The 72,089-nt window shown below is 42.1% G+C and overlaps 1 protein-coding gene across 1 annotated transcript; it reads right to left on the bottom strand.

Annotated features, from left to right (window-relative positions):
* Nucleotides 1–34,278: 34,278 nt before the first annotated feature.
* ERCC3 (ERCC excision repair 3, TFIIH core complex helicase subunit) lies at nucleotides 34,279–71,808 on the bottom strand. Its single transcript, XM_061199135.1, has 15 exons — nucleotides 71,727–71,808; nucleotides 71,155–71,360; nucleotides 70,244–70,480; nucleotides 68,475–68,524; nucleotides 67,910–68,045; nucleotides 67,570–67,734; nucleotides 66,903–67,107; nucleotides 65,314–65,628; nucleotides 60,351–60,535; nucleotides 57,122–57,324; nucleotides 44,554–44,650; nucleotides 43,313–43,430; nucleotides 38,656–38,774; nucleotides 36,336–36,488; nucleotides 34,279–34,755 (listed from the first exon to the last, which is right to left on the bottom strand). The coding sequence occupies exons 1-15, from the start codon at nucleotides 71,752–71,754 to the stop codon at nucleotides 34,624–34,626; spliced, it is 2,349 nt and encodes a 782-aa protein (XP_061055118.1). The 5' UTR covers nucleotides 71,755–71,808; the 3' UTR covers nucleotides 34,279–34,623.
* Nucleotides 71,809–72,089: the final 281 nt, after the last annotated feature.

Here is a 72,089-nt window from a genome sequence, read left to right as displayed (position 1 = left end):
AGGCTACAATGAATTTTTGTGATCTGTGATTGTTGAGCTCCTCCTGTGTGAAGATCACTAGGCTAGGAGCTGTGGGAAATACCAGGAAAAGTTGACTAAAATGTGTGCTCATCCACCTGGACACCAATTCCCACGTGCTTTACCAATGAGCTATAATTTCAAATTGACTGTTTTTGATGTGCAGTTTTATGAGTCTAGACAAACACATGCAGTTGTGTAACTGTCGCCACAGTGGGGACATCAAATGACTTCATCACCCCAAAAAATTCCCTTATGCTCCTTTATAGTCAACTCCAGCTACTCCCTTTTCCAAAATATCCTATCCGTGGAATCATACAGGAGGCAGCCTTCTGAGTCAGGCTTCTTCCCCTTAGCATAATGTGTTTAGGATTTACATGTTGTTTCATTACCAGTGGTTTGTTCCTTTTTATTTCTGAGTAGTATTCCATTATAGGGATGTACTATAGCTCATTCATCATTCTGATCAATGAAGGACGCTTAAGTTGTTTCCAGTTTTGGGCGATTATGAATAAAGTCCCTCTAAACATTCATGAACATGGTTTTGTGTGACTGAGCACATAGGAATGAGAATGCTGGCTTTGCAGTCCATTTTTATGCCCTCAACACTTTTGTGCCCTTTTTAGGACTGATTTTATCATGCACTTGTCTCATCTTAGTCAATGGTTTGTCAGCATAGAGCCCACCGTGGGCTACATGGGTCCCCAGCGAAGCGAGGTACACCTGGAAGATCCCAGAATAGGGGGGTCTCCTTCTGCTAGTACTATTCCTCCTTCTGGACCTCCCTGCACCGTCCCTCACCCCACAGGTAATGTCTGGCTTCTTCTCTGCCTGTTAAATTGTTACCGACCAGGGTTCTTGGCCTCCTTAATAAATAGAAATTGATAAGAGGCCAGGCAAGAAATTCAGGCAAGTCTTTACTGGGGCCCCTGCTGCAGCGGGGGGAGCGCGAACAACCAACAGGTTCCCTTGCTTGCTCCCTCCCCGACGGGGGGTGTGGGGCGTGGGGAGTGAACTGGTTCCTTATATGGGGTGAGGGTAGGGATGGGTCCAGGGGTCAGGCCGGAGGGGTAGCTTAGGTGGTCTGCCCACCCCTTTGGTGGTGTTGTGTGCAGCGGGCATGCGCAGTACCCTGCTTTTGCTCCTGACCCCCTGCTTTTGCGCCCGGATCCTCAGAAGTGGCAGTTGGGATTTTTGGTCTTTTTGTACCTTGTTGTCCATAATTTGTCCCAACTGCACATGCATGCAGTTATTTTTAGTTCCTTATGGTTTCTTTGTATTTTGTTGCTCGAGACGTTTGTCCAGGTGCTAGCACTGCAGCAAAGGGTCCCAGGTCCCAGATCCCAGCTTGTCTCAGAATCACTCCCCATCGCAAGTTTCATTCCTCAGCAAAGTTCCATCTGGCCACCTCACCCCACAGAACACTCCCTCTCTTTCCATCCCACTCTCCATTTGTCTTCTACCATCATATCCTGCCTGTGACATAATTAGATTGGGCTCTGTCTTTTTCTGTGGGGTCTGTAGTTGCACAATTATGATCCCCACTTTACAGACGTGGAAACTGAGGCCCAGTGAGGCTAAACAATTAAGAACGAGGTAACATTTTCCAATCACCCACCACCATATGCCATAAGGTCTCCAACAACATTTTATTGTCCCCTCCTCTTCAGATGAGAAAACTGAGGCTCAAGGAGGAGAAATGACTTGTCCAGGTCACACAACTGGGACTAGAACCGAGTTTTATCTGGCTTCAGACTCCGATCTGTGTGGTGTGAATCTGGGCTCAGCACCACACAGCACGATGTAACACTGCACTAGGTCTTAGAATGGAGGGGGCCTGGCCGAGGGACTCCAGGCAGCACAGCTCACGTCTGAGCTTCCTCCTGACCTGCAGGGCAGAGAGCGTACAAAGGCTGACTGACATCCGGGCGAGGGCGCAGGTGTGCCTGGTGTCTGGTGTAGGAGGCAGCATCCCGCCATCCCTGACCTTCCCTCCCCACGTGCCCATGTACAGGGCTTCCAGAGGAGCCAAGCAGTGACCAGGAGACCTCAGGGTCTTCCATGTTTTGGAGCTCCCGGGACAGGGGTGCCTGATGGAAATAGGAGGAGAAGCAGACATTCTGGCTGACTCTCAACTCAGTTATCCTCTGGGGCTCAGGTCTGCGGTTCCCACCATTGCTTTGTTGGCATTTTACTTACCATCCTTTTTAAAGATCCACAGTCCTCCACCTAGAATAAGAATTGGTATTTCTCCATAAAGTCACCCTAACTCCATGGAGGCCTTGTTAGGCCAATGGGAAGAACTCTTTAGGTTCCCACTGTCCATGAATATCTTCTCAGCATTCAGAGTAGGGCCCGAAGTAAGAGGAATGTAGACACTGAAATGCACACTGACCAGTATTCAGCATGCAACAGATTACTGAAAATTAAACTGTTCTCCTTTGAACTGTGGAAGGAAAAGTGTTAAAATAATAATAATTACCATTTATTGAGCCTTTACTACATGTCAGGCATTATACAGAGCTCTTTACACAGTGTCTCAATTAATTCTCATAAAAATCCCTATTTTATAAATGAAGAAACTGCCCCAGAGGTTCCATAACCTGAGGGCAAAGCCTGGGGAGTAAATGGTCTCTGAAAACTGCCCTAGCATTTTGTGAAGCAATATTGTGTGGCTGGAGAAGAAACAGTACTGCATTTCTTTGCAGCCAACATATTAATTTCCTAGCAAACGCTTTACCTTGGAATCCCCAGCCCTATGGAGAAGAGGCAGAGACAGTGGCAGGACCTACCTCAGATGGCAGAGAATGTTGCCAATGTTCAGCAATGGCTGCTGATGAAAAAGCAGAGAGACAGGCCACACAGTGAATGTGCCACTGTCTCAGGGTGGGAGGTGGGCATGGTATTGGAATGGTCAGTGGTAGTGTGGAGAAAGTTCAATCTTCTACCCATCGAGCCCTCACTGCTCCCCTTCTTTTCCAGGGCTCTCTCCCCTTGCTGGCTACTCCCAGGCAGAGGGGGCACTACCAAGAAAAAGCCTTTGGAGACAACCAAACAGGTTCAAATCCTGAGTCTTCTAGTTACCAGCCATGTGATCTGACAATTTAGTCAACCTCTCTAAGCCCCAGTTTCCTCATCTGAAAAATGGAGATGATAATAATCAGGTGCCTGGTAAAAGGCATCCATTAAAAACTGATTTCATATTTAATGAAGAAAGACTAAAGCTTTCTCCCTAATCAAAAACAAGACAAGGATGTCTGCTCTTGCCACCTCTATTCAACATTGCACTGGAGGTTCTAGCCAGGGCAATTAGACAAGAAAAAGAAATAAAAGGCATCCACACTGGAAAGAAAGAAGTAACACTATCTCTGCTTGCAAATGACATGATCTTATATATAATAGAAAAGTGTAAGAAATTCACACATACACAAACAACTATTTGAGCTAATAAATGAGTTCAGCAAAATTGTAGGGCACAAGGTCAGTATACAAAATGGTTGTATTTCTATATATAAGCAATGAAATATCCAAAAATGAAATTAAGAAAACAATTCTACTTATCATAGCATCAAAAAGAATAAAATACTTAAGAATAAATTTAACAAAAAAGTACAAGACTTGGACACTGAAAACTGTAAAACATTGTTGAAAGATATTTTAGAAGACTTAAATAAATGGAAAAACATCCATATATATGAACTGGAAAGACAATATTATTAAGGTAACAATAATCCCCAAATTAATCTACTGATTCAATGTAGTCCCTATCAAAATCTCAGCTGCCATTTTTTGCAGAAATTGATAAACTAAAGCTAAACTTTGTGTGGAAATGCAAGAATAGCCAAAACAATCTTGAAAAAGAAGAACAAAGTTGGAGGACTCATACTTCCTCATTTCAAAACTTACATAATCAGGATTACTGTGTAATCAAGATGATGTGATACTGGAATAATAATAGACATCTACATTAATGGAACAGAATTTAGAGTCCAGAAATAAACCCATACATCTAGAGTCAATTTGGTTTTTTTATAAGAGTGCCAATACAGTTAAATGGGGAACAAACAGTCTTTTCAACAAATGGTGCTCGGACAACTGGATATCCACGTGCAAAAGAATGTTACACTCCTACTTGAAAAATCAACTCAAATTAGACCAAACATCTAAATGTAAAGCCAAACTATAAAACGCTTAGAAGGAAACATAGGGGTAAATGTTCATGGCCTTGAATTTGGCAATAGTTTCTTAGACAGGACACCAAAGCACAAACAACAAAAGAAAAAGTAAGTTGTAGTTCATCAGAATTAAAAACTTTCATGTTTCAAAGGACACTATCAAGAATGTGAAATGAAAAGCAACCATACTCCAATAAAAATTAATTTTAAAAAGTAAATAAATAAAATTAATTAACTAATTAAATTTTTTTAAAAAAAGAATGTGAAATGACAACCCAGATTTCCAGTTTCCAATCTGGCAGGTAAGGAGCTCAGAAGTCATTGCTCCCATACTAACAACGATAAAAAACTTAACAAACTGAAAAAAATTTTTTCTTAGATCCAGTAGAGGACTGAGGTCACAGGCAAACTGCTGTCCCATAAATTGGTGAAACCAACGGATGGATACAGAGAACCACAGCTTACCAAAGATGAAGCCCAAGAGCAGTGGGAACCAGTACCAGGGAAACTTAAACCGTAATTGATGAATTGTTGGAGGCTTGATCTGGAAAAGCTTGTAAAAATACCAGGGGTTTCAGCCTTAGGGAGGACCCACACTTTCCTGAGTTTCACCTCCAGGAGCTCTACCAGGTTCTTTCAATGAAGATCAGAGAAAAATCCCCCCATCCTGCCAGAAGGGGGAGAGAAAATACACCAAATGACTCTGTTCTTCTTAACAAGGCTTTCAAGAGAAACTATTTTACCAGAGCCTGACTGAGGTTTTACTAGAGCCTAGCCAAGCTCGAGGAAGGGAAATACCCAACTGCAGCCCCACTCTGGGCTTCCTGTCCTATATAAGTGGGGGGAAATCTGAGAAGAACTTCAGAAGGTCACAGAACAGGGGCATGGTCTCACTAAAAGACTAGATCTAATCATAAGATTAGAGAATCCCCTACCCCAAATCTTACCAGCACATGGATAGGTTTCCTGTGTGATAAAGGAGACAAACCCAAGAAAACCAGAGGAAATTTAGCCTCTGACACTTACAGCTACAAAAATAGTAAACACAGCCTAAATCTTGGTCAGATAAAAATAAAGCCTCACACTGATGGCCTATTTACCTCAGTTCCTTTTACCCAGTATATCATGTTAGGCTTTCAACAAAAAATTACAAGGCATCCTAAAAAAAACACTTTGAAGAGACAGAGCAAGCATCAGAACCAGACTCAGACATGGCAGAGATGTGGGTATTATCAGACTATGAATTTAAAATAACTATGATTAATATGATAAGTGAAAAAAGTACACAACATGAAAGAATAGGTGGACAATGTAAGCAGAGAGATGGAAACACTAAGAAAGAACTGAAAGGAAATGCTAGAAATACAAAACAGACTATAAAGAAATGAAGAATGCCTTTGACGGGCTTATCAATAGACTGGACACAACCCAGGAAAGAATCAGTGAACTTGAAGAAACGACAACAGAAATTTCCAAGATTGAAATACAAAGAGAAATATGAATGAAAAAAACAACAGAATACCCAAGAACTATGGTTATTACATATGTATAATAGGGATACAAAAAAAAGAAGAAAGGAACAAAATAAATATTTGAAGTAATAATGACAGAACTTTCCATAAGTAATGACAGACACCAAACTACTCATCCAAAAGCTCAGAAAATACCAAGCAGTATAAACACCAAAAAAAAAAAATCCAATACCTAGACATATCATATTCGAACTGCAGGAAATCAAAGACAAACAGAAAAGCTTGAAAGAAGCCAAAGGAAAAACACACCTTACCTATTGAGGATCAAGTATAATAATTACATCAGACGTCTCTTCAGAAAACATACAAGCAAAAAGAGGGTGGTGTAAAATATTTTAAGGTGTTGGGGAAAAACCCACCAACCTAAAATTCTGTACCCAGAAAAATTATCCTTAAAAAGTGAAAGAGAGGGATTTCCATGGTGGCCCAGTGGTTAAGACTCTGTGCTTCCACTGCAGGGGCACAGGGTCGATCCCTAGTCAGGGAATTAAGATCCTGCATGCTGCACAATGCGGCCAAAAAAAAAAAAAACAGTGAAGGAGAAATAAAAACTTTCTAAACAAATAAAAATGAGGAAATTTGTCACCATTTGACCTATTTTGCAAGAAATGTTACACAAAATTCTTCAGAAAGAAAGAAAATAATGTAGGTCAAAAATTTGGATCTACATAAAGAAAGGAAAAGCTTAGAGAAAGAATAAATGAAGATAAAGTAAAATCTTTTATTTTTATTATTATTAATTGACCTAATAGATAAGAGTTTTGTTTTTTTTTAATAGCAACAAAGTATCCAGTGATGATAGATTATGGATCAGTGAAACGAATGACAGCAATGTTATAAGGGACAGAAGGGAAGATTTAGGAATACTTGGTTATAAGGTACTTGCATGACCTGTGAATTGGTATACTGTTATTTGAAAAAAGACTTGAATTAGTTGTAAATGAATATTGCAAAGGCAATCACTTAAAAAAGCAAACAAAGAAGTATTATTGATATGCTGAGAGGGGAGAGAAAATAAAATTCTATAAAATGTTCAATTAAAACCAGAGAAGGCAGAAAAAGAGTGAAAAACAAGAGAAACAAAGAATAAGGGCAAGGAATACAAAACAGTAAACAAATATGGTAAGATATCAATCCAACCATATCAATAATCACTTTAAATATCAATGGTCTACACCTAGAACAGTGGGATAAGGAGGGTGGGAGGGAGGCAGACGCAAGAAGGAAGAGTTATGGGGATATATGTATATGTATAGCTGATTCACTTTGTTATACACACCATTGTAAAGCAATTATACTCCAATAAAGATGTTTAAAAAAAAGAAAGAAAAAAAGCAAATAATTACAACATAAAAATATATATATCAATGGTCTAAATACAACACTTAGAAGACAGAAACTGTCAAAGTGGATAAAAAAACAAGACCCAACTATATGTTTTCTGCAAGAAACTCACTTTAAATATAGATATATTGGAAAAAAGGGATGGAGAAAGATACACCATGCTTACACTTTTTTAAAAAGCTGGAGTAGTTATATTAATTTCAGACAAAACAGACTTCAGAATAAGGAAAAATTATTAGGAATAGAGAGGGGCATTAGGTAATAATAAAGACATCATTCTCTAAGAAGACAAAATGATACTTACTGTGTCTGTGCTTAACAACAGTGTCAAAACACATGAGGAAAAAACTGATAGAACTACAAGGAGAAATAGATGAATTGATTATCATAGTTGGAGCTTTCAACACCCTTTTATCAGGAATTGACAGATCCAGCAGCCAGAAAATCAGTATTATGTAGTTAAAATGAACAGCACCATCAATCAAACTGGATCTAATTGACATCTATCTATGACTTCATTGAACAACAGCAGAATACACATTTTTCTCAAGCTCACACAGAACGTTCACCAAGATAGACCATATTCTTTTTTTTTCCCCCTGACTACACAAAGTAAAATTTCCAGTATTATTTTCAACCATAACAACAAGCAAAGTGGAATTTAAAAAAAAATTTTATACAGCAGGTTCTTATTAGTTATCTATTTTATACATATTAGTGTATATATGGATAGACCATATTCTTGGCAGTAAAATACACCATAACAAATTTAAAAGAATAGAAATATGCTATCAGACCACAACAGAATTAAATTAGAAATCATTAACAGAAAAATATCTAGAAAACCCTAAGATAATTGGAGATTAAACAACACACTTCTAAATAATTCATGAATCAAAGAAGTCTCAAGATAAATTTTAAAACATTTCAAACTAAATGAAAATAAAAATACAACTTATCAAAATTTGTGGGATGTAATGAAAGTGGTGCTTAATGGGAAATGTATAGCATTGAATTCATATATTAGAAAAGAAAGAAGATTTAAAATAGATAATCTAGTTTCCACCTTAGGAAATTAGAAAACAAGAGCATATTAAATCCGAAGGAAGCAGAAGAAAAGAAATAATAAAAACCAGAGCAGAAATCAATGCAATTGAAAACAGGAAATCAAAAGATAAAATGAATAAAACCAAGAGCTGATTTTTTGAAAAGATCAATAAAAGTGATAAACCTCTAGCCGTGTTAACTAATAAGCAGAAAGAAGACAGATCTTACTAACATCAGAAATAAAAGAGGAGCCAGGGACATCAAAAGGATAAAAAAAGGAGTATTATGAATAAATCTATGCCCATAAGTTTGATAACCTAGATGAAATGGACCAATTCCTTGAAAGACACAATCTACCAAAACTCACACAAGGAAAAACAGACAATTTAAAGAGGCCTATATCAAAGAACTAGAATCAGGGACTTCCCTGGTGGTGCAGTGGTTAAGAACCCGCCTGCCAATTCAGGGGACAGGGGTTTGAGCCCTGGTCCAGGAAGATCCCACATGCCACGGAGCAACTAAGCCCGTGCACCACAACTACTGAGTCTGTGCTCTAGAGCCCATGAGCCACAACTACTGAGTCCACATGCCACAACTACCGAAGCCCTCGCACCTAGACCCTGTGCTCCACAATAAGAGAAGCCACTGCAACGAGAAGCCCGCACACCTCAACGAAGAGCAGTCCCCGCTCACCACAACTAGAAAAAGCCCAAGTGCAGCAACAAAGACCCAATGCAGCCAAAAATTAATTAACTAATTAATTTTTAAAAAAGAATTAGAATCAATAATTAATAACCTTCCAAAACAGAAAGCACCAGGCCACATGATAGGTTCACTGGTGAGTTCTACCAAACATTAAGGAAGAAATTATAATACCAATTCTTTACAATCTCTTCCAAAAAATAAAAGCAGAGGGAATACTTCCTAATTCTTTCTATGAGGCCAGCATTATCTTATTATCAAAACTGGAAAAAGTCATTACAAGAAAGGAAAACTACAGACAAATATCTCTCATGAACATGAATGCAAGAACTCTTAACAAAATATTAGCAAATTGAATCCAACAAGGTATAAAAAGAATTAGCACAATCAAGTGGGAATGATTCCAGGTATGCAAGCCTAGTTCAATATTTGAAAATCAATTAAGGTAATCCATCACATGAACAGACTAAAGAAGAAAAATCATATGATCACATCAATAGACGCATAAAAAGCATTTGACAAACTCCAGGACCCAGTCACAATAAAGTCTCAACAAACTGGAATAGAGGGGAACTTCCTCAACTGGATAAAGAACATCTACCAAAAAACCTACAGCTAACATCATACATAATGAGGAGAAAATAGGTGCTTTCCTGCTAAGATCAAGAATAAGGGAAGGATGTCCACTCTCACCACTCCTGTCCAACATCATACTGGGAGTCCTAGCTAATGCAATAAGGTAAAAAAAACAGGAGGGGGCTGGATAAAAGATACACAGATTGGGAAAAAAGAAATAAAACTTTCTTTGTTTGCAGATGACATGATTGCCCATGTGGAAAATTCCAAAGGATCAACAAAAAAAGTCCTGGAATGAATAAGTGATTATAGTAAGGTTGAAGGATACAAGGTTAATTTATAAAAGTCAATTGTTTTCTTATACACTAGCAATGAACAATTGGAATTTGAAATTAAAAATACAACAGCATTTACATTAGCATTCCCCAAAATGAAATATGAGGTATACATCTAATAAAATATGTACAAGATCTACATGAGGAAAACTACAAAATTCTGATAAAAGAAATCAAAGAAGATCTAAATAAATGGAGAAATAATCCATTACATAGATAGGAAGACCTAATATTGCCAATATTCCAGATCTTCCCAAGTTGATCTATAGATTCAACACAATTTCAATCAAAAACCCAACAAGTTATTTTGCGGCAATTGACAAACTGATTCTAAAGTTTTATGGAAAGGCAACAGACCCAGAATAGCCAATGAAATATTGAAGGACAAAGTCGGAGGAGTGACACTATCCAACTTCAGGACTTATATAAAGCTACTATAATCAAGATAGTGTGGTACTGGCGAGAGAAGAGACAAATATTTTAATGGAACAGAATAGAGAGCCTATAAATAGATCCACACAAATAAAGTCATTGATCTTTGACAGAGGAACAAATGCAATGCAATGGAGAAAGTCTTTCAACAAATGGTACTGGAACAAAGAACAAGAAATTATTAACAATAATTTTTCAAAAGGCCCTTCCACATGGAAATTAAATAACCTCCTATAAAACTCCTTGAGCAAAAGGAAAAATACACACCAAAATAACAATGTTTATTTTAAAAATTGATAATGAAAACTACATATCATAATCTGTAGAATTTAGCTAAAGCGTGATCAGAGGAAAATTTGTAGCTTAAACATTTTTGTCAATAAAAATGAAAGAATTTAAGTTCTCAGTTCAAAAAGCTAAGGAGAAAGGAAATAATAAAAATGAAAGCAGAAATTAATGAGTTGAGGAATCAAAAAACAATAGCTCCAAGTAGTAAATCAAAATCCTATTTCTTTGGGAAATCCCTAGCGGTCCAGTGTTTAAGACTCCATGTTGTCACTGCCAAGGGCGGGGGTTCAATCCCTGGTTGGGGAACCAAGATCCCACAGGCCACACAGTGCATCCAAAAAAAAAAAAAGAAACCCTATTTCTTTGGAAAAGAATTAACAAAATAGACTGCTACCTATATTTACTCAAGAAAAAAGAAATAAAACACAAATATAAAAAATAAGAAATATTAAATGAGGAAATACCCACTGAAACAGAAGATATTTTTAAAATCCTAAGGGACCATTTCTCAGGCTTCTATGAAAATATTGAAAACCTGTACAAAGTGGATTACTTCCTATGAAAATACATTACATCACATACAGATGGCCAACAGGCACATGAAAAGATGCTCAACATTGCTAATTATTAGAGAAATACAAATCAAAACTACAATGAGGTACCACCTCACACCAGTCAGAATGGCCATCATTAAACTGATACTATGTATAAAATAGATAACTAATGAGAACCTGCTGTACTGTATAGCTCAGGGAACTCTACTCAGTGTTCTGTGGTAACCTAAATGGGAAGGAAATCCAAAAAAGAGGGGACATATGTATATGTATAGGTGATTCACTTTGCCATACAGTAGAAACTAACACAACATTGTAAAACAACTATACTCCAATAAAAATTAATTTTAAAAATCTAGAAATAACAAATGCGGGGGAGGGTGTGGAGAAAAGGGAACCCTCCTACATTGTTGGTGGGAATGTAAATTGGTACAGCCACTATGGAAAACAGTATGGAGTTCCTCAAAAAACTAAAAGTTGAGTTGCCATATGATCCAGCAATCCCACTCCCAGGCATAGAGATTATCATACTAAGTGAAGTAAGTCAGAAAGAGAAAGACAAATATCATATGATATCTCTTATATGTGAAATCTAAAATATGACACAAAGCAACTTATCTACGAAACAGAAACAGACTCTCAGACATAGAGAACAGACTTGTGGTTCCCAAGGGCGGGGGGGTGAGGGAGGGATGGACTGGGAGTTTGGGATTAGCAGATGCAAACTATTATGTACAGAATGGATAAATAGCAAGGTCCTACTGTATAGCACGGGGAACTATATTCAATATCCTGTGATAAACCATGATGGAAAAGAATATGAAAAAGAATGTGTATATGTGTGTGTGTGTATAACTGAATCACTTAGCTGTACAGCAGAAATTAACACAACATTGTAAATCAAATATACTTCAATAAAATAAATTTAAAAAAAAATAAAATACAGTTCATCAAAATTGACCCCATTAGAGACAGCCAGTTTAAACAGACTAATTTCTCTAGAAGAAATAGAGAAACTTATCAAGGAATTTCCATATAAAAAAGAACAAAGGCCTAAGGTTTCACCAAAATTTCTTTGAAGATTTCAAAGACCAGGTAGTCATAGTGCTTCACAACTTTTTCCAGAGCTTTGAAAATGAAGGAAAACTTCTTAACTCTTCTTATAAAAGAGAAATAATACAAAAACTTGATAAAGAAAAAGAAAATTACTCATGAATATTCAAGAAAACAGTCTACATAAAATACTAATGAACAGAATCCAACACCACACTATAAAAATGATACAACATATCCAAGTGGGATTTATTCAGGAATACAAGGTTGATTAAATATTAATAAATTAACTAACACACTCTATGTATAGATTTAAGGAGAAAAATCTCTTTATTTCCACAGATGCTGAAAAGCCTTTGGCAAAAATCATTACTGATTCCTGTTAAAAACACTCAGGAAAATAGAAATTGATGGATATTTTCTAACATGTGAATACACACATGTGCACATGTACACACACACACACACACACACACACACCCCTTTGTGCTTAAAGCCAGCATTTCATTTAATGGGGAAATAGAACTTCCCAGTAAGATCAGGAACAAGGTAAGTTTGCCCACTGTCTCCACTACTATTCAACATTATACTAGAGGTATTAGCCAATTACACAAGAGAATCAATTACAGGCATGATATTTGGCAAAGAAAAGTAAAACTATCTCTATTTTGCAAATGGTATTAATGTACACAGAAAACTCTAGGGAATCAATGATAAAACTAACATTTCAATAAAGTAGCAGGCTGTAAAATTATCATATAGAAATCAACAGCCTTCAACTATACAAACAGTGACTGGTAAGAGTATATAATAGAGAAAATCCCATCTATGTGACAACAGAGAAGATAAATTACTTAGGAATAAATATAATAAGAAATCTAAAAACATATACATGAGGAAAACTTTAGCAAAAGAAAAGTAGCCTTGAACAAATGGAAAGCCATTTCTTGTTCTTGTGTAAAATAACTCAATATTATAAAAATGTCAGGTCTCCCTAAGTTAATTTATAAATTGAATGTAATCCAATAAAAATAACAATGATTTTTTATTTACTTTTTAAAAAATTGAAGTATAGTTGATTTACAATGTTGTGTTAATTTCTGCTGTACAGCAAAGTGACTCAGTTATACATATATATATATATATATATATATACATTCTTTTTTATATTCTTTTCCATTATGGTTTATCCCAGGACATTGAACATATTTCCCTATGCTATACAGTAGGACCTTTTTTTCCATCCATCCTACATGTAATAATTTGCATCTACTAACCTCAAACTCCCAATCAATCCCTCCCCCATCCCCCTCCCCCTGGGTAACCACAAGTCTATTCTCTATGTCTGTGAGTCTGTTTCTGCTTCACAGATAGGTTCATTTGTGTCATACTTTAGATTCCACATATAAGTGATATCATATGGTATTTGTCTTTCTCTTTCCGACTTACTTAGTATGATAATCTCTAGTTGTATCCATGTTGCTGCAAATGGCATTATTTCATTCTTTTTTGGCTGAGTAGTATTCCATTGTATATATGTACCACATCTTCTTTATCCTTCATCTGTCGATGGACATTTATGTTGTTTCCATGTCTTGGCTTACAATAAGATTTTTTAATGGAACAAGTTGGTGCTAGATTTCATATGGAAAAATAAACATGCAATCCAAGAATAGCAAGGAAAACTCTAAAAGGAAAAGATATAAGGTGACTAGCCATACAAGATGTTAAAACATACTATAAAACATCTATAATTAGAGCAATGTGGTGCTAGCACTTGAACAAACAAGCCCGTTATCACAGTTTGTCAAGTCTATCATAGAAAAATCAGAAATTAAGTCAAGTACATATGGAACTTTAGTATATGATAAAGGTAGCAACTCAAATCACTAGGGCAAAAAATGGACTTTTTCATAAATGATGCTGGAACAATTGGTTAGCCATTTGGGGAAAGGATAAGATTGAGCTATACCTCACACCATATTCAAGAATAAATTCCAAATGATCTAAATGTAAACTGAATCCATATAAGTGTTAGGAGAAAACTAGGTGAATTTCTCTTTAATCTGCATATAGAGGAAGGCTTGCTAACTATGACTCAAATCCAGATTCATTAAGTGCACTAAAAAAAAAAAGATTGTTAATTTTTAAAAATATTTATTTATTTGGTTGTGCTGGGTCTTAGTTGCAGCAGGCAGGCTCCTTAGTTGTGGCTTGCTGGCTCTTTAGTTGTGACATGGGTACTCTTAGTTGTGGCATGCATGTGGGATCTAGTTCCCTGACCAGGGATTGAACGTGGGCGCCCTGCATTGGGAGCATGGAGTCTTAACAACTGCACCACCAGGGAAGTCCCCCGATAAATTTGATTAAAATAAAAAATAATGATTTTTCATGGCAAATATCACCATAAACAAAGTCATAAGACAATCGACAGACTGGAAGAAAATATTTGCAACATACATTACAGATAAAAGACCAATATGCCAGTATATAAGTAACTTAAAAATTGAGGGGGAAAGAGGGAAAAAACAAAAATAAAAACAAAGAAAAACTGGCAACATATAAAAGGCAATTCAAAAAATTATATATGAAAATGAAAAAATTTTCAACCTCACTCATAAGAGAAAAGCAAATTAAAACTACACTAAAATACCATTTCTTACCTATCGCATTATCAAGTTTTTAAAATGACAACCAACTCTGATGGTGAGGAAGTGGATAAACAAGCATCTCATAAATTGTTGGAGGAAATGTGAATTAGTACAACTTTTGTAAAGGGTAATTTGGCAGTATCTAACAAAACTACCCATGCACTTACCTTTTGAATTAGCAATCCCGTTTCTAGGAATTTACCCTGAAGATATACCCGACAATAAGAAAATACATTGCGTGATGTTTATTATCAAAGCACTGTTTGCAGTTGCAGAATATTTTCAACAATCCAAATGCCACACTTTGTTTTAGTCTGCTTTGGCTACCATAACAAAATACCATAAACTGGGTGGCTTAAACAACAGAAATTTATTTCTCACAGTTCTGAAGGTTGGGAGGTCCGTGATCATGGTGCCAGCAGATTTGATGTCTAGTGAAGGCCCACTTCCTGGCTTGCAGATAGCTGCCTTCTCTCTGGCTCACCTGTCTTTTCCCCTGTACAAACTCATGGAGAGAGAGCTCTTGTGTCTCTTCCTCTTCTTATAAGAGCACTAATCCCATGAAAGGGGTTCTACCCTCATCCAAATCTAATCATCTCCCAAGGCGCACCCCCCCCAACTCTTAATACAATCATAATGGGGGTTAGGACTTCAACACAGGAATTTTGAGAGGACACAAACATTCAGTCCATAATAACAGTGGCTAAATAAACAATGGTACATTCCCACAATGGAAGTTGTTTAAAAAAAAAAAAAAGGACAGAGGATTTGGTTCATTCTTTTGTTTCTGTTTGTTTGTTTTTTATATTCCACATATGAGTGAAATCATTTGGTATTTTTCTTTCTGGTGGTGGTTACCTGAGGAAAAGGGGTGTGGGGGAAGGTGAAATGGGTAAAGGGGATCAACTGTGTGGTGACAGATGGAAACTAAATTTTTGATGGTGAGCAGAGAAGTAGAAATATGTTGCATACCTGAAACTTAGTGTTATAAACCAATGTTACCTCAATAAAAAATAAAATTTTAAAATTTTTTTGAAAGAGGAAAGTCTCTATGAATTGATATGATTTCCAGAATTTACTGTTAAGTTTAACAAAAACAAAAAAAGCAAAGTGCAAAACGTTATCTAGAGGGACTTCCCTGGTGGTCCAGTGGTTAAGAATCTGTCTTGCAATGCAGGGGACACCGGTTCGATCCCTGGTCAGGGAACTAAGATTCCACATGCCATGGGGCAACTAAGCCTGCACACTACAACTAGATAGCCCACATGCTGCAACTACAGAGCCCATGAGCTCTGGAGTCCACACACCACAACTACAGAGCCCACGCACCACAACGAAGAGCCTGCATGCCACAACGAAAGATCCCGTGTGCCACAACTAAGCCAATAAATAAATAAATAAATAAACTTTTTTTTAAAAAAAGGTTATCTACAGTATACTACCTATTGTGTAAGAAAGAAGAAATAAAAATAAAGAAGGAAAAAATAAGAAAATATACATGTGTCTACTCACTTGAGCATAAAGAAACAGACGAGATAAAGTATAAGCTGAGACTAGATACCTATGGGGCATGTCAGGAAATGGATGGAAAAGACAGAGGAAATATGGGTGGGAGAAAGACACTTATCTGAATATAATTTTTGGTACAATCCAGACTTTTGGAACCATGTTAGTGTTTCACATACTCAAAAAAGGAAAATAAGTAAAATCATCAAGTAAGGGGAAAATTTAATAAAACTAAAATTTAACCCAATCCCTCCCCCCAAATGAACCAAACTGCATATCACATGAATAACATAACCACACTGAAGGGAGATTGTGAAAAGAACCCAGGTAACATTTGAACACAGTATTAGGACTACATGTCCTCAGGCTAAAACCCCAAAACGTCCCTAAACAAGCACTGAACTCTAATTAGTAGGCTTATTTTTCACAGAGACAAAAATTAACACCTCTGAAACTACTTTATGTACATTCTAGGACTGAGTAAATAAAAAATATATTGTGTAAATGGGAGCCAGTTTTCTCACTGTCAGAGAAGGGAGTTGTAAATACGAAAGGAAGGATAAAATAAACCCTGTGCCTTGAATTGGAATTACAGCTATCAATGTGAACTCATGGGGAGATAGATGACAGATAGATAGATAGATTAGATAGGTAGATAGATAGATAGATAGGAGAGAAGGGAGGGAGGGAGGAATGGAGGAAGGAATGAAGGAAGGGAGATATTAGATGAATATTAAAATGGATATAGCTGTATGAAGGTGTATATATATACTCATATAATACTACTTCTAGCACAGATCAAGTTCTCAATAATGTCCTTTTCCAGGCTCTCTATTTCATTCTAATTGGTGTATTTTTCTGTTCCTGTGCCTACAGCACTCTTCTTGTAAATTATCACATTAATATTTTTGTTTATTTTTTAATTGAAGTATATGTGATTTACAATGTTGTTAGTTTCTGGTGTACAGCAAAGTGACTCAGTTTTATATATATATATATATATATATACACACACATACACACACACAAACATATACACATATATTTTTTTCAGCTTCTTTTCCATTATAGGTTATTACAAGATATTGAATAATTGAATATAGTTCCCTGTGCTATACAGTAGGGAACCTTGTTGTTTATCTATTTTTTCTTTTTTATAGATTTTTTTGATGTGGACCATTTTTAAAGTCTTTATTTAATTTGTTACAATATTACTTCTGTTTTATGTTTTGGTTTTTTGGCCACGAGACATGTGGGATCTTAGCTCCCCAACCAGGGATCGAACCCACACCCCCTGCATTGGAAGGCATAGTCTTAACCACTGGACAACCAGGGAAGTCCCTGTTTATCTATTTTATACATAGTAGTGTGTATATGTTAATTCCAAGCTCCTAATTTATTCCTCCCCCACCTTTCCCCTTTGGTAACCATAAATTTGTTTTCAATGTCTGTGAATCCGTTTCTGTTTTGTAAATAAGTTCATTTGTATCATTTTTTAAAGATCCCACATATAAGTGATGTATATATTTATCCTTCTTACTTACTTCACTTAGTATGATAATCTCTAGTTGCATCCATGTTGCTGCAAATGGCATTATTTCATTCTTTTTTATGGCTGATTCCAGTATTCCAGTGTGTATATATACCACATCTTCTTCATCCATTAATCTGTTGATGGACATTTAGGTTGTTTCCATGTCTTGGCTACTGTAAAGAGTGCTGCTATGAACATAGGGGTGCATGTATCTTTTCGAATTATAGTTTGTCCAGGTATACGCCTAGGAGTGGAATTGCTGGGTCATATGGCAACTCTATTTTTAGTTTTTTGAGGAACCTCCATACTGTTTTCCATAGTGGCTGTATCAGTCTACATTCCCACCAATAGTGTAGGAGGGTTCCCTTTTCTCCACACCCTCTCCAGCATTTATTATTTGTAGACCTTTTGATGACGGCCATTCTGACGGGTGTATGGTGATACCTCATTGTAGTTTTGATTTGCATTTCTCTAATAATCAGCAATATTGAGCATCCTTTCATATGTTTGTTGGCAATCTGTATATCTTCTTTGGAGAAATGTCTATTTAGGTCTTCTGCCCATTTTTTGATTCGGTCTTTTTTTTCATATTGAGCTGTATGGGCTGTTTTGTGTTGTTTTTTTTTTTATAGTTATTTTACAATTAGTTTGTAAATTCCCTTGAAAACCCTGGTAAAGAATTTGATTTAAAATAGACTTAATTTACAAATTAATATAGGCAGAATTGATATCTTTCAGCAGACTAACCCTAAGCATTTCTAATTTCCTATGCTATTATAAACAGTACTTTTGCTTCAATTTCCAATTGATTGTTGCTAGTTCATAAAAATGTAATTGAGTTTTATATGTTGATATATACTGCAACCATGCTAAACTCACTCATTTCTACTACAGAAAATTTTTCTGTAGATTCCATGAGATTTTTACACAGATAATCAAGTCACCTGCAAATAAAGATAGGTTTATCCCTTCCTTTCTAGACTGTATGAATTCTTTTCTTTTTTTCTTACCTTATTATATTGGCTAGTCTCCAGTACAGTGTCAAATAGAAGTAGTGAGAATGGACATACTTGCCTTTTCCCTGACCTTAGCAGGAAAGCATTGTCTTTCAACATTAAGTATGCTGTTAGCTGTAGGTTTTTTGTAGATGCCCTGTATCAGTTTGAGAAAGTTTTCATCTATTCTTGGTTTCCTGGGTTTTATCATGAAAGGAGGTTGGATTTTGTCAAATGTTTTCTTTTTATCTATTGAGATGATCAGATGGTTTTTCAACATGAGGAATGATATTGATTGATTTTCAAATGCTGAAACAACCTGCAATCTTCGGGTAAAATCCACTTAGCCATCATGTATTATTCTTATTACAGATTTTCAGATTCGATTTGTTAAAATTTTAAGAAAATTTTACATCTATATTTATGAGGGATATTCGTCTGTAGTTTTCTTTTCCTGAACTGTCTTTGTCTGCTTTCATTATCAGAGTAATGCTCTCTTCATAGAAGTATTTTTTGGGGGAAGGAATATGTACAGTTGTTCATAATATTCACTTGCTAGCCTTTTAATATCTGTAGGATTTGTAGTAATGTCATCTCTTTCATTCCCGATATTGGTATTTTGTGTCTTTTTTTTTTCTGATCAGTCTGGCTAAAAGTTTATCAATTTTACTTTTTTTTTCAAAGAACCAGTTTTCAGTTTTTGTCGGTTTTCTGTATTGTTTTGTTTCTATCCATTGACTTTCTGTTTTGATTTTTATCTCCTTTTGCTTGCTTTGTGTTTTATTTGCTCTTCTTTTTGTCGTTTCTTAAATTGGAAGCTGAGGTCAATGATTTCAGATCTTCTTTTTTAAAATATTTATTTATTATTACTTTTTTTTTTTTTTTTGGCTGAATCAGGTCTTACTTGAGGCACACAGGATCTTCGTTGTGGCATGTGGCATCTTGTGTTGCGATGCCCAGGCTCTTCACTGTGGCATGTGTGCTTCTTTCTAGTTGTGGCACACAGGCTTCTCTCTAGTTGTGGCACATGGACTTCTCTCTAGTTGTGGTGTGCAGGATTTCTCACTCTAGTTGTGGCATGCAGGCTCCAGGATGCGTGGGCTCTGTAGTTGTGGTGCATGGGCTCCATAGTGTGTGGGCTCTGTAGTTTGTGGCACACCAGCTCTCTAGTTGTGTCACGTGGGCTTAGTTGCCCCACGGCATGTGGGATCTTAGCTCCCTGACCAGGGATCAAACCGATGTGCCCTACATTGGAAGGTGGACTCTTTACCACTGGACCACCAGGGAAGTTCCAGACCTTTCTTCTTTACTAATATAGTTTAATGCTATATATTTGTCTCTAAGTACCGCTGCTTGCATTCCCCAAATTTGGTATGTTGGTTTTTCTTTTTTTAACATCTTTATTGGAGTATAGTTGCTTTACAATGTTGCATTAGTTTCTGCTGTATAACAAAGTGAATCAGCTATATGTATACATATATTTCCATACCCCCTCCCTCTTACATCTCCCTCCCACCCTCCTTATCCCACCCCTCTAGGTGGTCACAAAGCACCAAGCTGATCTCCCTGTGCTATGCAGCTGCTTCCCACTAGCTATCTATTTTACATTTGGTAGTGTATACATGTCAATGACACTCCTTCACTTCGTCCCAGCTTACCCTTCCCCCTCCCCATGGCCTCAAGTCCATTCTCTACATCTGCATCTTTATTCCTGTCCTGCCCCTAGGTTCATCAGAACCTTTTTTTTTTTTTTAGATTCCATATATATGTGTTAGCATACGGTACTTGTTTTTCTCTTTCTGACTTACTTCACTCTGTATGACAGACTCTAGGTCCATCCACCTCACAACAAATAACAATTTCGTTTCTTTTTATGGCTGAGTAACATTCCATTGTACATATGTGTCACATCTTCTTTGTCCATTCATCTGTCAATGGACACTTAGGTTGCTTCCATGTCTCGTATATTGTAAATAGTGCTGCAATGAACATTGTGGTACATGACTCTTTTTGAATTATGGTTTTCTCAGGGTATATGCCCAGTAGTGGGATTGTTGGGTCATATGGTAGTTCTATTTTTAGTTTTTTAATGAACCTCCATACTGTTCTCCACAGTGGCTGTATCAATTTACATTCCCACCAATAGTGCAAGAGAGTTCCCTTTTCTCCACACTCTCTCCAGCATCTATTGTTTGTAGATTTTTTGATGATGGCCATTCTGACCAGTGTGAGGTGATACCTCAAAGTAGTTTTGATTTACATTTCTCTAATGATTAGTGATGTTGAGCATCCTTTCATGTGTTTGTTGCCAATGTGTATATCTTCTTTGAAGAAATGTCTGTTTAGGTCTTCTGCCCATTTTTGGATTGGGTTGTTTGTTTTTTTGATATTAAGCTGCATGAGCTGCTTATATATTTTGGAGATTAATCCTTTGTCAGTTGCTTCATTTGAGAATATTTTCTCCCATTCTGAGGGTTGTCTTTTCATCTTGTTTATGGCTTCCTTTGTTGTGCAAAATCTTTTCAGTTTCATTAGGTCCTACTTGTTTATTTTTGTTTTTATTTCCATTTCTCTAGGAGGTGGGTCAATAAGGATCTTGCTGTGATTTATGTCATAGAGTGTTCTGCCTATGTTTTCCTCTAAGAGTTTGATAGTGTCTGGCCTTACATTTAGGTCTTTAATCCTAAATGTGAGTTTATTTTTGTATATGGTGTTAGGAAGTGTTCTAATTTCATTCTTTTACATGTAGCTGTCCAGTTTTCCCAGCACCATTTATTGAAGAGGCTGTCTTTTCTCCATTGTATACTCTTGCCTCCTTTATCAAAGATAAGGTGAATATATGTGCCTGGGTTTATCTCTGGGCTTTCTATCCTGTTCCATTTATCTATATTTCAGTTTTTGTGCCAGTACCATACTGTCTTGATTACTGTAGCTTTGTAGTATAGTCTGAAGTCAGGGAGCCTGATTCCTCCAGCTCCGTTTTTCTTTCTCAAAATTGCTTTTGCTATTCGGGGTCTTTTGTGTTTCCATACAAATTGTGCAATTTTTTGTTCTAGTTCTGTGAAAAATGCCAGTGGTAGTTTGATAGGGATTGTACTGAATCTGTAGATTGCTTTGGGTAGTACAGTCATTTTCACAATGTTGATTCTTCCAATCCAAGAACATGGTATATCTCTCCATCTGTTTGTATCATCTTTAATTTCTTTCATCAGTGTCTTATAGTTTTCTGCATACAGGTCTTTTGTCTCCATAGGTAGGTTTATTCCTAGGTACTTTATTCTTTTTGTTGCAATGGTAAATGGGAGTGTTTCCTTAATTTCTCTTTCATATTTTTTATCATTAGTGTATAGGAATGCAAGAGATTTCTGTGCATTAACTTTGTATCCTGCTACTCTACCAAATTGATTAATTAGCTCTAGTAGTGTTCTGGTAGCATCTTTAGGATTCTCTATATATAGTATCATGTCATCTGCAAACAGTGACAGTTTTACTTCTTCTTTTCCAGTTTGTTCTTTTCATTTCTTTTTCTTCTCTGATGGCTGTGGCTAAAACTTCCAAAACTATGTTGAATAACAGTGATGAGAGTGGGCAACCTTGTCTTCTTCCCTATCTTAGCAGAAGTGGTTTCAGTTTTTCACCATTGAGAATGATATTGGCTGTGGGTCATATATGGCCTTTATTATGTTGAGGTAGGTTCCCTCTATGCTTACTTTCTGGAGAGTTTTTATCATAAATGGGTGTTGAATTTTGTCAAAATATTTTTCTGCATCTATTGAGATTATCATAAAGTTTTAATCCTTCAGTTTGTTAATACGGTGTATCACATTGATTGATTTGAGTATATTAAAGAATCCTTGCATTCCTGGGATAAATCCCACTTGATCATGGTGTATGATCCTTTTATTGTGCTGTTGGATTCTGTTTGCTAGTATTTTGTTGAGGATTTTTGCATCTATGTTCATCAGTTACATTGCCCTGTAGTTTTCTTTCTTTGTGACATCTTTGTCTGGTTTTGGTATCAGGGTGATGGTGACCTTGTCGAATGAGTCAGGGAGTGTTCCTCCCTCTGTTATATTTTGGAAGAGTTTGAGAAGGATAGGTGTTAGCTTTTCTCTATATGTTTGATAGAATTCACCTGTGAAGCCATCTGGTCCTGGGCTTTTGTTTGTTGGAAGATTTTTAATGACAGTTTCAATTTCAGTGCTTGTGATTGGTCTGTTTATATTTTCTATTTCTTCCTGGTTCAGTCTCGGAAGGTTGTGCTTTTCTAAGAATTTGTCCATTTCTTCCAGGTCGTCCATCTTACTGACATATAGTTGCTTGTAGTAATCTCTCATGATCCTTTGTATTTCTGCAGTGTCAGTTGTTACTTCTCCTTTTTCATGTCTAATTCTGTTGATTTGAGTCTTCTCCCTCTTTTTCTTGATGAGTCTGGCTAATGGTTTATCAATTTTGTTTATCTTCTCAAAGAACCAGCTTTTAGTTTTACTGATCTTTGCTATTGTTTCCTTCATTTCTTTTTCATTTATTTCTTATCTGATCTTTATGATTTCTTTCCTTCTGCTAACTTTGGTGGGGTTTTTTGTTCTTCTTTCTCTAATTGCTTTAGGTGTAAGGTTAGGTTGTTTATTTGAGATTTTTCTTGTTTCTTGAGGTAGGATGGTATTGATATAAACATCCCTCTTAGAACTGCTTTTGCTGCATCCCATAGCTTTTGGGTCGTGGTGTTTTCATTGTCATTTGTTTCTAGGTATTTTTTGCTTTCCTCTTTGATTTCTTCAGTGATCTCTTGGTTATTTAGTAGCGTATTGTTTAGTCTCCATGTGTTTGTATTTTTTTACAGTTTTTTTCCTGTAATTGATATCTAGTCTCATAGCGTTGTGGTTGGAAAAGATAATTAATACGACTTCAATTTTCTTAAATTTACCAAGGCATGATTTGTGCCCCAAGATATGATCTATTCTGAAGAATGTTCCATGAGCACTTGAGAAGAAAGTGTATTCTGTTGTTTTGGATGGAATGTCCTATAAATATCAATTAAGTCCATCTTGTTTAATGTGTCATTTAAAGCTTGTGTTTCCTTATTTATTTTCATTTTGGATGATCTGTCCATTGGTGAAAGTGGGGTGTTAAAGTCCCCTACTATGATTGTGTTACTGTTGATTTCCCTTTTTATGGCTGTTAGCATTTGCCTTATGTATTGAGGTGCTTTATGTTGGGTGCATAAATATTTATAATTGTTATATCTTCTTCTTGGATTGATCCTTTGATCATTATGTAGTGTCCTTCTTTGTCCCTTGTAATAGTCTTTATTTTAAAGTCTGTTTTGTCTGATATGAGAATTGCTACTCCAGCTTTCTTTTGACTTCCATTTAAATGGAATACCTTTTTCCATCCCCTCACTTTCAATCTGTATGTGTCCCTAGTATGAAGTGGGTCTCTTGTAGACAGCATATATATGGGTCTTGTTTTTGTATCCCTTCAGCCAGTCTATGTCTTTTGCTTGGAGCATTTAATCCATTTACATTTAAGGTAATTATTGATATGTATGTTCCTATTACCATTTTCTTAAATGTTTTGGGTTTGTTTATGTAGGTCTTTTCCTTCTCTTGTGTTTCCTGCCTAGAAAAGTTCCTTTAGCATTTGTTGTAAAGCTGGTTTGGTGGTGCTGAATTCTCTTAACTTTTGCTTGTCTGTAAGGATTTTAATTTCTCCATCAAATCTGAATGAGATCCTTGCTGGGTAGAGTAATCTGGGTTGTAGGTTTTTCCCTTTCATCACTTTAAATATGTCCTGCCACTCCCTTCTGGCTTGCAGAGTTTCTGCTGAAAGATCAGCTGTTAACCTTATGGGGATTCCCTTGTATGTTATTTTTTGTTTTTCCCTTGCTGCTTTTAATATTTTTTCTTTGTATTTAATTTTTGATAGTTTGATTAATATGTGTCTTGGTGTGTTTCTCCGTGGATTTATCCTGTGTGGGACTCTCTGCACTTCCTGGACTTGACTATTTCCTTTCCCATGTTAGGGAAGTTTTCAACTATAATCTCTTCAAATATTTTCTCAGTCCTTTTCTTTATCTCTTCTTCTTCTGGGACCCCTATAATTCGAATGTTGGTGCATTTAATGTTGTCCCAGAGGTCTGTGAGGCTGTCCTAAATTCTTTTCATTCTTTTTCTTTATTCTGCTCTGTGATAGTTATTTCCACTATTTTATCTTCCAGGTCACTTCTCCATTCTTCTGCCTCAGTTATTCTACTATGGATTCCTTCTAGAGAATTTTTAATTTAATTTATTGTGTTGTTCATCATTGTTTGTTTGCTCTTTAGTTCTTCTAGGTCCTTGTTAAATATTTCTTGTATTTTCTCCATTCTATTTCAAAGATTTTGGATCATCTTTACTATCATTACTCTGAATTCTTTTTCAGGCAGACTGCCTATTTCCTCTTCATTTGTCTGGTCTGGTAGGTTTTTACCTTGCTCCTTCATGTGCAGCATATTTTTCTGTCTTCTCCTTTTGTTTAACTTACTGTTTTGGGGGTCTCCTTTTTGCCAGCTGCAGGTTCATAGTTCCCATTGTTTTGGGTGTCTGCCCCCAGTGGGTGAGGTTGGTTCAGTGGCTTGTGTAGGCTTCCTAGTGGAGGGGACTGGTGCCTCTGTTCTAGTGGGTGGGGCAGGATCTTGTCTTTCTGGTGGGCAGGGCCGCATCCAGTGGTGTGTTTTGGGGTGTTTGTGAACTTAGTATGATTTTAGGCAACCTCCCTGCCAATGGGTGGAATGTGTTCCGGTCTCACTAGTTTTTTGGCATGGGGCATCGAGCACTGGAGCTTGCTGGGCATTGGGTGGAGCTGGGTCTTAGCATTGAGACAGAGATCTCTGGGAGAGCTCTCACCGATTGATATTATGTGGGGCTGGGAGGTCTCTGGTGGTCCAATGTCCTGAACTCAGCTCTCCCACCTAAGAGGCTCAGGCCTGACACCAGGCGGGGGCACCAAGATCCTGTCAGCCACACAGCTCAGAAGAAAGGGAGGAAAAAAAGAAAGAAAAAAATAATTAAAAAATTATTAATATAAAAAAATAATAATTTTTTTAAAAAATGAAGAGAGTAACCAAACTAATAAACAAATCCACCAATGATAACAAGCGCTAAAAACTAAACTAAGATAAACATAAATATCAGAAACAAGTCAGTCGCAGACAGTAAACCCCAAGTCTACAGTTGCTCCTAAAGTCCACTGTCCCAATTTTGGGATGATTCATTGTCTATTCAGGTATTCCACAGATGCAGGTACATCAAGTTGATTGTGGGGATTTAATCTGCTGCTCCTGAGGCTGCTGGGGAAAATTTCCCTTTCTCTTCTTTGTTCGCACAGCTCCCAGGGTTCAGCTTTGGTTTTGGCCCCGCCTCTGCATGTAGGTCGCCCTCAGGCATCTGTTCCTCACCCAGATAGGAGGGAGTGAAGGCAGTGGCTGATTAGGGGGCTCTCACTCACTCAGGCCGGGGGTAGGGAGGGGTACAGTAGTCATAATTAGAATGTGGGGCGAGCTTGCGGTGGCAGAGGCCAGCATGACATTGCAACAGTCTGAGGCACGCCGTGTGTTCTCCCGGGGAAGTTGTCCCTGGATCATGGGACCCTGGCAGTGGCGGTCTGCACAGGCTCCCGGGAGGGGAGGTGTGGATGTGACCTGTGCTTGTACACAGGCTTCTTGGTGGCTGCAGCAGCAGCCTTAGCGTTTCATTGCCCGTCTCTGGGGTCCACGCTGATAGCCGCAGCTCACACCCATCTCTGGAGCTCATTTAGGTGGTGCTCTGAATCCCCTCTCCTCATGCACCCCGAAACGATGGTCTCTTGCCTCTTAGGCAGGTCCAGACTTTTTCCCAGAATCCCTCCCGGCTAGCTGTGCCATACTAGCCCCTTCAGGCTGTGTTCACGCAGCCAACCCCAGTCCTCTCCCTGGGGTCTGACCTCCGAAGCCCGAGCCTCAGCTCCCAGTACCCACCCAACCCGGCGAGTGAGCAGACAAGCCTCTCAGGCTGGTGAGTGCTGGTTGGCACTGATCCTCTGTGCGGGAATCTCTCTGCTTTGCCCTCTGCACCCTTATTGCTGCGCTCTCCTCCGTGACTCCGAAGCTTCCCCCCTGCCACCTCCCGTCTCCACCAGTGAAGGGGCTTCCTAGTGTGTGGAAACTTTTCCTCCTTCACAGCTCCCTCCCAGAGGCAGAGGTCCTGTCCCTATTCTTTTGTCTCTGTCTTTTCTTTTTTCTTTTGCCCTACCCAGGTATGTGGGGAGTTTCTTGCCTTTTGGGAAGTCTGAGGTCTTCTGCCAGTGTTCAGTAGGTGTTCTGTAGGAGTTGTTCCACATGTAGATGTATTTCTGATGTACTTGTGGGGAGGATCTCCGCATCTTACTCCTCTGCCATCTTGAAGGTCCCCCTCCAGTATGTTGGTTTTTGTTCTGTGTTCTTTTATGTGATTGACAGGTGTAGCCACAAGAGGCAACACACGAGAGGCTCAGGAAAACAAATTTATTATGCTCCCAGGTCCTAAAATTGGACAGCATACCATTCCATGTAGGGCCACATGGGAAAGCCTGAGTGGTCAGCAGGCAGAAAGCAGGAGCGAGGGGAAAGCCAAAGCTAGAATCTTTATTGGAGTTTCTGTGGGACAGGCAAGGCAGGGCAGAATGAACAGTTTAGAACTGGCTAGTTTGAATAATTTCAGCTGGCTCTACACTGTAAGGGTGGTCCCTAGTTGCCTGGTACCTGGCCCTGGGATGATTAAGACAGAGTATATTGCCTCCTGGGGTGTATGGGGCAGATAGAGGAGATATGGCTCTGGACTGTTTAGTCTGTAGATCAAAGACATGCTCCTGGCTGTGCCCTTTGCTGTCTCAAGAATTGGCTAGGCTCACTATTTACAATAGCCAAGACATGGAAGCAATCTAAATGTCCATCAACAGATGAATGGATTAGGAAGATGTGGTATACACACACACACACACACACACACACACACAACACACACACACACACATATAGTGGAATACTACTCAGCCACAAAAAAGAATGAAATAACACCACATGGATGGACCTAGAGATTATTATACTAAGTGAAGTAAGTCAGAAAGAGAAAGACAAATACCATATGACATCAGTTATATGTGGAATCTAAACTATGACACAAATGAACTTACCTATGAAACAGGAACACTCACAGACATAGAGAACAGACTTGTGGTTACCAACAGGGAAAGGGGAGGGATGGACTGGGAGTTTGGGGTTAGCAGATGCAAACTAGTATATATAGAATGGATAAACACAAGGTCCTATTATATAATACAGGGAACTATATTCAACATCCTGTAATAAACCATAATGGAAAAGAATATGGAAAAATGTATATGTAACTGAATCACTTTGCTGTTTACCAGAAACAAACAGAGCATTGTAAATTAGCTATACTTCAGTTTAAAAAAAACAAAAAACAAAAAAAAGAATAGGCTAGTCTCAGCAAGGGGTATCTCTCCCTACCCAGAATAGTTTTTAAGATGTCAAAACATAATATACAGAAAATTATAAACAAAATCAATAGTTTTCAGACTTCCCTGGTGGCACAGTGGCTAAGAATCCACCTGCCAATGCAGGGGTCATGGGTTCGATCCCTGGTCCGGGAAGATCCCACATGCCGTAGAGCAACTAAGCACATGCGCCACAACTACTGAGCTTGCACTCTAGAGCCCACAAGCCACAACTATGGAACCCGTGTGCTACAACTACTGAAGCCCGTGTGCCTAGAGCCTGTGCTCCGCAACAAGAGAAGCCACCTCAATGAGAAGCACACACACCGCAACGAAGAGTAGCCCCTGCTCGCAGCAACTAGAGAAGGCCCACGTGCAGCAACGAAGACCCAACGCAGCCAGAAATAAATAAATAATTTATATATATAAAAAAAAAAATGTAGTTTTCATTTTCACTCAATTCAAAAATACTCATTTCCGGGCTTCCCTGGTGGCGCAGTGGTTGGGAGTCTGCCTGCCAATGCAGGGGACACGGGTTCGAGCCCTGGTCTGGGAAGATCCCACATGCCGCGGAGCAACTAAGCCCGTGAGCCACAACTACTGAGCCTGCGCGTCTGGAGCCTGTGCTCCGCAACAAGAGAGGCCGCGCATCGCGATGAAGAGTGGCCCCCGCTTGCCACAACTAGAGAAAGCCCTCGCACAGAAACGAAGACCCAACACAGCCAAAAATAAATAAATAAATAAATAAATAATTTTTAAAAACAACAACAACAACAACACTGAATCATACATTTTAAAAAAAAAATACTCATTTCCCTTTGATTTTTTTTTTTTAATTTAGAATTGTGTTACTTAGTTTTCAAATATTTGGGGGTTTCCCACAGATCTTTCTTTTACTGATTTTTAATTTACTTCCACTGTGGTCAAAGAACATTGCTTGTGTGACTTGAATCCTTTTAAATTTATTGGGACTGGTTGTATGGCCCAGAATTGAACCTTAGTAAATGATCTGTACGAACTTGAAAGGAATGTGTATTCTGCGGTTACTGGGTGGTGTTTTATAAATGTCAGTCAGGTGAAGTTGGTTAATAGTGTTGTTTAAGTCTTCTGTATCTTTACTGATTTTTGGTCTATTTATTCTATCAATTATTGAGAAAAAGGTATTAAAATCTCTGAAATGTGAATTTTTCTATTTCTTCTTTCAGGTGTATCAGTTTTTGCTTCAAGTATTTTTAAGCTGTAATTAGGGACATAAATGTTTAGAATTATTAGCTCCTCTTTATAAAATGACCCTGGTAATATTCTTTGCTCTGAAATCTACTTGGCCCAATATTAATATAGCTACTCCAGCTTTCGTTTGCTTCATGTTAGCATAGTATATATTGTTCCATTCTTTAAACCTATTTGCATCCTAATATTAAATCTTGTAGGCAGCATAATTTTGTTCTTCTTTTAAAAATATGACAATCTCTGATTTTTAATTGAGGGTGTTTAGACCATTTCCTATTTATTCTCTACTTATCCCATCTGCTCCTTATTTCCTTCTTCCTCTTTTTCTGACTTCTTTAGAATTGAGTATTTTTCATGACTTCATTTTATCTCCTATATTGGTTTATTAACCATAATTCTTTATGTTATTTTAGTGGTTGCTTCAATACCACAGGTGACTTTCAAGTAATGTTATACCACTTTATGTATAACACAAGAACCTTACAACAGTACACATCCACTTCTACCCTATTGGCTTTTGTACCATTGTTGTTACACATTTTACTTTTACATGTTATAAATTCCACAATACATTTCCTTTGTTCTAAACAGTTATCTTTATTTTTTTATTGTGGTAAAATATATATAACATAAAATTTACCATTTTAACCACTTTTAAGTGCACAATTTAGTGGCATTAAGTACATTCACACTGTTGTGCAACTGTGACCACTATCCATCTCCAGAAGTTAGCGATCAGTTCTTCTTTAAAAAAAAATGTAAATAATAGAAAACCCTTTATGTTTATCAATGTAGTTTGTAGTGGTCTTCAATCCTTTGTGTAGATACAAATTTCTAACTAGCATTATATTCCTTCCTCAAAGGACTTCCTTTAACATGACCTGTAGTGCCGGTCTGCTAGTAATGAATTCTTTCAGCACTCCTATATCTGAAGAAGAATTTCACTTTTATTTTTGAAAGATCTTTTCACTGGGTATAGAATTCTAAGTTGTTGGTTTTTTTCTTTCAATACTTAAAGATATTTCTCGATAGTCTTCTTGATTGCATAGTTTTTAATAAGAAATCTCATCAAATATTTGGGGGTTTCCAACAGATCTTTCTTTTACTGATTTTAAATTTAATTCCACTGTGGTCACAGAACATAGTCTGCCATCTTTATCTGTGTTTCCCTGCACAAAAAGTGTCCTCTCTGGCTCCTTTTTAAAAACAGTTCTGCCCTCACTTTTTCTTTCTCCTTTCACATTTTACCATTTAAGCAGCATGAAGAAATCAGGTGGCTACTTGAACATTTTGCTTGCAAATCTAAGCAAATCTTGCAAATCTAGACCACAAAGTTCATTAGACACATTCTGCTTTCCATATAACTGCAGATGACAGTGCCACTAAATTTTTGGCCACTGTGTAACAGAGATCCCCCTTCCTCCAGTTTCCAATAGCAGCTTCTTCACTTCCTTTTAAGCACTCATTGGCAGTGTTCTCAAAGTCCAGATTTCCACTAATAGTCTGTTGAAGGCAATTTAGGCATTCTCTAACATGTTCCTCAAAATCCAGCCTCTCCCCACTTCTTAGTTCCAAAGCCACTCCCACATTTTTGAGTATTTGTTACAACAGCATCCCACTCTTGGTACCAAAATCTATATTAGTTATCTATTGCTTTGTAATCATGGGCAACCGTGACTACTATCCATCTCCAGAACGTAGCAATCAATTCTCTTTCTTAAAAAAGAGATGTAGATAATAAGACATTTTTTAATTTAAAATTTTTAAAAATTTAAAATTTTGTGGCTTAAAATGACAACATTTATTATCTCACAGTTTCTGTGCATCAGGAATCCAGGACCTTAGCTGTGTCCTCTGGTTCAGGTCTCTCACAGGATACAATCAAGGGGTAGGTTAGGGTGGTAGTCATCTAACCAATGTAGTCATTGGTTGTAGGCTCAACCAAGAGAGGAACAGTTTCCAAGCTCACTCCCGTGAGTATTGGCAGGATTCAGTCCACCATGGGCCATTGGACTGAGGCTCCCTCCATTCCTTGCCATGTGGGCCTCTCCACTGGGCAGCTTACTTTGTCAGAGCAAGCAAGTAAGAAATGTCAGAGAGAGTATGGAAACAAGTCTTTTCGTTATGAGTTGTATTTTCCTGGCTCTTTGCTTGCCTGGAAATTTCTGATTGGATGTCAGACACTGCGAGGTTTACCTTATTGGTTGCTAGATATTTTTGTGCTGTAATAATTAGCTTTGTCCTGGATTGTAGTAAGTTACTTGGAAATAACTGGATCCTTTTGGGTCTTGCCTTCAAACTTTTGGTAGGACTCATGCAGCATTAGTTTAGGTCTAACTTTCCACAAAACCGAAGCAAAACCTTGCTGAACACTCTACCAGATGCCCTGTGAGTTGAGGATTTTCAGTCTGGCTGGTGGGAACAGGAATAGTCCAGGCCCTGGATAAGCCCCCCCTGACCCTTTCATGTGGTTCCTTCCCCAGCCTTGGGTAGCTTCTTTACATGCATGTGCAGAGCAGTGCTCAGTGGAAGACTCAGGGCCCCTCAGCAAATCTCTTTGTGCAGCTCCCCTAGTTGGTACTTTGTCCTATAAATTCCATCTGCTATGGGGTGTAAGGGCTGGTTCGGGGAAAAGGCATCAGGAAGGGATAACAGGATAGATGGTTACCAGTGAGAGGTTCCCTCACAACTTCCCTCAAGGTGTAAGCAGGCAGGGTTATTGTGTTCCTTTTATTTTAAGTCCATAAACTTTGAAAAGAGTCCAATTCAATAGTCACTGGATACCTACTATATGCCAGATATTGGGGTACAGATAGAACTCAAACCAACAGGATATAAAAATGTAAAAACCAAAAATGAAAAAAAAAAAAAGGACAGCATAAAGGACATAGCACAGTACAGGAAACACTTTTAGGGGTAGGAGCAGGAGTTAGGTTTCCTGGAGATGATACATCTCAATTTACTTTTAGAGAATAAATAGGAATTTGTTACATGGTGTCAAATAAAAAACTAATCCCAGCTTGGCAAGGAGAGACTTTATTTGAAAGGATTGCTGCAAAGGGGAGGGCAGCTATTACAACAGGGAGACTTTATTTGAAAGGATTGCTGCGAAGGGGAGGGCAGCTATTACAACAGGGAGAATACCATATGATCAGCAAGCATCTCAAGAGTTAAGCAAAAAGTTTTTCTTTTAAAGGGAGGAGGAAACACGGGAGGGGCTGAGGAAGTGGGATGAATGGGAGTGGCAATGGCAGACGGCAGGTCAGACAGTGTTTTACCCTGAGTCCCACTGGACTCAGGAGGGGCTGTAGGCTGAGCGTGGGCCAAAAGTCAGGGGTCTGCAGAAAGGAGAGAATCCTAACCAAGGTCTGGTTAACAAGCATTTTGTTCCAATTGATCAGCGGGGACAAGCGCTTCAGCTAATCATTCCAAGCAAAGAATGGGAATCTGGAAGGTCTGTGTCTGGCCTCGTCACTGGTAGACAAGGAGGCACCCCTGAGCCTTATCTCAGACATATGGGGAAAGGTGGTTCTTTGCAGTAAGCTGTTTTCCGGAACACAAAAGATGGCGGGGGCAGGGGGGGCGGGTGTGTGGTTCTTTAAAAGTCCCAGTTTTCCAGGATCACAGGGCTTGGGTAAAATTCAACGTTATCTGTAGACAGGTTAGAGAACAAGACAACGGTGAGCAACAAGGAGATACACGAAGTGCTTGGCATTGCTTGAGTATCTCAGGCATGACAGGACATGAGAATCTGGAAGTAATACTGGTTATAATCCAGTCTGAGACATCTGGGTGCCACCCACTGGGGTGAGTGGCCTTAGCACGGATGTGCCTGAGCACAGGCCTCAGGTCTGGCTGCTGGGGGCCATTTCCAGGGTTTGCACGGACAGAGCGGCTCTCCACGGGTCAGCACCAACTGCTGGCCACACTGTGAGAGTGTGTTTGTCCCCAAAAGGTCAGCTCAGTGAAGTGGAATGCAGGGGAGGTGGCTCTTGCTCCGAAGCACTCTTGACAAAATGAATGTGGTCTTCTCCCCAAGTGGGCGATGACGGCTGGGAACACTGCTGCCGGGCGGCAGGGGTGGGCAGACTCCAAGTCGAGCGGCCTTAGCTCGCACAGGCTTCCACCACTCCCCAGGTGCGGGGCTGTCGCCTACTAGAACGAGCCTCCTCAAAGTAACACGTTCTTCTTCGTGACCTATGCCTGTGTGTGCCTGCCTGTCTTCTACGGACCAATCCTGCGTCGTGTGTCTTTTCCTGAACACCTTTTCTTTCATACCAGGAACAGAGAAGAAAAGCCCAGAGACATCTTTCAGAATAAAGGAACCAGCGTTAAAAGATCCAAGGGTACTAAACTGCTATTAGAAGAGGAATCCAGCCTCCCAGCCAAATCAACAATGTATCTGGGGGTAGAAATAAGAGTTGATTCTCTCAGAGAAGATCAACCATCACGAGCTGTGTGCACTGTGGCTCCCTACGAAGGTGATGGCCTTCGGGTGACCCAGAGGACCTACAGCTGTGGGTGCCTCCCATGGAACCCACCCGAGCTGAACAGGAAGGGGCCCGGCAGCACTGCAAACTGCTCAAGCTCCTCCATCGCTCTGGAGCACCGTCCCCTGTCACCACTGCACACTGACGGGCAAGTCTTCCCGTCTCTCCGGTGCTCGCTGTGGACGGGCCCCATCTAATTCCTCTGGGCCTGCCGCCAAGTGGAGCCCTGATGGAGGTCTGTCAAGACATAGCCCATGCCTATGACGAGGTGTAAGAACAAGGCGTACGATGAAGAGTGGTTAAACATCCCAGTGCTGTTTATTCAGGAGAACAGTAAGATAAATACACCTAAATATTACAGATTTTTATGTACAGGAATGACCACTCCCCAACAAGTTTGAAAAGCGGTCTGAAAAAAACAAAAAATACAGTCCCCCCACTCCCACTTTCAAACCCTGGAATGCCCAGGAAGACAGAATCAAGCTCTTGATGCATTTTCTTCAACACAGTCAACAGATATTGAGTCTAGATTGGTTTGGCCGATGCTATTGGAAAGAACACGGATGTGGAAAGAAAATGCTACGTTTACAATCCCTTTCCAATGCTGGTGCTAGGCACCCAAGCTTCACCTACATGACCCTATGGGCATCATTTCCTGAAGCGCTTGAAAAGCGGGTGCACGTGCTTATTGGAAGCCTTGCTCCGTGACGAGTGGTACTCCATGTACACTGTGTCGTCGGCCCCAGACATGGAGCTCATCGTGCCGAAGCGCCGAGACACCTGCAGGGCGACCCGGCGCACCGTTAGTTTACAAAGCGAAACACCCTCTGCCTATAACATTCATAATCATAATAAGATACATTTATAAGACTTATAAAAGTTTCATAGATTTTATTATTTTTAAAATAACATTTACTGACCACTTAGTATGTCTCAGGCATTGTTCTAAGCAGCTTATACTTATTTACGTGTCTTACCTCATCTAATCCTCACAACCATTGTAATCCCCATCTTACAGAAGAGGAAACAGGCACAGAGAAATGAGGTATTTGTCCAAGATCACACAACTCTTAAACAGATGGGACTTGAACCCAGGCAGTCAGCTTCAGATTCCCTGTACCTAGCCATACACCACCCTGCCTCTCTTAATGACAATTTCTAAACAGAATTTTAACAGTGAGGGCAGGAGTCCCTCAAAATCTCCTGAGACCCTACCATAAGGCTTTGAATCAACTGGAAATCCTTTCTAGCCCTGGGCCTGAATCTTGGCTCTGTGTCTCACTGGGTGGCCTTGGGCAAATACTGAATGTCTGCACCTCAATGAACTCATCTGTAAAATGGGGATAACCACATCTGCTTGACATGTGTGGTGTGAACAGAAATCACACAAGTCAAGGGTCTGACCCCGAGCCTGGGACACCACTCGCACCAGATTCCAAGCAAAGTACGCAGACAGCCACTGAAGCCACGCCTTGCACAGCCTCACCTTGGGTGACCCACTGTGAGGTGGAATTGACCAGACACCACCTTCAGACACAGAAACAGGAAGTTTCCCTGGGCTCCTGTGGAGAGTGCCCAGGAGGAGATCCAGCCCCCAACCCCCAGGTCTGGGGACAGAAAGGTCTCAGGCTGCGGGGAGGGCAGCACCTCCCTGGTGACACTGCTTCCTTCTTCCCTTGTTCCAGCCATCGCTCACCTTCCAGCTCTAACACCAACTTAGTTTCAGAAGCACCTGATGAAACGGTACTTCTCTCCTTGGAAGGGCCTGATAATAAGAATTCCTCATAATGACACTTTCCTTAGTTACACCGTATTATATTTGCCTGGCACATAGGAGGCATTCAATAAGTATATGCAGGCTAACTGAAGAGTTGTGCATTTTCAGAGAACTCTAAATTTTTCGAAGAATGTATGGAAACTACAATATGAGTTGATTCTCAGACCCATTTTACAGCCTCGAAGGCTCAGTTTCATTACTGCGGAGGAAGCCAGGGATAAGGTGACGCGCCCAAGGCCAAAAAGGCAGCCCCAGGTCCGTCACGCTCCTGCCAGTAGCCACCCTAGGCAGAGCCTGGGCTCCCACATCCAAATACTAACAGATACTTACGCCAGACTGCTATGTGAACAGAGCAGGAGACCAACCACACCCGCCGTGGGCTCAGACACATAAAACAAGACGACGCACAGAAAGGTTAGCAGGGGTGTTTCTGAGTATTCTCTTCTCTACAGTCTCCTGAGTGTTCCAAGTTCTTGAGAAAATCACAAAGGCACATGCACACAAAGGACTGTGCAGGCGTCTGTGTGTCTAAGACGCTGTCCTTCGGGAGAACTGGCATCTGGAGCCTCACCCACTCACTCACCTGGCTGGATCTGGAGCCAAACTCCCCCGCCACCACCTCCTCCTCGGCATCCAGGTCGGTGGCCGCCAGGACCTTCTGTAGGAGTTGCTGTTGCTCTTCTTTCGTTGAAAATGCCAACTCTTCCTCCTCCATGTTGGCCAGCTTTGTGATCACCTGCAGAGCAGAACCCTCTTGTTTTCTCTCCCTGGACCCGATCCCGCCTTCTCCTGGGCTCACCTGGTCTGGTCACTTGCCCCCTCAGGCCCAGCAGAGCAGGTGGCTAATAACGGAGAGCTCCTCTTCGGCAGTGCAGAGACCAGCCTCAGAGCCACTGTCAACAAGGAGCTTAACTAATGACTGCAAGGCAGGAGAGGTTGAGGAAATTCTAGAAAATTCTGCTCCCAACACATGGCAGCTAAATGATCACTTACAGAAGATCAACAGGGATCTCGGCAATCTTAAAACAACCATTCTGGTAGTTTTCCCACCTTGCACCAGGTAAATGAAGGACCAAAAACCAAAAGGCACAGCCGGCTGCCCTTCAAGAAGGCCTTCAACCTCCGGGCTTGGCACCCAGGGCTTCCAGCAGGAGGGGCACTTACAAATGATAGGATATTAAGAATGGATTTATAAGATTTTTTTCCAAAAGAGAAAGATAAAAGCATGGTGGAGGTTTGGTTTTCATTTCTTTGGAGATAACTTACTACAAGGCTTACCTATCCCTGCAGAAAGCTTGGATTGATTACATACAGCAGGGGTCCCCAACCCCCGGGCTGAGGACCGGTACCGGTCCGCGGCCTGTTAGCAAGCGGGCCGCACAGCAGGAGGTGAGAGGCAGGTGAGCGAGCGAAGCTTCATCTGCCGCTCCCCATGGCGCGCATTACCGCCTGGACCATCCCCCCCATCACTCGCATTACCCCCTCTCCCCACTGGTCTGTGGAAAAATTGTCTTCCATGAAACCAGTCCCTGGTGCCGAAAAGGTTGGGGACCACTGAGTCATAAGCGGAACTTCCTTTCCTTTCTCTCTCTTTCTTCTCATAATTTTAATTAAAAGAAAATTCCTAGAAGGATCTGGCTGTGCCCTTCAGGTGGCCACAGATCTGGAGTACAGATTCGGGACACTTCTGCCCTGGCCTGATCACCAGGGTCTTGAGTCTGAGAACCCTAAGTTGGCTGCTCTCAGCAGGCAGCCCTGGAGGTGAGCAAGGCAAAGGCAGCTCCAACCAACACAGACAACCATGTGCTCAGGTACCATGTTGTCGAGCTCACCCGTCAAAGAACCCAGAGCACTTCCTGATTTGCTGCTTCTCTTACCCTTACGACTCTCCCGGGAATCAGGAGGTATGGATGCTATTATCAGCTCGAACGTTACACAGACGGATAAAAAGGTCGAAATGAAAACCCTTCGAAAAACTGTCCCAAGTGTCCTGAACTAGAGTTCAGCATGAGAAGTCTGAAAAGTGTCACTGCCTCTGACTAAAAGGGGAGGGATCAGACAACCCTGTCCTCTTTTCTAAGGCTAATAAAGGGAACTCTATTAGTTCTGCCCTAAACCAATTTGAAAAAGATACAATCTAAAGTATCTGAAAAGGCAGCCTACAGCCTTTCACAAATCAAGAATCTGGGCACTTATATGTTCTAAGATATCCTTTTAATCCCCTGCTTCCAGCACCCTCCACCCACTACCACAGGTAAAAACCCTTTGGGACACTAAATCCTAACAAAAACTTAGTATTCCTATTGACACAAATAGGAAAGAAAGCAAATGCCTTAGCCAATGAAAGTTCACCAAAGCTTTAGAATTTCCCAAACTATTAAAATACCAGATTTACAGTACATGGATGGCTCTGATGTCTGTGAGGCCCACTGAGGCCCAGGCTTACCAGATGACTAAGGGCAGACTCTCCCAGCTACCTGGAGGGGGCACCCTCTGAGAAAGTAACCCCGAGGGGCTCAGACTAACACAGTGATGGCCACAGTTCCTTCATCTCGAGTCCTACTAGGCTAGCACATTTTCCCACCAACATCTAATGTTTTCTTTGCAAGACAACTGTAAAAAGTTAACAAGCTGAGACTCCACAGGCCTCTTGCTTCAGAGGCCCCATTCTTTGACCATTCACTGTGAGAAGTTGGAAACAGGAGGGATCCTGCACAGTATTTTTCCTTCAAAGCTCCCCACAATTCATGCAAGGACAAAGGTACCTTAATGTCCCCTAATGTCCTGTGCCTGCCTGAGATCTGTCCCATGCTCATGCTGACAGCGGCCCCCCGCTTCTCATGGAGGGCTGGGTACAAAAAAGCCTCGGTCCTACTCCGACCAGAGACCAAATGCTTACATACCTTAAAGCTATAACCTTGATCTACCAAGAACCTCTGCCGCTTGGTTGAGTAAGCCATTTCCTGTGTGTCCTGGGACACCAGCGAGTAGAAGAAGGCATTGTACTCCTCTGCAACCATCCCTGGGGGAGGGCACATAAAAGGACAATATTAGCTGTTAGAACGGCAGGAACTAAGGGTCCAGGGTTCAAAAGCAAGTACTGCAGTGGGAGAGCTCTGCAGTCAGAGGGGCCATTGCCCTGATTCTGCACGAGGACTTCATCAAAATTAAAAACTTTTGTGCTTCAAAGGACACCATCAAGAAAGTGAAAAGACAACCCACAGAATTGGGGAAAACATTTACAAAGCATATATCTGATAAGAGATTTGAATCTAGGGAATATAAAAAACTATTACAACTCAACAATGAAAAGACAAATAAACCAATTATAAAAAGGACAAAGGATCTGAATGGACAGTTCCCCAAGGAAGATACAAAAAGAAGATTCATGTGTCAATGAGCACATGAAAAAAGCTCAATACCATTAGCCATCAGGGAAATGCAAGTCAAAACCATGACAAAATACTAACTGGCACACACTAGGATGACTAGAATAAAAAAAGATGATTACAGTTGTTGTCAAGGATGTGGAGAAACTGAAATGCTCATACACTGCTGGTGAGAATGGAAAATGGTACAACCACTTTGGAAACAGTCTGGCAGTTTATTAAAATGCTAAACATAAAGTTATTACACGACCCAAGCATTATTCTAAGAGCCAAAAAGTGGAAACAATCCAACTGTCCATAAATGAATTTTAAAAAGTGGTATGTCCAGGGACTTCCCTGGTGGCGCAGTGGTTAAGAATCCGCCTGCCAATGCAGGGGACACGGGTGCAAGCCCTGGTCAGGGAAGATCCCACATGCCGCGGAGCAACTAAGCCCGTGCACCACAACTACTGAGCCTGCACTCTAGAGCATGAGAGCCACAACTACTGAAGCCCACGCGCCCTAGAGCCCGTGCTCCACAACAGAAACCACCGCAATGAGAAGCCCGTGCACCACAACGAAGAGTAGCCCCTGCTCAATGCAACTAGAGAAAGCCCACGTGCAGCAACAAAGACCCAACGCAGCCAAAAAATAAATAAAATTTAAAAAATAATACTCAAAAAAAATAAAAAGTTTTATGTCTATACAGTGGACTATTATTCAGCAATAAAAAAGAATGAAGTACTAATACATGCTACAATATGGATAATCCTTTTGAAAACATTATGCTAAAACTACTAAAAAAAAAAAAGACTCAGAGAGAAAACCCAGTAACAGGAGAATTATCATAGTGACTAGGACAGAAAATATTGTAGCCTATAAAATCTGATCCTGCAGGAAAATCTGAATAATTTTGCTTCACAGTTCAAATGTCAGTAAGTTAAGTATCTGTGTACTGCCTCTGAATTCAATTGTTTCCTTGTCTTACAAGAGTTCAGAGATGCAAAGAAAAGGGCTAAGTATATTATATCAAATATTTTCCTTTTTCTCCCTTTGTTTTATTGAGATAAAATTGACATACAGTGTTATATAAGTTTAAGGTACACAGCATAATTATTTCACTTACATATATTGTGAAATGATTACCTCAATAAGTTTAGTTCACATCCATCACTGTAGTTTTGATTTGCATTTCCCTAATAATTAGTGATGTTAAGCACCTTTTCATGTACCTGTTGGCTATTTGTACATCTTCTTTGGAAAACATGTCTATTCAGGTCCTTTGCCCAGTTTTTGATTGGATTATTTGGTTTTTTTGCTACTGAGTTGTATGAGGTCTTCATTTATTTTGGATATTAACCCCTTATCAGATATACGATTTGCAAATATTTTCTCCCATTCCATACGTTGCCTTTTCATTTTGTTGATCATTCCTTTTGCTGCGAAGAAGCTTTTTAGTTTGATGTAGTCCACTTATTTTTTATTTTGTTGCTTAAGCTTTAGGTGTAATATCCAAAAAAAACACTGCCAAGACCCATGTCAAGGAGCATTTTTCCTTTGTTTTCCTTTAGAAGTTGTATGGTTTCCAGCCTACATTTAAGTCTTTAATCCATTTTGAGTCAATTTTTGCTAGTGGTGTAAGACAGGGGTAATTTCATTCTTTCACATGTGGATATCCAATTTTCCCAGCACCATTTATTAAAGAGACTATCTTTTCTCCACTGGGTATTCTTGGCTCTCTTGTCAAATATTGGTTGACCATATATGCATGGGTTTAATTTCTGGGCTCTGGATTGTGTTCCACTGGTCTATATGTCTGTTTTTATGCCAGTAACATACTCTTTTGATGACCACAGCTTTGTTATATAACTTAAAATCAGAAGTGTGATGCCTCCTGCTTTGTTCTTCTTTCTCAGAACTTGCTTTGGCTATTTGGGGTCTTTTGTGGTTCCACAAAAACTTTAGGATTGTTATTTTTACTTCTGTTAAAAATGCCACTGGAGTCTTGAAAGGGATTGCATTCAATCTATAGATGGCTTTGGGTAGTACAGATATTTTAACAATATTAATTCTTCCATTCCATGAACAAAGGATACTTTCCATTTATCTTCTTACATTTCTTTCATCAATGTCTTGTAGTTTTTGGTGTAGAGCTCTTTCACCTCCTTGGTTAAATTTATTCCTAAATATTTTATTGTGTTTTTTGTTGTTGTTGTTGTTGTTTGTTTTTTTGGCTGCGCGGCATGTGGGACCTTAGTTCCCCGACCAGGGATTGAACCCGCGCCCCCTGCAGCTTGGAGTCCTAACCACTAGACTGCCAGGGAAGTCCCCAATATTTTATTGTTTTGGATACTACTGTAAATGGAATCATTTTGTTTCTTTTTTAGATAATTTGTCATTAGTGTATAGAAACACTACTGATTTTTGTATGTTAATTTTGAATCCTGCAACTTTACCAAATTCATTGAAAAGATCTAACAGTTTTTTGGTAAAGTCTTCAGGATTTTCTATGTATAAAATCATGTCACCTGCAAATAGAGAAAATTTTACTTCTTCTTTTCCAATTCTGATGCTTTCTATATCTTTTTCTTACCTAATTGCTTTGGTTAGGACTTCCAGTACAATGTTGAATAGGACTGGTGAGAGTGGGCATCCTTGTCTTGTTCCTGATCTTAGAGGAAAAGCTTTCAAATCTTTCACTATTAAGTATGAGGTTAGCTGTAGGCTTGTCATATATGGCCTTTATTGTGTTGAGGTACTTTCCTCCTATACCTAATTTGTTAAGAGTTTTTATCATGAACAGATGTTGAATTTTGTCAAATTTTTGTCAATTTTTTCTGCATCCATTGAAATGATCATATGATCTTGTCTTTAATTCTATTAATGTGATATATCACATTTATTGATTTGCATATGGTGAACCTCCTTTGAATCCCAGGTATAAATCCCACTTGATCATGGTGAATGATCCTTCTAATATGCTGCTGAATTTGGTTTCCTAGTATTTTATTGAGGATTTTTACAACTGTATTCATTGGATATTGGCCTGTCATTTTCTTTTCTGTAGTGAACTTTTCTGGCTTTGGTATCAGGGTAATACTGGCCTTGTAAAATAAGTCAAACAGTATTTAAAAAACAAAATTCCAATCAAATTCAAAGGGATTTTCCAATTAGCCTCGTTTGTGTGTGATGAGTAAGGAATAAGTAATGAGTCACTTTCATATGTGCTCGTCAGATTTATCCAGCCGTCTATTATATCCTGTTATGTACTCTCATGCCTCATTATTAACCGTCCTGCAAGGTAAGGATTGTCACTCCGACTCTGGATGAGAAACCAAAGCTCAGAGGGTCAAATTACTTGCCCAAGGTCACACAGTTGGTCTGGTGCCCAAGTCCATGTTTGCTATTTCCACTAACTTGCCCTGTCTCCATTTCAAACACAATTAGCTGTTTCCTAAACATACTCAAACGCAGTACAATTACAACACCTGCCCACTAATCCTGTCATTTTCAAACATCCTAGCAGTCCAAGTTCTTCCTAAGATTAGTGAATTCCTTGAGGACAGGGCCTGTGTCCTTGTTTTAGGACCTGCCTGGTCTGCTAAGAGGATGCCATCTCTTAGCAGAAACGTCAGTCTCTACTCTGCCCATGATTGGGTTCTGGGCTCCTTTACTGCAGTTAACAAGCAGAGGAAGCATGACTCTTGCTTCCTCATTCACTGAGCTTGTGATGTCCCTGCTGTAAGCTGCCACTCAAGGGACCACTCTTCACAGGTTATGAGCAAGGTATCCACCTTGTGGCTGCCCAAGCTGCTCCTACCAAGCCCTCCCCTTACTCTTAACTCAAGGTTCAGGGGAGAGCTGCCAGCTCCTACACTTCCACTGGTGGTCTACGCTCTGCTTTCTCCCTTCTACATCTACACCATTACGCACTGCTTTCCTGGCTCCTCTATCTACCAACACAGACACTCAGCTCAGACTGTGACCTCCAGACAGCTGCCATGGAAAACATCCACATGCTCAGCCCCAGCACATGAGAAATAACAGTGGCCAAGGAGACCTTGGTCCTTGCTTTGGGACCCCTGTCCATCCCCTTCAGGGTCTACCTAGCCCAGGAGCACAGGCTCACCCGCACAAACAGACACCTGACGGAAGTGGTTTGAAAACAGAGACCGCCTGGAGCAGAAGGTACCTTTTTTTGCTCGGAGAACTCGCCCCAGCCTCTGGGCCTCCTGCCGCCGGGAGCCACCATGAGATGAGATCTGAATGAGAACATTTGCTTCTGGCAGATCAAATGATGTGTCACCCACCTATAGAAATGAACCAGCTGTGAGTTTGGGAAGGTTTTTATATATGAGTCAAAAGGGGAAAAAAAAAGTCAACTGGCCTCAAATTTAAATAAGCTCTGTAGGTAATTCAGAAAAACAATCACTATCCTCTTCAGTCTGTACCAGGGTCCTTCAGATGCATGCAGGCCTCTAAGGACCTAGTATGTTCTCCTGAGAGCTGTCCTATAGAAGCTGTCAAGACCTGACTCCTAACCATCTGTCTCAGCAACAGTCCCGGTATGGCTGCTAGGGACCCAGAGACAAGAGGGCCCTACCAACAGACTCTCTGTGAGTGATTCTTCTTATTTTTTGCTACAGAAATAGGTCTGCACAAAACCATCCACAATCTTAACTGGAGGCTATTGAGGCCAACAGCAAAGGTCGGACACGTGACCTGGGAGGGGCCACTGCCTGCACTGGGTTGGATTCTGACTCTGGGGAGCTGCCTTAGCTTGGGGAGGGGGTGGGGGCGGGGATCCAACCATCAGGGTTCCCAGACACAGAAATAAAAGCTTGACCCATCCATGATCACTTTATAGGTAAATCTCGTTTCTTTTGGGCTTTGGGTCTGTTCTAACCTGAATGACTATTCTAAACTATTGGGCCACCACTTCTAACTGCAAATTAAAACCGTCACCAAGCTGGGCCTACATGATTCTGCATTGTGTTTATATTCACCACCCACCCCCAAGGCATACCAGGAGCCAGGACAAAAGCTGCCCACCACCCACAGGAATCTCCAATGCCACAAAGAGAACCTTATGTAAATGCCCACCTTTGCCATAGTAGGTAATGAACTTTTCCCCCTTGTATAGAGAAAATACAACTCAAAATTCCTGTATCCCAAAAAGAGGTGGGAAAAACTTAAGTCAAGCAAAAGGACTTGCTATATTATATACTCCTTGAGTGAGGAATATAAATTATACACATTAAAACCCTACATCTGCTTCTTCCACTACCTGACAGGCAACATTCCTCTGCCCCCAGACACTGGACACATGGGAATGAAAACTGACACGTGACGTTCCTTCAACAAACACCAATTCACTGCCCAGAAATCATCCAGTGTCCCCCAGGCCCGGGGGCTGCAGCATGCCACACTGACCTTGGATATGAAGATGGTGTTGATTTTGGGGTTATGCTTGAAATTCTGGAGAATCTGCATCCTTTCTCCCTGGGATGTAGGACCATAGATATAGGGTCTAGAGAAGAACAAAGCTGTGTTAGGAAGACTACAGAATCACTCCTCAATTATCCTGAAAGCATACAGAGGGAAAGGGAGATCTTGCAAGGTTTCTCTCTTCCAGGAAGCCCTCTGTCATGCAGAAACATCAGGAAGAGAGCCATAAAAGTGAGAGGCTATAGACCCTCCCCACCGCCTTTCCAAAACACACACACCCCACCCCTTCCCCTCTGAGCCAAGATGCAGATCACTACTCTCTTCAAGATTCCCTCCTTTACTTTTTTGTTTTTGGCCTGTGCTCCTTCCTGCCTCAGTATCTCTCACTCTAAGCTTAGTGGCTATACAAGGAGAATCCCCTAGATTTCACAAAGCTCAATGGGAGCGGCAAAGAAAACATTGCTATTTGCAAACAAAAGTTTGGAAGGAACTGTTTCCTAATCAAACAAGCATTCTCCAACAAAGGAGAAAAGAGCCCCTTCCAGACTTTTCCTCATGGACCCCCTATAACACTAAGTTCAAAACATTTCTCTTGAGTTTCCAGCTCTGTGCCAAAGGGTACAACCCTATCTGACAACCTCATTGGTTATCACCTCTTGGCACCTGGCAAAGCCATTCCTCTGCTTTTCTCGTAATGATGTGGTTTTGTAGCTTCCGAAGGGTCAGCAACAACAGTGATGGTGACGATGACAACGACAAGTACAATGAGGACAGCTACCAGGTATGCAGGGCCCACCCACACCAAACATGCAGCTGGGTTCTACCCTGGGGCAAAAACATCCATGCCTGCCGATATTCCTCACAACTGTAAAAGGTAGGTTTCGTGTTCCCAATTTACACACGAGGAACTGAGGGTCCGGAGCCTGAGGAGGCTGAACCCAAGTGGCTGTTCCACCACTGAGGCCCACGAGCTATCCCCGGGCAGTGCCCATGGAAGGCTCAGGAAGCACGACTTTTGATACTTCACACGTGTTTCCCAACACTGTGCTACAAAGTGGGTAAAGGTGTACCCGAGAGAGCAGCCCCCTTGCCTGTGGGGAAGCTGGGCAAGGCCTGGGACAGCTGGATGCTTCCCTAACCACTGCAAGCCTGGCCTATGAGAGTGTTCGGGGCACCACACAAATCTTCTGATTTTCTGTATGTGTCATGCTGTGAAAAAGGTCGGGAAACTGCACTCTTCAGAACAGCCTGTCACTTTTTTTTTAATTTTTTTTATTTTTTTTTTATTTATTTATTTATTTATTTATTTATTTATTTATTATTTTTGGCTGTGTTGGGTCTTCGTTTCTGTGCGAGGGCTTTTCTCTAGTTGCGGCGAGTTGGGGCCACTCCTCATCGCGGTGCGTGGGCCTCTCACTGTCGCGGCCTCGCTTGTTGCGGAGCACAAGCTCCAGACGCGCAGGCTCAGCAATTGTGGCTCACGGGCATAGTCACTCCGCGGCATGTGGGATCTTCCCAGACCAGGGCTCGAACCCACGTCCCCTGCATTGGCAGGCAGATTCTCAACCACTGCGCCACCAGGGAAGCCCCAGCCTGTCTCTTGATACCCAGCTTTTCAGGTGGTTCTTTTTCTCACTTGTCATCAGGAAAAACAACTCAAATAGTGGTGAGCCCTCAGTTTCTGAAGGTTGTCTCATACAGGAAATGAAACAGAAGGGTAACCATCCTTCGGAAAGAGGACCTAACATTTGTTGAACACCTACTAGATGCAGGAATCCTCTGAGGTAGGTGGTGGTAACTCCATGTGACAGTGCAGCAAAAGGAGGTTCAGAGAGGTAAAGAACTTTCCCTAGGTCACACAGCTAATAAGAGGAGGAGCGGGAGTCAAATCCAGTGTGTCTGACTCCAAAGTTCATGTTCTACCCACTACCTCACACTATCAAACAACCCAAAGAGTCTCTCCTGCAAAGTACTTTAGTGACACCTATTCCTTTCTCAGTAAGGTCGAAACGAACCAGAAACTCAGAGACTCCCTGCCACACACCAGTCCCAAGTTACAGAATGGAGCATAGCCCAGGATCCAAAGGACCACTGTATAGCAAGAAAGTGAGACAGACAACAACGCTTCATACACTTAAAGGCCAGAAATACCAAATAAAAGGGAAAAACAAGACAATAAGTAAAAGTTGTAATTACGATTCTAGTACCCATGAGAGAGCCACAACCTGCTGCCCTTCACCATGCCAGATTGGTTCAGATTTGACAGTGCCAGGCAAATGAATGTCCCTCTTGAGGGAGGCTCCAGGAAGAGTCAGGATGGAGTACTGGAATGGGGGCGGGGATAGGAGGGAGGATGGCTCTTAAATCAGACACAGTAAATACATGCACTGTCTTGATGCCCCTCTCAAATAGACGCTAATGTGACAGTAGTAAAGGATTAAAAAGACACAAACCCACAAGGGCAAAGAGAACAGAAGTAACAGCAGAATAGTGGAAGCAGAACTGTGGAAGTTGAAAAGCAGATGGAAACTAAACTAGTAGACCAGAGAAAGCAGAAGCCCAAGCCAGCAGGAGAGAAAAACCAATACAAAACAAGCCAATTTTCTACACAGAACACAGAAGGGTTCAGGATCTAATCACCAGTTGCCTCGGAAGGTGGGTGGTAGGGTAGGATTACAGACAGAAGGACTGACAGAGTACATGTATAAGGAAAGGTGTCAGACCCCAACCCTGACAGCCAGGCATGCCTCCTCCCACCTGGCAGAGAACTGGAAGTTTACTTTCTAGATTCTGAACAGGAAGGTCTACACTTAGGGACCTCAGGCAGAGCTGAGGGCAAAGCAAGATTGAAAGTGAAGAACGATGGGGATTCCCTTTTCCCTCCCCCACCACAGGCTGGTATCTAGGAGACCAGAAGATTCCTCTCTGGAGAAACTTTCCAGCACGAGAGAAAAGACCCAGAGATACTGGAATCTGGCAATCTCTTGACAAACTAGCCAGGTCCCTGCATGATCATGCTGTGGAGAGGTCCACAGGTTGGCAAACCCACTAAGCTATACACAAAGGCCGATCAGCTTTTTAGCGACTGACCGTTAAATAAGAAACTAGAGCCAAAGACTACCAAAAATCAGAAGAAGGTCTCTAAAGATAGAGCTGAAACAATCAAAACACTTGAAGAAAAGAGAGACAGTGTAGGAAATAGAAGAAAGCTTCAAAAGCTTTAACAGCCTCAGAGAAGACACTGTACTTACTCAAAAAACAAAACAGCTGGCGATAAAGAACTCTTGGAAATTAACAAAAGCTTCAATAGGGTTGGAAGACAAAGGGATAAAAAATGGGAGAAAATGGGAGTTCACTGGAAGTCCAGTGGTTGGGACTTGGCACTTTCACTGCCATGGCCTGGGTTCAATCCCAATCCCACAAGCCGTGCAGCACAGCCAAAAAAAAAAGGAGAAAAAAGAAAAGAAAATTGGAGAAGCTGTCCAGAAGATCTAACATCTGACCAGCAGGAATTCAAAAAAGAGAGAAAAGAAAAAACGGAGAAGATGAGTAACAAAGAAAAAACAGAAAGATATTCTTGGAATTGAAGGACACGAGTTTCCAGACTGAGAGGGTCTACTGAGTGTCCATCACAATGAAAGAAAAAAAGATCACACTAGTCATATTGTTTTGAAATTTCCAAAAATGAAAAAACAGATTCTAAATTCCTGAGAGAAGGAACACAGGACCACCAGAACAGATCATCAGACTTGCAAGCAGCTACATTGCAAGCCCCAAGAAAAGGGCCCTGCCTTTGACATTCTAAGGCCCAGCCAAACTACTGATCAAGTGTGAGACTGAATAATGACATCTCCAAGCGAATTCTTAAAAACTTTTCCTCTATGTACCTTCTCTCAGAAATCTACTAAACGATACACTCCATCAAAACGAGTGACCAAGAAAGAGGAGACTTGAGATTCGGCAACAGGGGCTCCAACACGGGGAAGAGGCACAAGGAATTCACAGGATGATGTCAGAGGGACAGTTAGGCAGCATCTCTAAAGACAACAGTTAGGCAGCATCTCTAATCCTAGAGAGCAAGCAGACCAACGCAGAGTAGGAGGATAAAGTGCTGCTTGAGGCTGGTGGAGGATGAAGTACTGGAAGGGATCCACCAGGGAAAGAAAGTGAAAAGAAATCGAGAGATTACCTGATGGATCTGACCCTTTTGACAAGGAGTTTATGACTGCACGAAGAGTCTGAAAAGGAGTAATTAGTAATTATATAGAAAACCAAGCGAAAGTAATGACAAGGCAATTATTAACTTCAGGAAAAACAAATGTTAACACAAAGGAAAATGTAAGCATGGTACACTATCTGCCTTGGCTTGAACAATACTTACACAGCCAAAATAATGTAACATTGAATACTAACTTAACCCCAAATACACTGGGAGGATGGAGTGGGGGGAGGGGATGGAGCGGCATATGTAAGAGAGCTAAATCCACAACTCCCATGGCAGGAAATTAATAAGCAATTTCTACAATTAATAATCAAGAAATTATTATATAAATTATTACTTAGAAATATGAAGGTAAATAGAGAAGAGAGTTGAAAGTGGCTATCTTTGGGGAAGAGAAACTGTGAGTAGGAAGATAGGTGCAAGGCACTGCTGGTTTTTGTTAAGTCTGTTACTTTGATAAAAAGTAAAATCTTTCCTACATTAAAAAAAGGTATGGACCGAAACCTTCAAGATGGCGGAGGAGTAAGACATGGAGATCACCTTCCTCCCCACAAATACATCAGAAATACATCTATATGTGGAACAACTCCTACAGAACACCTACTGAATGCTGGCAGAAGACCTCAGACTTCCCAAAAGGCAAGAAACTCCTCACGCACCTGGGTAGGGCAAAAGAAAAAAGAAAAAACAGAGACAAAAGAATAAGGACAGGACCTGCACCAGTGGGAGGGAGCTGTGAAGGAGGAAAAGTTTCCCCACATTAGGAAGCCCCTTCACTGATGGAGACGGGGGTGGGCAGGAGGGAAGCTTCGGAGCCACGGAGGAGAGCGTAGCAACGGAGGAGAGCGTAGCAACAGGGGTGCAGAGGGCAAAGCAGAGATTCCCGCACAGAGGATCGGTGCCGACCAGCACTCACCAGCCTGAGAGGCTTGTCTGCTCACCCGCCGGGGTGGGCAGGAGCTGGGAGCTGAGGCTCGGGCTTCGGAGGTCAGACCCCAGGGAGAGGACTGGGGTTGGCTGCGTGAACACAGCCTGAAGGGGGCTAGTGCACCACAGCTAGCCGGGAGAGAATCCAGGAGAAAGTCTGGACCTGCCGAAGAGGCAAGAGACGACTGTTTCAGGGTGCACGAGGAGAGGGGATTCAGAGAACCGCCTAAACGAGCTCCAGAGATGGGTATGAGCCGCAGATATCAGCATGGACACCAGAGACGGGCATGAAACGCTAAGGCTGCTGCTGCCGCCACCAAGAAGTCTGTGTGCAAGCACAGGTCACTATCCACACCGCCCCTCCCGGGAGCCTGTACAGCCCACCACTGCCAGGGTCCCATGATCCAGGGACAACTTCCCCGGGAGAACACAGGGCGTGCCTCAGGCTGGTGCAACGTCACACTGGCCTCTGCCGCCGCAGACTCGCCCGCATCCGTACCCCTCCCTCCCCCCGGCCTGAGTGAGCCAGAGCCCCCGAATCAGCTGCTCCTTTAACCCCGTCCCGTCTGAGTGAAGAACAGACACCCTCAGGCGACCTACATGCAGAGGCGGGGCCAAATCCAAAGCTGAACCCCTGGAGCTGTGCAAACAAAGAAGAGAAAGGGAAATCCCTCCCAGCAGCCTCAGGAGCAGCAGATTAAATCTCCACAATCAACTTGATGTACCCTGCATCTCCAGAATACCTGATTAGACAACGAATCATCCCAAAATTGAGGCGGTGGACTTTGTGTGATTTTCTGTATAGCTTTGCTTTTACCATATTTCCTAGGGTTCTGTCAATTTTTTTTTTAATAGTTTTTAGCGTTTGTTATCATTGGTGGATTTGTTTTTTGGTTTGGTTGCTCTCTTCTTTCTTTCTTCCTTTTTTTATTACTTTTTAATTTTTTTTTATTTTTAACAATTTTTTTTATTTTTTAATAACTTTCTTTTCTTTTTTTCTTTCTTTCTTTTTTTCTCTCTTTTCTTATGAGCTGTGTGGCTGACAGGGTCTTGGTGCTCGGCCGGGTGTCAGGCCTGTGCCTCTGCAGTGGGAAAGCCAAGTTCAGGACATTGGTCTACCAGAGACCTCCCGACTCCATGTAATATCAAACAGTGAAAGCTCTCCCAGAGATCTCCATCTCAATGCTAAAACCCAGCTCCACTCAACAATCAGCAAGCTACAGTGCTGGACACCCTATGCCAAACAACTAGCAAGACAGGAACACAACCCCACCCATTAGCAGAGAGGCTGCCTAAAATCATAAGGCCACAGACACCCCAAAACACACCACCAGACGCGGTCCTGCCCACCAGAAAGACGAGATCCAGCCTCATCCACCAGAACACAGGCACCAGTCTCCTCCATCAGGAAGCCTACACAACCCACTGAACCAACCTTAGCCACTGGGGGCAGACACCAAAAGCAACGGGAACTACAAACCTGCAGCCTGTGAAAAGGAGACCCCAAACACAGTAAGTTAAGCAAAATGAGAAGACAAAGAAACACACAGCAGATGAAGGAGCAAGGTAAAAACCCACCAGACCAAACAAATAATGAGGAAATAGGCACGTTACCTGAAAAAGAATTCAGAGTAATGATAGTAAAGATGATCCAAAATCTTGGAAATAGAATGGAGAAAATACAAGAAACGTTTAACAAGGACTTAGAAGAACTAAAGAGCAAACAAACAATGATAAACAACACAATAAATGAAATTAAAAATTCTCTGGAAGGAATCAATAGCAGAATAACTGAGGCAGAAGAACGGAGAAGTGACCTGGAAGATAAAATAGTGGAAATAACTACCGCAGAGCAGAATAAAGAAAACAGAACGAAAAGAATTGAGGACAGTCTCAGAGACCTCTGGGACAACATTAAACGCACCAACATTTGAATTATAGGGGTCCCAGAAGAGGAAGAGAAAAAGAAAGGGACTGAGAAAATATTTGAAGAGATTATAGTTGTAAACTTCCCTAATATGGGAAAGGAAACAGTCATTCAAGTCCAGGAAGCACAGAGAGTCCCATACAGGATAAATCCAAGGAGAAATACGCCAAGACACATATCAAACTATCAAAAATTAAATACAAAGAAAAAATATTAAAAGCAGCAAGGGAAAAACAAAAAATAACATACAAGGGAATCCCGATAAGGTTAACAGCTGATCTTTCAGCAGAAACGTTGCAAGCCAGAAGGGAGTGGCAGGACATATTTAAAGTGATGAAAGGGAAAAACCTACAACCAAGATTACTCTACCCAGCAAGGATCTCATTCAGATTCGAAGGAGAAATTAAAACCTTTGAAGACAAGCAAAAGCTAAGAGAATTCAGCAACACCAAACCAGCTTTACAAAAGATGCTAAAGGAACTTCTCGAGGCAGGAAACACAAGAGAAGGAATAGACCTACTATAACAAACCCAAAGCAATTAAGAAAATGATAATAGGAACATACATATCGATAAATGTAAATGGATTAAATGCTCCAACCAAAAGACACAGACTGGCTGAAGGGATACAAAAACAAGACCCATATATATGCTGTCTACAAGAGACCCACTTCAGACCTAGGGACACATACAGACTGAAAGTGAGGGGATGGAAAAAGATATTCCATTCAAATGGAAATCAAAAGAAAGCTGCAGCAACAATTCTCATATCAGACAAAATAGACTTTAAAATAAAGACTATTACAAGAGACAAAGAAGGACACTACAGAATGATCAAGGGATCAATCCAAGAAGAAGATATAACAATTGTAAATATTTATGCACCCAACACAGAAGCACCTCAATACATAAGGCAAATGCTAATGACCATAAAAGGGGAAATCAACACAGTCATAGTAGGGGACTTTAACACCCCACTTTCACCAATGGACAGATCATCCAAAATGAAAATAAATAAGGAAACACAAGCTTTAAATGACAATTAAACAAGACGAACTTAATTGATATTGATAGGACAGTCCATCCAAAAACAACAGAATACACTTTCTTCTTAAGTGCTCATGGAACATTCTCCAGGATAGATCACATCTTGGGTCACAAATCAAGCCTTGGTAAATTTAAGAAAATTGAAATCGTATCAAGTATCTTTTCCGACCACAACGCTATGAGACTAGATATCAATTACAGGAAAAAGTCTTTAAAAAATACAAACACATAGAGGCTAAACAATACACTACTACATAACCAAGAGATCACTGAACGAATCAAAGAGGAAATCAGAAAATACCTAGAAACAAATGCCAATGAAAACACGACGACCCAAAACCTATGGGATGCAGCAAAAGCAGTTCTAAGAGGGAAGTTTATAGCAATACCATCCTACCTCAAGAAACATCTCAAATAAACAACCTAACATTACACCTAAAGCAATTAGAGAAAGAAGAACAAAAAAACCCCAATGTTAGCAGAAGGGAAAAAAATCATAAAGATCAGACCATAAATAAATGAGAAAGAAATGAAGGAAACAATAGCAAAGATCAGTAAAACTAAAACTGGTTCTTTGAGAAGATAAACAAAATTGATAAACCATTAGCCAGACTCATCCAGAAGAAAAGGGAGAAGACTCGAATCAACAGAATTAGAAATGAAAAAGGAGAAGTAACAACTGACACTGCAGAAATACAAAGGATCATGAGAGATTACTATAAGCAACTATATGCCAAAAAAATGGACAACCTGGAAGAAATGAACAAATTCTTAGAAAAGCAAAATCTTCCAAGACTGAACCAGGAAGAAATAGAAAATATAAACAGACCAATCACAAGCACTGAAATTGAAACTGTGATTAAAAATCTTCCAACAAACAAAAGCCCAGGACCAGATGGCTTCACAGGTGAATTCTATCAAACATTTAGAGAAGAGCTAACACATATCCTTCTCAAACTCTTCCAAAATATAGCAGAGGGAGGAACACTCCCAAACTCATTCGACAAGGCCACCATCACCCTGATACCAAAACCAGACAAAGATGTCACAAAGAAAGAAAACTACAGGCCAATATCACTGATGAACACAGACGCAAACATCCTCAACAAAATACTAGCAAACAGAATCCAACAGCACACTAAAAGGATCGTACACCATGATCAAGTGGGGTTTATCCCAGGAATGCAAGGATTTTTCAATATATGCAAATCAATCAATGTGATACACCATATCAACAAACTGAAGGATAAAAACCATTTGATCATCTCAATAGATGCAGAAAAAAATTTTGACAAAATTCAACACCCATTTATGATAAAAACCCTCCAGAAAGCAGGCATATAGGGAACTTACCTCAACATAATAAAGGCCATATATGACAAACCCAAAGCCAACATCATTCTCAATGGTGAAAAACTGAAACCATTTCCTCTAAGATCAGGAGGAAGACAAGGTTGTCCCCTCTCACCTCTATTATTCAACATAGTTCTGGAAGTTTTAGCCACAGCAATCAGAAAAGAAAAAGAAATAAAAGGAATCCAAGGTGGAAGAAGAAGTAAAGCTGTCACTGTTTGCAGATGACATGATACTATACATAGAGAATCCTAAAGATGCTACCAGAAAACTACTAGAGTTAATCAGTGAATTTGGTAAAGTAGCAGGGTACAAAATTAATGCACAGAAATCTCTTGCATTCCTATACACTAATGATGAAAAATGTGAAAGAGAAATTAAGGAAACACTCCCATTTACCATTGCAACAAAAAGAATAAAATACCTAAGAATAACCTACCTAAGCAGACAAAACACCTGTATGCAGAAAACTGTAAGACACTGATGAAAGAAATTAAAGATGATACAAACAGACGGAGAGATATACCATGTTCTTGGATTGGAAGAATCAACATTGTGATAATGACTATACTACCCAAAACAATCTACAGATTTAATACAATCCCTATCAAACTACCAATGGCATTTTTCACAGAACTAGAACAAAAAATTGCACAATTTGTATGGAAACACAAAAGACCCCGAATAGCCAAAGCAATCTTGAGAAAGAAAAACAGAGCTGGAGGAATCAGACTCCCTGACTTCAGACTATACTACAAAGCTACAGTAATCAAGACAGTATGGTACTGGCACAAAAACAAATTTAGATCAACTGAACAGGATAGAAAGCCCAGAGGTAAACCCAGGCACATATATTCACCTTATCTTTGATAAAGGAGGCAAGAATATACAATGGAGAAAGGACAATCTCTTCAATAAGTGGTGCTGGGAAAACTGGACAGCTACATTTAAAAGAATGAAATTAGAACACTCCCTAACACCATATACAAAAATAAACTCACATTTAGGATTAAAGACCTAAATGTAAGGCCAGACACTATAAAACTCTTAGAGGAAAACATAGGCAGAACATTCTATGATCTAAATGACAGCAAGATCCTTTTTGACCCACCTCCTAGAGAAATGGAAATAAAAACAAAAATAAACAAATGGGACCCAATGAAACTTAAAAGCTTTCACACAGCAAAGGAAAATATAAACAAGATGAAAAGACAACCCTCAGAATGGGAGAAAATATTTGCAAATAAAGCAACTGACAAAGGATTAAGCTCCAAAATTTACAAGCAGCTCATGCAGTTCAATATCAAAAAATCAAACAACCCAATCCAAAAATGGGCAGAAGACCTAAACAGACATTTCTTCAAAGAAGATATACAGATTGCCAACAAACACATGAAAGGATGCTCAACATCACTAATCATTAGAGAAATGCAAATCAAAAGTACAATGAGGTATCACCTCACACCACCAGTCAGAATGGCCATCACCAAAAAATCTACAAACAATAAATGCTGGAGAGGGTGTGGAGAAAAGGGAACCCTCTTGCACTATTGATGGGAATGTAAATTGATACAGCCACTGTGGAGAACAGTATGGAGGTTCCTTAAAAAACTAAAAATAGAACTACCATACGACCCAGCAATCCCACTACTGGGCATATACCCTAAGAAAACCATAAGTCAAATAGAGTCATGTACCACGATGTTCATTGCAGCTCTACTTACAATAGCCAGGACATGGAAGCAACCTAAGTGTCCATCGACAGATGAATGGATAAAGAAGATGTGGCACACATATACAATGAAATATTACTCAGCCATAAAAAGAAACGAAATTGAGTTATTTGTAGTGAGGTGGATGGACCTAGAATCTGTCATACAGAGTGAAGTAAGTCAGAAAGAGAAAAACAAATACTGTATGCTAACACATATATATGGAATCTAAAAAAAATGGTTCTGAAGAACCTAGGGGGAGGACAGGAATAAAGATGCAGATATAGAGAATGGACTTGAGGACATGGGGTGGGGGGGGAAGGGTAAGCTGGTATGAAGTGAGAGCGTGTCATGGACATATATACTCTACCAAATGTAAAATAGATAGCTAGTGGGAAGCAGCCGCATAGCACAGGGAGATCAGCCTGGTGCTTTGTGACCACCTAGAGGGGTGGGATAGGGAGGGTGGGAGGGAGACGCAAGAGGGAGGAGGTATGGGGATGTATGTATATGTATAGCTGATTCACTTTGTTATACAGCAGAAACTAACACACCATTGTAAGGCAATTATACTCCAATAAAGATGCTTAAAAAAAAAAGGTATGATTTTAGAAATTTCAGCAACTTAATCCTTCTGTGTCTCAGTTTTCTCATGTGTAAGATGAGAATGGTACAATGACGTCATATGGCTGAGGCGGTGATTAAGTCACAGTCTGTGAAGAGAAACTGCTCTGTACCCATCCTTCCCTCTGCATCCCTCCCCCCTCATAACGAACGAAGGCTCATCTTCTCAGAGGACCTTGCCTTCTGCTCCACTCGCAGCACCTGAAGCCCTGCACCACTGTGCACAGAAGCACCGGCCTCTTCCTCCTTTCTTGGCAGGAAATTTTCAACAGCCAGGTTTCAAACACAGTATCTGGGTGGGGCTGTAGGCTAAGGAGGACCCTGGTCGGTGTTTCCTAAGAAGCTCTTTCTAGATGCTGGGCCACACCTGGGATGTTGTCCCAGTCTGCCTTGCCTTCCTGGCCCCTGACCAAACACAGTCTGATCTCTTCTCTGGCCAGAGTACCCACTCAGCCTGAAACTGCAGATGCCAACCCGTGCCCACCCTTGGAGCCCCGCTCCAAATCAGCACAACTCTAGCCCCTGCTCCCTCAGCTCAGCGACCAGGCCCCCTTTCCCATACACTCTAACCAATGATTCTGAACACCTGCCTCTGTCTCACCTGGGCCCTGGGACCACAGAACTAGACCTTTAGATACTAAGAAGTTCCTGAGAGCTTCGAGAAAAAAACAGGCACCTTCTATACTCTGACGTGGGGAAGTTAAACTGGCTTTGGAGGCGACTCTAACGTTCCAGTTCTTACTTGTTCAGTCGAATGGCATATTCCTTCAGAGCAAACACGTTGTCAGCGAAAACAATAATCTTGTCATTCCTCCTTTCATGAAACTTGATCAGAAACTGGCAAGCTCTGAATTTGTTGGGGTTCATGGTGTACAGCAAGATTCGTTTCTTGGTTTTGATTGCCACATACTCCCGGTAAAACTCAGGAGACATCGGGCACCAAACCTGTGATACAATAAGAATCAGGGGTCAGTATGCAAGCTTAAGCATCATACAACTGGGAACTTTAGCAAATTAGCTTTAAAACAAATCAAGACGAAACCAATGGTATGTGAATTATATCTCAATAATATTGTAAACACACACATACACACACACCACAAAACAAAACCTAATACCCAATGTTGAACCAGGATACTCTCACATGTTAATAACAGATTTTAAAATGCATCAATGTCCAGGGAATTATTCTCACACCAGCTCCAAGTGAAGAAAACCAGATTCCCAATCAGTGGTGTAAACAATCCCTCCCATTTAGATCACACCTCCACACACAGCCCACACACAGCACTGCTACAGAGAACTGCACACACACTTGCCAGCTCTGTCTGTTGGGTTAGCCTAGCAATGACATCCCAGGAGTAAGGAACACACCAGCACCCAGATCTTGGCTTTTAAATTACATTCTCTGCTAAACGGGCTCCACGGAGAAATGGCTGATTCCAGGGCCAGGGCAGGGAAAATACCAGATAAGCCGGAAATACCTTACTGTGCCAGAAAGCAAGGAAGTGCTCAAAGTCTGATGGGAACATGTCAAATGGTCATAGAAACTAGCTTGAATGTAGTCCCACTGGTCACATCTGAGACAATTTGAGCATCCAAATAAGAATGACAGTAACACTCCTGAGGGCCTCCTCTCTGCTAAGCCCTGTGCTTGGGTGTTGACAAACTAAAGGAACCTCGGGCAAGTACACTGAAGTGCCATGACTAAAGGTCTCAAGGCTGTGTACAGACAAAAACGACCCTCCAGCAGCTTTGCACTGGAACAAGCCATAGCCTACACTGGCAGACTGAGCTTTTGGTTGCGACCAGCGCCACTTCTGTGTGATCATCACAGACCACTTCTTCATGCTGCCACCACTGCAGAATTAGCTGACATGGTTATGTGTCAAACTCTGTGCTGAGCTCAAATCTAAGTTTTGCTGTTGTTACCTTTTCTGATTCTCTCTGGGACATATCCTATGATGACCCCTTTAGAATTTCTAGTTCTTCGTAACCAAAGCAATTCTTTTTTCAAAGTAAAATCTTTAAAATCATGCATTTCCCAGAATATGAAACACAAGTGGCCAATGAACGTATGAAAAGATACTCAACGTCATCAGTAAACAGGAAAACACAAACAAAGACCATAAAAAGATACCATTTCACACTTATCAGGTCTGCAAAAATTAAAAGAAGACATTTCCATATTAGGTGCTGGAGATGTGGAGCTAGCTCACTCACCCTGGACAAGAGCGTTAACTGGTGCAACCACTTTGGGAAACAGAGTTTTCCACATGACTAGTGAAGTGAGCATCCGGAGAGTCTCTGACCCAGCAATGTGACTTCTAGGTGCACCTGCCAGAGCAGTGGCCTTCGACCTTGGACCAGTTTATGTCGTAAACTAAACATTCCCACACACCAACACAGTCTTAGGAAACAATATATACCTCTAATACGTATGATGCATTCTGGCAGACTCTATTCTATCCTGATGATGACACACCAAAGTGACGTCACCATCTACTACGTGGTCACAGTCCCGTGTGAACACTGCTTTAGAAAACGTCTGACACAGGAAACAGGGACAAAAAATACACGCAGCAATACTGTCATAACAACAAAAAAACTAAGCTCCAAAGTTAGAGCCAGTGCCCGCCTAGGGCTGGGACTAGAAGCAGGGTCTTGCTGACGGGCACAAGGGGACTTTCGCGGATGCGGGAAATGCCCTAAAACTGGATTGGGGCACAGTTGCACAACTCTTTACATTTACTAAAATCACAAACGTTATAAACCACACTATTTACTTAAAACAGGTAAATGTTATGGAACATAAACTAGACCTCGACAAGGCTGTGAAAAAAAACAACTTAGCAACCCAAACATCTGTCGACATTAGAAAAGAGTTTATTTTTACTTCTGTGTAATATTCCATTAGCTATCAAACTGTGGTATATTTGTCCAATGGAATACTACAGAGGAATTAAAAGGAATAAACTACAGCTACATGTATCATTAAAAAGATAATGCATTATGCAAAGAAAAAAATACTAAGCAAAAGACAGAAGTCATACAAGAACACATATAACCTGATTCTATCTGCATATACATAAAGATTTTTTTAAAAAGCAAAGCTAAACAATGAATGTTTAGGGAATTATACATAGAAGTACAATAATAAAGAAAAGCAAGACGACGACAAACCTAAGCTCCAAGACAGCGGTTACCCTGGCAGCAGTTACCCTGAACCAGAGATGCAACTGGAGAGGAGCAGGCGCCTCAGAAGTCCTGGCAACGCTGCGTGCAAGGTGGGTGCTGATTACGAAGATGTAACCGAAGGGTAGGGAAGCTTCTCGACAGAGCAAGTCCACCTGCACAGCTTCCTCACACTCACCTTCACCCGACAGGCCCATGTCTGCCCTCTGAGGACACAGCCCACCCTACTCTAGCCACTGAGCGACCGTCATTTTAAGGTGCCAGAAAGGATTTCTGTTGCTGTTCCTTCTGAGAAGACTTACCTTTCTTTGAACATGTATTTTAAACACATACCTGTGCAGGTATTCATCACAGAATATGGGGAAAATGCGTTCTTAGAAATAATCAAGGCCACATGTGCCTTCTGGGGTCATCAAAACCAACAGGCTTTGGTACCGGGGGTGGCCTGTGGGCTGCCCACACAGGACCAGCAAGAATCCCTCCGGGGTGAGGGTGGGCAGGAGTACCCTGAGGTGCTCACTCCCAGAAAGGAGGACGAAAAGCCGAGCCAGCCTGGATTAGCCTCCTGACCTGACCACTTCCTGTGTGCCCGTGGACAAGTGATTCTGCTTGGCGCATCTGTGAAATCGCGGGAGACTGCCCACCCCACGGGGGCTGAGGGTACTGCACGAGGCAGCAGCACTCTTGCTCAGGTCCTGACCTGTGTATCTGCCCACGAGGAATCGACCTGATCCACCTCCCTCCCCCAGGGACCGTGCCAGGAAGGGGACAGCTACCTCAGCGCACTGGACTTTGGCGATGTAGCCGTTGTTCTGCAGCTCCATCCAGTTGGCTTCATAGAGCTTGGGCCCAATCAGAAAATTTAAGTCGACAATTTTGTCATCTTCCCGGACGAGGGTTGCGGTCAAGCCCAGTTTGCAGTGGGCCTGCACGATGGTGAGCACCCGTCGGAACATCTTGGCTGGGGAAACAATCGGCGCATTCACGCTGTCACTTTTTTAAATGCTCAAAGTACCAAAGACAGCCTCGACCTAATACTGGCCCGGGACACTGCACGGCTGACCCCCGGGCTTCTGGATCACAGGAACCTGGCTCTAGACAAGAATGATTAGGAGCGAATGCTTAATCTCCACTTTTAGACCTGTCCAAAAGAAGGGTGAAAAGGAGAACAAGAGGGGGAGATGACCTGGAGGAAGCCCCAGGCTAGGGAACCCCAGCACTCCCCTCTCAACAGCTCGGCTATCAGGAGCACAAACGGCAATCTGAAACATGACCTACACTTAAAATACCACTGAGCTCTGAATCATGCAAGGAATTTGTTCACCCTGAGGCCTGTACCTCGGTTACCAGGAAGATGGTGGGGTATCTGGAGGACCAGAGGAATGAAAGTAGCTCCACTTCCCACCACCCTCCCAGAAACCAGGAAGAAACAAGGGAGAGATGAAACCCCAGGCACCTCTCCCACCTTAGGAAACGTCCCTCTCTACACTCTTCCAATTACATTCATTCTGGTCAACCAGCAACGTCCTTTGCCTTCCTTTTGCTTGAATGTTATCATTCTTTCTGAGGTATCCAATTTAATTAAATAAACACTAAAAGGGTATAAGATATTCATTTTTAAAAACTCAATTTATGGGTTTCCACAGGTTCACCTTTTAAAAACTCTAACACTATGAAGGAAAGTAAAAATGTTGAAGTCATGCTTATCTTATATCCAATTAAAGGCAAGGTTAGTGATACTTCAGAAATAGACCTGGGAATTCCCTGGCTGTCCAGTGGTTAGGACTCCATGCTTTCACGGCCAAGGGCCAGGGTTCAATCCCTGGTCAGGGAACTAAGATCCACAAGCCGCCGTGGCACGGCCGGATTAAAAAAAAAAAAAAAAAGAAAGAAATAGACCGAACGATCCGAGGGAAAGAAGGGCAGACGTCACCAAAATGCAAACCAAAAACATAAGAACAGTAAAATAACAAAGGGCTGTCTAACCCCAGTAAGTGCCCAGGTCTCACGGTTTCACACACTGCAGCCTAACACAGCTTGCACAAACCCCTGGAAAACAAACAAGCAAAAACCCAGGGTCAGGCTTATGTCCAAGGACTGTGCCGGCTCCAAAAAAGGGCAGCCAAGGACCCCAGACCAGGTTCCCCACATCAGAAGGACATGGCAGCCAAGGCAGTGGAGACCCCAAGCTACTGTGGGCTCCAGGGAGGCAGCACTGGGGCGGCCCGGGGACTGCATCAACCCGAGGGGAGCACAACGCAGGGACCCTGCCTGAACACTCTGCAGCCAGAAACAAGCCTTCCCCGAGGCATCGGCCCTGCAAACGAGTCACGTCCCACTGCTGCGTTCTCTCACAGCCATAACAGCTGTCACGGGGGAAGAGCTCACGTACAATGACGTGCACGGCTCCATGAATTTTTACACAGGTACGTACCTGTGGAACCACCCAGATGAGGATGCGAGCGTTCTCAGCACCCAGGAGTCTCGCCTCTGACCCCTCTGGTCAACACCAGCACTCTCCCTCAAGGGAACCCCGATCCAAGTTCAGTCATCAGAGAGGAGGTCTGCCTCCAGTCTGAAGTTCATGTAAATGGAATCACAGTACGTACTTTGCGTGTGCAGCTTGTTTCACCGGACATTATGTAGCGGTTGTCATTTGACATTTATTTGTGTGATTCTCTGACTGTCTCTCCCACTTTGTCTCCAGTGCCAAGCAGAGTGCCTGGTACTTAATGGGTTCTCAATAAATACTTGTTAAAATAATGAAAGTGGCACAGTGCCTTGCATGCAGGAAACACCTAATATATGCAAGTACTGTAATAAGAATTTCTTATTAATATAATGACTTAATAGGGCTCCTTTTGGAAGATTTTTAAAAGAACACAACAATCTTTATCTTCTGAGATAAATCTCAAAGATTTACCATTCTACCTAGTCCAAGTGGTAAATGTTTATGGCAGAATCTTACTCTGATTTGCTAGAATTCCCTATTTAACATCTGCTCTCTGGCTCAGTGAGCATGGCCATTAGGGCTTATAAGGCCTGAACGCAAAATCCTTTAGAGCAGTTTGGTTTCACTCTTCTACCTAAACAGAGGCAAACTGCTCCAATGAACCAGAGGAGAGACAGACACACCTGGTGAACCGTGTGGGGTACACCTCTATATCCTCATCACCAGATAACCAACCCCAAGCCTGGCTGCCACCCTCTGAGACCCGGGGCCCAAGTTAAAGAGGAACATCAATGTATGCTAAATATATCCTCCGGCAGAAGGCCTCAAACATCCCCACGCTTCAAACACAGCCTTCAACTAAACTGCTACAAAGCAATTCCAAAGTCGTTTATAAAAGATGTTTATCTAGATCACCAATTCCCAATCCAGTCAGACCCAATACCCACCCTCTCCTTACAGTTTTTTTTTTTCCTCTTGGTTTAGTTTTTAAATATCACACAGTAAACTGCACTTCTTCTGAGGGTGGGTGGGTGAGAGTGGTTCTATACATGTTAACACGTGTGCAGACTCACGTAACCACCACCATAATCATACTCAGGAGACGAACCAATCCATGACCCCAAAAGCTGCCTCGTGCTCTCCCTGTACAGTCACACCCTCCCCGCCCCACCCCACCCCGGCACCCACCGATCCGTTCTCCGTCACTACACTTTTGTCTTTTCAAGAATGTCCTACGAAAGGCATCACACACTCTGTAACCTCCTGGGACTGGCTGATTTCACTCAGCAAGAAGCCTCTGAGACTCCTTGTCACGCAGCGTCCCAGCGGTTGAGGTGCCAGCTTCAATGGCTTGTCCATCCAGCCACTCACTGACAGGCATTTCCGCTGTCTTCTAGGTTTCGGAGATTACAACCAGAGCTGCTGCTATAAACATTCATGCACAGGTTTTTGTGTGAACCTAAGTTTTCATTTCTCTAGGAGAGATGCCCAGAGTGGGACTGCTGGGTCTATATGGTAATTTTCTAATAAACTGCCAAACCTCCCCAGAGTGACTGTACATTTTGCAAGTCCTCTGGCCACGTATGACAGTTCCAGTTGATGTGCACTCTTGTCACTACTTGGTACTGTCAATATTTTTTATTTTAGCCACTCTAATAGGTCTGTAGTGGCATCTCATCGTGGCTTTAACCTGCATTTCCCTGGGGACTAATGCTGCAGAACATCTTTCAAATGCTTATTGGCGTCTGTATACTCTCTTGAGTGAACATCTATTCATGTCTTTTGCCTGTTTTCTAACATTTCTGCCTTTGCCTGACTGTAACAGCGATCAAATTAACATGTCTAAAGCCTAACTCCCGATCTTGTCTCTCCAAACCTGCTCCTTCTAGAGACTTCCCCATCTCAACATCCACTCCACCCTTCTGATGGCTCAAGCCAAAAGCTGACAGTCACCCTTGATTTCTCTTTCTTTCAGAACCACATCTAACCAGCCCACCCAACCTTCACAACATAACCAGAATCAGTTTACCTTTATTCTTACTGGTCCAAGCCTCATGTGGGGATTCTACCAACTAACCTACCTAGCTGCTCTCCACCCTTGCTTTCTGCAGTCTCTTCTCAGCACAGCAGCCAGGGTGATATTTTTATAACATTACGTCAGATAACGTCACCCTCGGCTCAAATCCCTCAAATGGCTTCTCACCCAGAGTGCAAGCCAAAGACCTCCTTCAGGTCCTACAGGATTGGCTCCGACACCCCTCCGACCTCAGCTTTGACTGCTCTCCTCCACGTTCCCCTCCAGCCGCAGGGCTACAGTATTGTCAGGCCATGCAAGTACTACTTCCCCACCTCAGGACTGCTTCCTTCTACCCGAGAGACCCCTCTCATCCCTATCTGTCTTGCTGTGAACATCTCTCGGTGTTTTCAGACATCCAGAGGTGTTGGAGGAGCTCTCATTACACAGAAAAGAACAGAAAGGCCATTTTGACAATGTTTTGAATACTCTATGTGAAAATGCCTCTGATTTCATTTACTTCAGAGTAATCTCTAATTTACACTTCTTAATTGATCAGGGCTACCCATTAACTTGTTTTATCAAGAAAGGTTTGCCTGGAATGCTATTCAGTAATAAAACGAACACAGCATCGGTACATATTACAACGTGGGTAAACCACTGTGTGAAAGAAGTCAGATAAAAGAAAATACATATTATGTGATTCTGTGAATATATTTCCAGAAAAGGCACGTCTCTAGAAACAGAAAGCAATTCAGTGACTGCCTGCGGCTAAGGATGAAAACACTGATGGCAAGTGAGTATGAGGACAATGTTCTAAAACTGGGTCACGGTGATGGTTGCACAAACTCCGTTTTACTAAAAATCCTGAATCGTGTACTCACGCTGGGTAGATTTTACGGTTCATAAATTATGTCAATATGCCTGTTTAAAAGGACTGCCTGCAATACTTGGACTTCTATAACATATTAAGGAACAATACTTCAGTCCTCAAATAAAACAAATATTGCAAGGACTTTTTTGTGCCCCAGTCTAGTTTTTGCAGGACCGTAAAGAAAAAAAATGGGTTAAGGGTAAGCTGAAGTGCAATAGTTGAGAGGGAGGATGGAAGAAAATATCACTTTCTAGATGACTACTCTGGGCCAGTGATTAAGGAAGCTGCCAGTGTGTACACCCACCTACCACTAAGCCCCACCCCACCCCACCCACCCACGCTCATGGAAATCAATCTGTCTATACGATGAGTGGGCATCCCAGCTCTCAGCCGGCTTACCTGGTATGGTGTGTACTTCGTCCAGGATCATGAGGCCCCACTCCTGAGTTTTGAGCCACTCCATCACCCGCTCGGCCTCCCAGGACCTTTTGGTGGTGTGGCCCAGCATGGAGTAGGTGCTGATGGCAATGGAGCAGCCTATGGGCTTGTCCTTGGCGTCGGAGGTAAAGCGGCAGATCTGGCTGTCGTCAATGGTGGACCACATCTTGAACTGGGCTTTCCACTGCTCCACAGACACAGCTGAGTTGCCCAGCACCAGGCAGCGCTTTCTGACTGTGCACGCAGCTGTCACGCCAACCAGGGACTTCCCAGCACCTACGAGAAACCAAAGGGCAGTCCTACGTGAGGCCGGGTTGAAATGAGGGACAGGGACAGACGGGAGGACTTGTCAGCCCACCAAGCTGGCCAAAATCATTTGTAACGATCCTCATGGCTGACACTGTTGAGGTGCTTACTGCTCCAAACCTGTTTCCTTCTTCAGAAAAAGGCGGCACGCACACTCCACACACAAACGTGAGAATTAAAAGACACAAGTGCCTATTAAAGCACTGTACACGCATCTCATTTAAATGTTGAAAAACAACATTTGTCAAAATAAACCATCGGTAAGAGACACTCCTATTATTGCCATTTTAAACACGGGAAAACTAAAGCTGAGGGGTAAGTCGCCCAAGGCCCTGGGACAGCGGTGCTGCTGGGGTACAGTGTGCCCAACACCCAGACTACCTCAGGAGAGACTCAGTAAAAGACGGCTACCATGATGATGCAACAAACTGGGCTGAGCACTTGGGAATGCGGTACGTACGCTGCTACTGGCAAAGACAGAGGAAGGTGAAACTCCAGGGGCTTCTGAGTTTACTACCACCTACCACGTGAAGATCAAGATTAAAAATCAAGCTATTCCTTGAAACAGCAATTCTTCCTTGACCAGGGGTGTGCATCAAAATAACCCATGAGGCTTTAAAAAAAAAAAAAAAAAAATCTGAAGGTGCCTGCCCCTCCCCCAGAGGGTCTGCCTTCTTGAGTGTGGGGTAGACCACCAGCTGAGTCTACTGTGACCTCTGGCCAAGAACCCAGGCCAGACCTGACACGACTTAGGACAAATGATATTAGACAGGCGCCAAGGGGGCTGCCGCAGCCCCTTCTTGGATGTGCACACTGTAATAAGCAGTCCAGGACCAAACAAAGTTTCTGTGCTAGGGAGCCTCCAAATACACGTAACTTACAAGACTGACTGTGAGGAACTCTAACCCCAGGATGTAAACTAGCCCTTTCCCGCAGCACCATCCTTCCTCACTGCCCAAGACTTTATACACTGCTTAGCTGATTGGTTTACTGTCTGAGCCCCCCCACCACAATGAGCTCCACGAGGTCACGAGTGCTGTTCTATCCACCACTACATGCCCAGCGTGGACTCAGGGCCCTGCTCAGAGCAAGCACGCAAGTATTTGTCAAGTCGTGAGTCAGGGAGCCATGTGACACTGGCTGTTCCCTGACCAGGTGGGATTTAGAGAAAGGCCCTCAGGGAGGGCGTAAGGCAGATCCGGACAGAGCAGCCTAGCCATCTTCTTCACTCAGGCGTCACTCACCACAAGGAAGGACGATGACCCCGGAACGTGCGCGCCCATTCCCAAACATCTTCCGCAAGCTCTTCTCTTGATAAGGTCTAAGGACAGCTGTGGGTTTCAGGTCAATGTTGATGTCAGGGTTGACAGAATCATTCCGGAAGTCGTATTCTGCCAACAGAGGGTACTCCAGGTGGATGCAACGTTTCTGGAGTTCCTCAATCATTTCCTGGAAAGTGAGCATGAAGGTTTTATAATCTTGTTAACTCCAAAGTGTGCTCACAAACAGCACACATTCCAAGGAGCCTAATGATTTAAAGAAAAAAAAAAAAGGTTAGCTAGACTTTTAAATTTCAGATCTTGCTTGATGACGGCCGGCTGAAAGCATAGACTAAGGGCCCCAAACTAAGGACATGGACAAAATTAAATCCAATCAGCCACCAAAAATGCCCCCCAGGCACTGTTTCTCACACCTCCCCAGGAACCTGTGAACACTGACCCACCAGCCTGAAGAACAGGACACTGAGATCTAAGTCCATCAGGAAGAATGGTGCTGCAGTGCACAGGCACCAAAATTTGGGGACAGATGGGGATTCCTTCCTCTCACACAGACTACAGACAGTCCAGGAAGGGCTGAACCAGCTTCTGACACCGGCTTAGAGAAGCAACCAGGAGGGGTACGTTCACTAACCTGCTTGACTTCAAAAGATACGGTCTGTGTCTCTTCTTCTTCCTCCTCATCCTTGTCCATTTGCTCATAAAAGTCAAACAGGTCCGTGGGGATGTCACATTTACCCTGTGGATCTGTCACCCGGGAAGTGGACGGCCCACCGCTGCCTTCAGCACTCTTAGCGATCTGAAAGAGAAAGGCAGGATCGGACTTGCACAAAACACTTAACCCTACTGTTACCAAGCAACAAAGCTGCAAGAAAACAAGGACTACCAGACTGCAAATGCTGGACTAACAGCACCTGAGAGAACTAAAATCCTAAGTGCGTCCACCCCCAAGGGCGACCCAGGAGGCCACATACGGCAGATTTGCTGGTGAAAGTCTCTGTGATGAGCTCGGTGGCCTCCCCCTCAGAGTTCCTCAGGCGGCATTCCCGGATCATGGGATCCTGGAGAAGATGCTGGATGACATCAGGGTGAGAACTTTCAACGAAGTACCTGTAAGAGGGGAGGAAGGAGGTGCCTACTGACCAGTACACCACTGTCAGAAGGCTCCACTGCTCACTCATAGGATGGTCTGGAGACAGCGGCCTAAGGCCTCTCTCCACGCTCACTCTCCCCCAACCCTTCGCCACATCTGAGATATGAGCTACTGGCCATGACATAACACACGAGGGTTGTAGGCAAAGCCCCGCTGTGAAGACAAACTAGCAGGGATCTGAACCTCAGCTCCACTGTTCAGGGGAATACAGTGGTCAGTGAATGAATTTCCGGTTTTGGCCACATCACTTCACTTATTCCTTTTAGCCCCTTACGCGGGGGAGTAGGTGTTAGTGCAGAGCAGACAGTCCACAAGTGTTAGCTCCTTGCCACCTGGTATGCAGAGGGTGAACGTGCCTTGCATGGGCCTGTCACAGAATCCCTTACCTGTTGTGCTTCAGGACCAGCTTGACTTTCCCATAGCTGACAGTACATAACTGCAAGAAGTGACAACACCATACAGGCAAAATCAGCAATATGCAGCTCACCCAGAACACGTTCATTACTGGGCACATCTTACTACCTATCAACCAAGCGAAGAGTTCATTTTACTTTAGGAAAATCCGATGTGCAATCCTAAAGGGGGTAGATCTGCCTAAATTGAGCTTTTCTATTAGCTCCTACTTTTTGAGGGCAAAACCTTCCTCTTGCCTGGCTAATTCTGATGCACGTCCCTTAATCTAAAAAATGCTGCTTAAAATCTTTCTTTTATTTTCCCTTTCCCTTTCTTCTCCATTCCCAGAGCCCCATCCTAATCCAGGAGTTCATCTCACTGTACCAGTACTACCACAGCTCCCAGCACAAAGCTGGTAGAGTTATGTGTCCACTAAGTGTATGCTGCGCAAATTAAATGTGAAGCCTCTGGCCTCCTCACCAATGTTCCTATCTCCCCAACTAGATGTAAGTCTCTTGATGGTAGAAAATCCTTCCAGGTTCCCAAAAATCTTTAGGATGGAATGCAGCAGAGATTATACAGTAGCCACGAAAAGTCACAATTCAGATCTCAGGCTGCTGCCGCCTCCACTGCTGCCCTTCTGCATCCGCCACTGCACTAACCAACACCCACATTCCCGCAGGCAGCTCCCAACCAAGACTGAGAACAGCCAGGGTACTGAAATAGGCTCATGCTACAAGGTGCAAGCCCTTCTCCCAGGGCACCCTTTCACATCAGAAGGAAAGAAAACTCTCTCCAGGGCTCCTGCCAGCTTCTCTGAGATTGGCTCCATTACTGTACTGGATGCCTGTGGCACTCATCTTCTGCCACTTCAGATCTGGGGGTCTGAAGCCAACTCCCTGTAGATCAGCCGAGGACAACGAAAGCCACTGTGCACCTCTTTTGAATGGTGTTCACTGTCTCTCAGAACAAACCCAAGCAGGTCCAAGTGCTCGTCACATAGAACCCTACGCACTTCAAAATCTGAAGTCCTTTTGACTTTTCCTAATGGAAGTTGTTGACCAGTGGTCTCGTGCAGGTATTCAAACTTAGATGGAGTTTATCATCAGTACTAACTTGCTCAGCTTACCATACAGAACACCACAGACTGAGTCGTTTAACAACAGAAACTTATTTCTAGAAGTCCAGGATCACGATGCCAGCCATTTCGTTTCCAGTGAAGGTTCTCTTCCCAGCTTCTAGGGGGCTACCTTCTTGCTCTATGCTCACATTACCTCTTCCTTGTACAAATGAAGAGAGAAAGAGAGCACACAAGCCTTCTGGTGTCTTCTTATAAGGACACTCATCCTATTGGCCTCACTCTTATAACCACGTCTAACTTTAATTATATCCTTACTCCAAATACAATCACATTACGGGGTAGGTCCTCAACACACGAATTCCGGAGGGGGCACAATTCGGTCCGTAACACCGTTCACTTTGGGCTGTATTCCCAAATAACCTGGGCCAGAATGGGCCTGAATTAGTAACCCCGCTGTGTGAGCACCCACTGGCTAAGAGCGGCTCGTGGGAAGTGTGCCCTCAGCGAAACACGATGCTGGATCCAGAGGAGTAGCAGCTGGGGTAATCGGTTACTATGCTCCCCACATTGGATCTGAATGGCATTTTCGTGACTGCTACAGGGTAACAACGTACAGCACCTGTCCCCACTATCACTACGTTAAGAAGGAGGGCAAAAGAGCCAGCCTTAGCCCCCACTTGCCTTAATAAACTGAATAATTCCATCAGGGACTCCCGTCTTGCTGAGCTTCCTGAGGTACTCAGTGATGTCACTAGTTTGCAGCCCAACGCTGACAGCTGCGTACAGGGAGTAGGCGGTTAGTTTGTACTCATGCACGTGGGTTGGTCGGCACACCGGCTCTGCAATAGCCACCAGGAAGTCTTGAGCATATTTGTAAACTGGAGAGAAGGCTTCTAAGAAGATGTGGCCATCAGGAGCCTGCGAAACACCAAATGGACACGACAGACAAGGCAACTAATTGAGTTGCAGAGACGATTAGACTCTTTCCCACATCATTATCTAGAAAGGATAAGCTGCCCAGAAAGTGATCTAAAGCTAGCCAACACCAGGAATATTTCTGTAAGCACATCTTCAGCCAACTGTGGGTCCTGCTACTTTAATCGGATACAAGGAGTAGAGAGAACAGAAGAAAAGGTTTCTAAAGTCAGTAGCTGCCTCTCACGATTCTTCACAGGAAAAGCCCACCTTACTAGCTATCCTTCTGGCTAGATTTCAAATGAATGGAGAACATTAATTGCTTCAAGTTGAGCAAAAAAACTGCCTAGCAAATATATGTCTCATTAGTTTTTTTTTAATGGGGAATTAAAATGTTACATAATAAATGCCATTTATTCTTTAGATAAAAGTTGTTTCCAAACATGTGGCAGAATTGGAGAGGGAAAGGGGAGCAAAAGGAGGGGTTAGAGAGGAAGGAAGCCCACGTCTAGCCAGCACATGTGTGCGAGCAGGCTCACTGCTATCTCGGCTGTTTCAAACTGCCTATGAAAATGAAAGCTCGCTGCCAGTGGTCTCCAAAGCGAAGCTCACGATCCCGCGTTCCTATCTGGGCCGCACCCACTCTTGGGCCCGGCCCCGGCTGAGGGCGTGCTTACCACCCACAGGGGCCTGGAGGTGTGGTCGTCCTTCAGCGGCATCTGCAGCCTGTAGTCCTTGGCTCCATACTCATCCACTTTGGTGCCGGACTCATCCACCTGCTTCCCGGCCGCGGAGGGAACCGCTTCCTGAGACTCGTTCCCAGGGGCGTCGTCTTCATCGTCTTCCTCATCCTCGTAGTGCCGCTTCTTGGACTTCTTCTTCTCTGCAGATACGGACACGGACACAGAAGTGAGCCCCGCAGGAGCCTTGGGTTCCCCCCGCACCGACTAGCCGCAGGTCGGGGGAACCTGGCTGCAGCCGGACTTCCCTAGCGCCAAGCACCCCTGGCCCCGAGCCACTGCGCGCCGCGGGCGTCCTCTCCCTCAAACGCTGCCCACCCAGCCCGGGGGGCAGGGCTGCCCGGAGGTCAGGGGTCGCACCCCCGCCCAGCGGCCTGTCGGGACAGTAGGTGACGACGGCGAGCGACTCTGGGGTCGACCGCCGCCGAGAAACCCTGAGCAGCTACCACACAGGATGATAGGGACGGCAGGTGCAGGCAGCCCCGAAACGCGCCCACGCCACGTCTCACCGCGGTCCCCCCGGTCCCTTTTGCCCATGTCGGCGACCGCAGCAGCCAGCCAGTGCCGCCGAGGCACCCTGGCGACGGCTCTCTGTGGGACTTCCGGTTCACACCGGAAGTTCTTCCGGCCACCGCACAGGAAGTCCCGCCTCTGGGCGCCCGGGGGAGGCGTAGGTGTCTGATCCCGCAGCTGAGAGGTCCGCTGACTGTGCCCGGGTGCAGGCCCTTTCTCCCCATTTTTTCTCCTAGTCAGTGAAGTATTTTTTACAGTACCTGTTATGATCGTCCAGGCACTGTTGTTTTAGACCCTGGGGCAGGACAGTGAACAGAGCAAAGGCGTTGGCCTCTTGGAACAGAGAGACGTGGGCCGTA

Source organism: Eubalaena glacialis, chromosome 1, assembly GCF_028564815.1.
Source record: "Eubalaena glacialis isolate mEubGla1 chromosome 1, mEubGla1.1.hap2.+ XY, whole genome shotgun sequence".
In the NCBI taxonomy this organism is placed as follows: Eukaryota; Metazoa; Chordata; class Mammalia; order Artiodactyla; family Balaenidae; genus Eubalaena; species Eubalaena glacialis.
This window is presented reverse-complemented; position numbering and strand designations above follow the sequence as displayed.

Excerpts from the sequence above, each read along its gene's own strand:
- ERCC3 (XM_061199135.1), bottom strand. The coding sequence starts at position 71,754 with ATGGGCAAAAGGGACCGGGGGGACCGCG. Across the intron at positions 68,046-68,474 it reads CTGGTCCTGAAGCACAACAG|GTACTTCGTTGAAAGTTCTC; the intron begins GTAAGGGATTCT and ends CCCCTCTTACAG. Across the intron at positions 67,735-67,909 it reads CTTTCACCAGCAAATCTGCC|ATCGCTAAGAGTGCTGAAGG; the intron begins GTATGTGGCCTC and ends TTTCTCTTTCAG.